The sequence below is a fragment of the Gavia stellata genome, chromosome 22 (assembly GCF_030936135.1).
Source record: "Gavia stellata isolate bGavSte3 chromosome 22, bGavSte3.hap2, whole genome shotgun sequence".
In the NCBI taxonomy this organism is placed as follows: domain Eukaryota; kingdom Metazoa; phylum Chordata; class Aves; order Gaviiformes; family Gaviidae; genus Gavia; species Gavia stellata.
In genome coordinates this window covers 11490086-11546729 of record NC_082615.1, presented here as the reverse complement: position 1 = coordinate 11546729, position 56644 = coordinate 11490086, and the positions used below count along the sequence as shown (strand labels likewise).

The 56644-nt window shown below is 48.5% G+C and overlaps 2 protein-coding genes across 2 annotated transcripts; one reads left to right on the top strand and one right to left on the bottom strand.

The window, feature by feature from the left end:
* Positions 1–21679: 21679 nt before the first annotated feature.
* Positions 21680–36821, top strand: FAM20A (FAM20A golgi associated secretory pathway pseudokinase). Its single transcript, XM_059828203.1, has 11 exons — positions 21680–21987; positions 27216–27400; positions 27850–27900; positions 28382–28460; positions 29688–29780; positions 31317–31432; positions 31865–32045; positions 32377–32486; positions 32860–32941; positions 33025–33084; positions 36202–36821. The coding sequence occupies exons 1-11, from the start codon at positions 21680–21682 to the stop codon at positions 36464–36466; spliced, it is 1530 nt and encodes a 509-aa protein (XP_059684186.1). The 3' UTR covers positions 36467–36821.
* A 2562-nt stretch (positions 36822–39383) lies between these two features.
* PRKAR1A (protein kinase cAMP-dependent type I regulatory subunit alpha) lies at positions 39384–56287 on the bottom strand. Its single transcript, XM_059828094.1, has 12 exons — positions 56255–56287; positions 55031–55093; positions 53917–54095; positions 48346–48519; positions 47630–47721; positions 47368–47429; positions 46794–46840; positions 45995–46153; positions 45295–45355; positions 44907–45028; positions 44250–44331; positions 39384–41848 (listed from the first exon to the last, which is right to left on the bottom strand). Exons 3-12 carry the CDS (start codon positions 54091–54093, stop codon positions 41676–41678), a joined length of 1149 nt encoding a protein of 382 aa, XP_059684077.1. The 5' UTR covers positions 54094–54095; positions 55031–55093; positions 56255–56287; the 3' UTR covers positions 39384–41675.
* Between the last annotated feature and the right edge of the window lie 357 nt (positions 56288–56644).

Here is a 56644-nt window from a genome sequence, read left to right as displayed (position 1 = left end):
CCCTCCGTGAAGCGGGCTACGAGGCACATCAGCCAGCCACACTCACCAGCAGCTACTGATGCCAGTGGCCAACTGGACTGGGATAAAGACTGGTCTGGCTGTGCTGATCATAGTCTGGAGTAACCAAAATCACAGCAGAGTGGAGGGCCGTAGGATCACGGCGTGCTTGTCTCCATCGACAACTTTACATCCCTCCCACAAGGGAGCTGGTGGTTTCCTTTGTAGGACAGACCATTCTGTTGCACCAGGAAGGCCCCTGTTTAATTTTGCTCTGGCTAAATATGACCAGTTCTGTGGCTGGGTAAAGAAACTTCACTCATAATGCAATCAAACTTGCTGGGATTTTTATTTTCCTTTTTCCTCAGTGAGCCCTGGGGACAGCAGGAGCAGGCAGCAATCCGTGGCCGATGGGCTGCTCCTCTGGCCAGGGGAGCTCCAAACCCCAGAGCGGACGAGGTCCGTGGGGTCAGGCCAACGCCAGCAAAACGGAGCAGGACGAGCAGCAGCCAGGTAAGGATTTATCAGCCAGCCCAGACTAACGCATGTATTTTCCACTGGACAAGTCTATCCTCCCTCACCAGTACAGTCCAGCCCATGGGAGTGCTGGTCCAGATTACAAAACCTGGGTTTCTAGCTGCTTGCTGGAGGGAGCACATCCCAGAGTAACCAAGTGCAGGGGAACAATACTGCCCTTGGATCTGTCCTTTTCAGCCACGAAAACAAGTTAATGGTGTAATTAGAGAGTGGCCGTCATTTGCCATTGAGCTTCATAAAAACGTGAGGAAAGATGTATGCATTGTAATTAAGTTCTGGGAGAAAAAAGGTGTGTACCTGGCTAGACTGCAGAGAGACGAACTCATTACTTCATCCACGTCTCAGTCTGCTGCCTATTTTCCTCTGCAACAGAATGATCAGCCTCGGCTGCTGTCAGTGACTTTAAAAAGCAAATGATCCTTCCGAAAGAGCCAGGCCAGCACGTTCCTACGTCTCTGAACTGGGAGTTTTCATACAGCCACATTTCTAGTGAGACTGATGGGCAAGAATTCAAAATCTTAGAAATCTGAGGGGGAGCGCTCCCCAAATCAGGGCATCAGGAGGGGACCCCAACAGAGCTCACTACAGATTTTCCAGCAGCCAGACGGCTCCTGCAGCTGCCAGACTTTTCCATAGATTGCTCAGGTCTGATTTTCTGCTACAAAACAGCCTGGGCCTGAGCTGCCCTTTTCATCTCAGGAATGCACAGCTGCGAAAGTGAGGTCTCGGTTCCTCTTGCAGAACATGGCTCCAGGAGCGCGGATTTGTGCCCAAGCCGTTACGGCCACACCATGGACAGGGTCACACTTGTACTCACGCTGCATACAACAAGTGAGGGATGGGCAGGTGGGGGGTGCAGACACCCAGTTGCCTTTGGGTGCGTGGAAAAAGAAACGGCAAAACCCATCCGGAGTTTGAACAGCAAAGTAAAACAACCTAAACTCTTAACTAGATCTAGAAAGTTTCTAGGGCGTAGAGAAAGAAACAGCGATCATCATCAGCCTCCTCTCCCCCGAGAGTCAGCTGAGCAACCTTCCACCTTCCACATTGGAAAACACTTTCTGCTCTTCTCAAACACTCAGACAGATCCCCTGTGAAAGTCACTGTTCCTCTAACAGAGCCAGGTTCCGTGTCTGTGGGCTTTATAAAGACACTAAATAGTCTGTTTGCTGTTATTGCTCCTTGTATGATTGGACCAGAGCAGGTAGATCTCCTGCTTCGAGGCGCTAGTCAATAGTCCCAGGCGTCAGGGAGGAAATCCCGTGTACCCCTCGATGGCACCGCACAGCCAGATGCACCAAGATCCCTCCCCAGTCAAACGCTTACACGTGTTTAATCCCCGTGGAAGACACTGAAACATATCTGCGTCCTTAAAGTTAAGTACCTCCTTAAGTGTTTTGCCAAACAGAGTTTTGTGGAGCGAGACACCAAGGTGGCCGCGGCAGTGCCTTCAGCTTCGGTCACCGCGCGGGGTGGGCTGATGACACACGCGTGATGCCTGGTCCAGGCGGGAGAGTGCTCAGCGCCACAATGGGACTGGACCTTCACAACAGCTTTGTGGTTAAGTGCATCGCTGAGCTGGGTCTCGCGTCCTTCTCTCGGCAGCTTTAGGTGCCATCTCTGCCCGAGGTGGGAGAGTGGCCAGTGGTGCTACAGTCCGGGGCAATAGCCTTACATTTCACAAAGAGCTGGCAAAATTGGGCAGCATCTAGTCTCTACCAGTGACACGGTCTTTGCAAGCAGGGAATTGAACCAGTCCCTAGAAGCTGCAAGACCGAAGACCTCAGCTCTGAGAGATGTTGGCGTGTCAAAGCTGCGGAGGTTCAGCTTCGCCTAGCACGGACACAGGCTCCCTGCCTTTCCCATCCTGCTGGGAAGAGCTTGGCTCCAAACCCAGCGGGCTGACCACAAACCCTCTCTGCATGAATATATTTGTTAAAACACTCATTCACACTGTAGCCACGGCGCTGGCTGGAAGAACATATATCAGGCTTTTTGTCAAACAAAACCCATTCCAACTGTCTGGGAGGACAGCAAAATCTGCCATCGCACTGCTTTGAAAGGTTTACAGTTCACTGCAGCACTTTATATCTGCAGTTGTTTCCATAACCAAATCCAAGAGAGCCTGTGAACAGGAAGGAATTAGGCACTCATGCAAAGACCATTAAAGTCAAGGGGAATCTTTCCATTGACTTGGGAGTGTTTGGCTCCCAGCCCTGTATATCAAGGTCTGTTGTGAGGGATTTAGAGCAGGAAATGGGAGCAGGACTTTGCAGGTTTTCTCAGCATTTGTTACAGAGTTTAGCACAGAAGCTCTTTGTGCCCATTTCTCTGCATGTAAATGAAGAAGTGACTGCTCATCCGAGACACAAGACCCTAACTGACCATCTTTCTGTTCAGTCTAGGCACCTCCTCCGTCCTTCCCGGGGTAGACAGACCTAACGCCACAACAAGCTTGACTAGCCCTTTCCTATGGCCAGAAGAGTTCTTTATGGCACTGGACATGTCAGTCCCTGATGCATAACCCACGTATGATGCGTCAGTCCAAGAGGCAAAAATACCGCAAACCAGAAGCTTCAGCAGGTCTGAGAAGCTTGTTAATCCAAACTTCAAATTCACGTTGGGGATGAACCTCCTACTGGGTTCTAAGCAGAATTTCACTGATTTCACTTCTGCCTGTTCAGTTACAGCCAACAGTTTTGCATAGGAATGTACTGTCTTTTGATGGAGTGCAGGAGCACACACCCAAATGACAAAAGATCTGAGCTGCCTCTATTTTCATGCAGAGAAGCAGAGATCTGATATGCATTGCTTGGGACTTAACCTCTGGAAACCGATGCTCTCCGAGGAGCGTCTTCCCAGGCACCCAAAACTGCCAGCACATGAACCACAAAGCACTCTGGGAAACTTCAGGCTCTTCTAAAATACAACAACTAATCCTAATTTCCTGATAATAGGAGCAGTGATGCTGCTCTGCGCTTGCAGTAAGAGAGCCTGTCAGGTGAGTTTAATGAAGTGCTGTGCCAGGTACTGGTGCCTGCGAGTCAGGGGTGGAAAGCATCGGCATGAGGGTGGCGTGCTTGGAAGATGCTGGTTCATTTTCTGCCTCAACCCCACACCCCCAGCTCCGTTCAGCACTATCACTTCATTACCTCCGCTGGTGGTAAAAGCAGGGAGGACATCTCTCCACTCCACACGCCATGGGAAACGTCGTACCAAAACTCCAGCGAGAGCAAAATGAGGAGGCTTTGACTTGGTGCTGGAGCAAGGGCAGGGAGCCTGGCCAGCGCTGTGCTCCCGTCAGCCCGGGCTGCTCAGGTCAGGGAGGATGCTGTGTGCTGAGGGCCATACGCTGCCGTGGGCTTCACAGGAGGCAGCATCCAACGGTTAGTGACGTCCTTCCCACTCCTCGTGGGCAGCATGCACCTGGGAGAGGAGCAAGGCTGTAAAGAACGAGTTATTCAAACCACAGCCTTAGGGAAAACCTCTGCCTCTTGGCAGATGTTCATTACTTGGGTTGGGTTTAGAAAAACAGAGGTGACCAAGCCCTGCTTCAGCCTTCAATGGGAAATACAGAGACAAGAGTATGCTTAGCTGCAAGAAACTTCATCCCAGAAAGAGGAGAAAGGAGGGTGGAGAAGGAAACGCATCCTAATGCCGGGGGTGACCCAAACCAACCCTGCAGAGCCGAGCTCTGCCAACAGACTCATGGAGAGAGATACAACAGAAACATCTAAAGAACAGATTGGTTTTAGTGACTGCGACCTCACATAGCCAGTGCCATGTTCAACGGGATGGGCTTCGAGCAGCGAGTGTCACTTTTCTAAGATGACTCGACAGCAATTTGACTCGAGAGCGATGTGCTGGTCCAAAGATCACGTCTGCAGAGTGGTGGTCTGCAGGTTCCCTGTGTAGGAGCACCCATCCCCATGCTCGGGCATCTCCGTTCGCCTGGAGGGAGATGCAGTCACCCCACTACGGGAAGTCAGGTGTGGCTTTCTGTTTCCAGTGGATGTGGTTTTAGGAAATGAGCTTTGCTACCACCTGCTGCAAGTTCACTGGTTTAGTGGGAAAAATTGCCAAATTCGACGGGAACTAGGGTCTCATTAGCATGACTGAGGCTTTGGCAGAGGGAAGGCTTCTCCGCTTCCGTTTATAGGACGCGCTGAGAGACGCTGTGGCAGGAGTTCAAGGCAGAGCGGTGTGCACCATTGCATTATGAAGTCTAGACAGCGCTGGAGCCCTGCAAGCCTGAAGAATGCCTTTTCCCTGCCCTTGCGTACTGGTCAAAGCCCAGCAGCATTCCCCAACCAGGAGCAATGCGGGGAAATACTTAATTCCCTTGTTCAGACAGACCCTTTTGCACCATTGCCTCCCTCGAAAACCTCCACCTCCAAAGCTCTGCCTGGAAGATGGGAGGTTTGCCAGCATTGCTGCACGCACGAATTCTCATTTGGCCAAACGCTGCCAGGCTCTTCAGAGGAAGGAAGTGGGGAACAAAAATTTTACAAACTGCCTAAACCCCATGTTTTTATTCCTACCTGGAATGGAAAGAGCACCTTTGAAGCAATTCTTGAAATATCTGCTTTTAGCTAGTTTTATTCCTCCCTTTTCTTCACTCTGAGCTGACCGGGGAAACCCACCTGCCTGAGACTTCACTGCCTCCGTGGACCTCCAAGCAGTGCTCCCTCCTCCGTTAAAAGACACCCAGCTGGAAAGTGTCCAAGCAGCTGTGCTCATCGATATCTGCAGCCAGCCTCAAAGGGAGCAGGAGGCGTTTTGAACCTAAACCAAAAATTAGAACAGAAATGGTTTTAATTTATTGGAAGGTTTCTGCTGGGCTTTACCCGCTAAATGCACTTTTCATGAGCTGAGGGGCAAAGTGTGCTTAGATAGCATTTCAGCGGCTCCTGAAATACAACCTGGGGGCAAGGCTGGGGGAAATGGGGCAGCACTTTCCTACCCATCGCCAGAAATGGGGAGGACATCTGGGCAATGCCTCCCCACCTTCAACTGTTCAAACGGCAGCAGGGTCCGGTGGCAAGGGCTCAGTCATTCAGCAGCAATTTGAAGGAAAAAAATAGGATCAAATGGTGATCCTTTAGAATTTGCCAGGTTGCCTCTTGACTGCACAGCAACCATGTACGCTCTTTCCTTAAGTGGATTGATAAGCACTCTGAATCAGTATTAACACATGCCAGATGCTGGGGAATCATCTCCCACTTATGGCAATTACGAGGATGTCCCAGAATCCAATAAAGCAACTGAGAAGATGAGCATCTGGTGGCAGTTGTCAGGCCCCGACACAGTGAGATAAATCTATGTAATAAAGAGGTGCGATTTCTTTTTTTTTTTGCTTGAGTCATATGCCATTTAGCACTGGATACGTGCGATTCCTCCTCCCTTCGGGGGTTCTCCTCGGGAGGAGATGAGCAGCGCATCCTTCCTCCAGCGGGATGCTGAGCTGTGCTCCCCCCATCCTGCCCTTTCTCTGCTGAAATCCAGCTACCATGTGCTGATCCCCCAACCCCATCAGCATCACCCAGCCACAGTTCTTCAGAGGGAAACGTGCAAAGCGACCCTTCACAGCCATCAAACAGCACCTCCAGCCAGAGAAATCACCAGGTGAGACCATCTCTCTCTCTCTGACCTCATCCACTCCGAGCTTCCAGCCAAGAGCAAAACCCCACAGCTCAAGATAAGAGAATCTGCCATGTGTTCAGATTTGTTAAAAGACATACAAAGTGGTGAAGCAGTGAAGGTTAATTCCTACATAAATGAGCCAAAAAATAATCATCGTGCACAGGGAACACTTTATGGATTACGCAATCGTGATCCCATCTAGTGCAGACACCGGGGCAAACACGTCGCTGAACAGCATTTTAAAAATACTTAATGGATGGTTCCTAGAAGTAATAGCCAGCAAATTTTATTCATGTGCAAGGCAGTAGAGCTGAGCTATATTTAACAGAGGAAAGAAGATAAAAGCAATCTCCAAAGGTCTGATAATGCAGACTCTGTGCTTAGATATACTTCGGTACGTCTTTATGCGGTAAATGCCAGAGTAGCTACAAGGATATTTTTTTCTGTGTTTGGGCACTCATTGGTTTTAAGATCAGAAGCAGCCATTAAAATGTCTTGTATGAGCTGCTCTCCACCATAAGCCAAAATGCTTCATCCAATAAGTGAACAGGACCGGAGGTTTGATAATTTAGAGCTATTTGCACTGAGTGACACGCCAGCCTTCTTCCACAGGAAAGGGCCAGCTGAGCTCCAGCCGTTCTCACTGCCAGGGCCCTTCTCCCACAAAGGCTGCTCTTTAATTCAGTCTCTGCCCTCACAAACAAATTTTACTCCCATTTTCCTTCCCAGAGCTTTCTCAGACAACATGGAGAAAATGAGCTGAGGAAGAGAATAGCATGAAGAGCAGGTGGTGAGCAAACATTGGGGACCATCAGTGCAAGCAAATGCCACCCATCTGGGACCATGGGCTCACCTCTGAAGGCCCCAGCAATCACGGAGAGCATCATCCCAAGCTCCCAACGCTCCCACCCCGCTGAAACGCATCCTGCCAGGAAGACTTCCAGAAGACCTCCAGACTCAGCGGTGCCTGGAGAATCTGCTCCTTCTTTGCGTTCCATTTTCCTTTGGGCTTTTCCTAAAGCAGAGCTTTTTCTCCACGTAATTTCCTACAAACATCTGAAAAGAACATGACCAACATCTGTTGTAACAACAGCATCCATTTAAAAAGCATTGAGCAGACCCAAAGTCACATAATATACTTACAGTGTCACTTACAGTGTTAACATTGAAATAATTTTAAGTCAATTTTAATGTAAATTTGTGCTTATCGTTTACTTTTGGTAAGATTAAAATGCTTGGCATCAGTTCCAGGTTTTCAGAACTGTGAATTAAATTTGCAGAGGGTGCCTAGGAGAGTGGGGGACGTTTTCTCCCAGGGAATAATACTGCTTGTTGGAAACATCTTAAAGGCTATGAAACCATCATTCTGGATCCTGGCTCGTGTGAAAGCCAAAGTTTAAAAAAAAAATTACATTTGGAGTCAAACTCGCCTTATTCCTTTCAAGATGCTGCTGCTTCTCTTCTTAAACCTTTATTTAACTTTGATCCTTTCTGTGTCTGAGATCTGCCTGTCTCTTTGTGTACCCAGTACCTGGGCTAACGAGTTCCCCTTCTATCGCTTGGGAGCTTTGACAGCACAGTGTTACAACTATATCACCTACATGAAATACACTTTTAATGTCCCCATTAGAGGACATTAAAAATGGGCTTTAAAGTATGAATTTAATTACTTAGGATAAAATTTAGAACATACGCCATATTTGACTATATGTAAATATTTCAGCAATTGATGCACAAAGTCCCATTGTAGGGAACAGAGTTAAGATATTTTGACTCCCATTTTTCAGAAAGTGTATCTGTGATAGAGCTTTCCTGAGCGTTTGTGCAAAGTGCCGTCAGCAGCACCAGCTGCAAGGCTGTGCAGAGAAAGGTGCTGTGCTTTTGGGGACCGAAAAGGTCCGACCGCAGAAGCCCAGGGCTCAGCGTGGCCAAGCCACCCTGCTCCTCCCAGGAGCCCTCAGCTTAACTAAATCCAACCATTTCACCTGGTTTAGGGACCTCTACACAATTTAGTAAAATACCGTGTTAACATCGCCCAAGACCACAGAGTGAGGCTGCGGTGCGGTGTTTTGCTCCACTGAGGTCCGTGCACAGGAAGGAAAGGGAAGAGCGTGTGTTTGCCCAGCTGGATGCCTTCAGAAAACACGTCCATCTCGGTGCCTCTGGGTACGTGCCTGTAAAGTGCTGAACAACAGGAAATCGTTTGACTTGTATCAGACCAAATCCGGAGAGTATCAACCCTGCAATTAACTATAATTAGAAATCCACTCCGGCAGTGCTCCCCCAGGCAGAATCCATACACACTCACACACACTCGGGTGCTAAAACGACGCCGGTAGAGAAACACGTGATGACCACCTCTCTCGGGCAGGACCCACGTGCTCACTGCGTGTCCCCGTCCCCCACGAGGTGCAGGAGCCAACCTTACACCAGGGCGTACCCGGGACCTCCCAGATGCTGAGCAAGGAAACGGTTCGTACCACTGAGTCTTTACAACTAACCCTCCCAACCCACCAGCCCCCTTCCCTGCTGCCCGAGTAGCCATCCCCTGGCCAACCATGCCAAGTCTCAGGCCCAAATTCCCCTTGGATAAGCATATAGAGTTATATTTTTAATGTCTCTCTCTGCACTGTAGCTTTTCTGTCTTTAATAAGAAAAGATAACCTCCTGATGTGAGATCTCATGGTGAGCAAAAATTAATTAATTCCCCAGTCTGTACTTGGGCCATCTTCAGCCCTTCCTCTCCACCATCACCCAAATACCAACGGGCTCCTAACCAACAATGCGGATGTGGCCAAACCCAGTGCTATTTTTGCATTGCTAATGCCCCTCAGAGCCTGTGCCAGCTCTCAGAATAACATCCAGAACATAATGGGGGAAGCTCAGTCCAGACAAAGAAAGATTCAGTTGTCACCTTATTTTCAAGGAGGTTTTGCACTTGTGATTCCCTGGCAATTAAGACGCATTTTGAAAGCTCCCTACTTAACCGTGTCTCCAGCTAAAGCTAAACATTGCCATATGAGCAAAAAAAACCCCAGCACTTCTGAGATCTTGATACTTAGGGATCTAGTAAAATGACAGCAACCTCAGCTGTAATCACTGCCCTGTAATCTGCATGTCATGAATAACTATGTAATTCAGCAATAGCTGCAATCACTGCACACAGTTATTTGCTCTTTGCGTTGAAATAAAATGATGGGGAAGATGGACAGCAATTGAGTGCTGTGTAAATAGTCAGTAATTTGCAGCCTTTTTCTATCAACAGACCCTTAATATTTTTCCTGTGGAGGCCCCATGCAACAAATAGAGAAAAGATGCGCACGGGCTTTCCTCGCCAAGCTACCTGCTGCACACCCCCAAAACCACCCATCAGCCCCGGTGCGAGCTGAGGGCTGGGAAGAAAGGTGGGTAATTTGGAAAAGGAAAAAAAGGCTTTAACCACAACTAAAATTGAGTCTTTTCTCTTGCTGTTCTTTGAGCCATTTGGTTCACAGATGTTTTTAACAGATTTCAGAGCATGAGAGTCGGAGCCAACAAGGCACCCATACCATGGCCAAGGGGAAAAATTGCTATTTTGATCTCACTTTGGGTGCATGGACTAAATGTTCATGTTTTGTGCAGTGAAAAAGTACCGAATATTTTGATTTGGAAACAATGAGAGGCCCCGTCCAACCAATGCAACGCCGTGGCAGGGTGGAGGAGAATGAACATCCCTTGTACCTCCCAGCCCTGCTAGGAAAGGTTATTACTTCCAGCTATTCATCACATCTTTGCACATCAGCTGGTTTCCTCTGTAACTTATCTTTGATGAAACAAGCCAGGTTAGCTCTGCAGCCAAGCTCAGCTCTTTAAATGCTTACAGCCAGCTGGTACCTTCACTGGACTGAGACGGGAGCGCTCGCAGGAGCAGGTCCACGGAGAGACCAGATGGACAGCAACCCTGGGCGCAGGCGATGCTGAGGATGACACCAGCCCGGGAGCCGTGCCTCACCCATGTCAACAACATTGACTCGCACCTGTATGGCCCGAGGCCCCAAGCTGCAGTTCCCATGAGGCAGGTACAGATCAACCTCTGAACCTACCCAAAAAGAAAGCTTTCCATGTCCTCAGAGATCAAGTCCAGCAAAGCCAAAGCTGTTGCACAGACAACACAGGCCTCCTGCAACTGCAATTCCCACCAAAAAAATCACATCAACAGAAACCTCCTGACTGTGCTAAAACATCCCACGCAGGATGGCATCCCCAGCACGTGACTTAAACACAACGACTGAATGCTCCACTGCAAAACGGAAAGGATAAGGCCAAATTAAAGATTTTCCACTGCTAAATCCACATGATTCTGTTGGTTATAATGGATGTTTATTAAATTACATACAGTTCAAATCTTTCTCTAAAACTCTCAGTGCTTGCAAATGCCTCTGGGTGCGCATTAGCGGCAGAGATGGACAAAATGGTCATTCAGTGATCTCACAGCTGCTTCTTTCCCAGTATCTCATTTGTTCATAGGCTGAAGAGACTCTGGCATTAATAGTCACTTATCTTAAATTAAATGCAAGTCTGGGGCAAGGAGAAAAATCTTCCTGAGTGTGCCAGACTTCTTTATATCTTGCTAAATCTCCCTCCTGAGTTGTAGCTGTTGGTGCTGAGAGACAGAAAATCGGCTGAGCCGAGGACCTCAGCCCTGCACACTGGAGCAGTGCAGGAAGAAATGCAATAAGAAATGCTTTCACACTCAGGCCGGAGGATCATGTATTGAGTTGATGAGGTTTCACTGACCTCCACCCCACCATGTGTTACAGAAACCATGCTAAACTCCAGCTGGCTCCACTGAGCAAGCATCAAAATTTGAAGGCAATGTTCATATGTGACCTAAAACACCTCCCATGGGAGCAGAGAGAGGGTGCAAGGGAAAGAGGAGCCAAAGAATCCCACTTTCTTGAGCAAATTTGGAGCACAGGACAGAGCATGGGGAGGTAACCTTGTTGTGAGACCAGCACCCATGTAGAGGGGACGTCCCTCGCCCCTCTGAGCCCAAATTGTTCCTCTCCCAGCAGTGATGCTCTGCCCATCACTCTCTGGCCTTCAGAGATCGCTCTAGGGTGACAGACAGACCCAGAGGAACATCTGGAGCAGCAGCAAGCAAAGAGACAACTTAAGGAGTTTGCAGGAACAGCTGGGGCTTCTCTCACTGCCGATTAAACAGTTTCCCTGACTGTTTTTTATTTAAAGATTAGACATCCCTACACATCAACCCGGCTCTGCAGTTCCACCAGCCAGGACACAAATGACAAGGGCCCCACAGCCTTTTGCTTCCCACCATCACAGAAGGCTAACTACCAGGGGCAGGAAGAAATACTCCCTCTCCGCGGTTATTGCACACAGTAGATGAACACGTCCATTTCATAGGCATTTGCCTCCAGATGAGCAACAAAGGCAGAAATGAAAAACCCAAGAACAAGCGCAAACCCCCCACAAGAGCTCTTGTGTTACGCCCAGTAGCTCATTGGAAAAATGCGATGCTATAGAAATACTTTGGCTCCAGCTGAATCCATGTGTGAACATGAATTGTTAAGTGGAGCAATTCCTTGCGCGTTGACTTTCACCACGGGTCCTAAGATTCAAATCCGTGTTTTTCCCAAATTACTGTAATTTTCAGCCTATCTCCTGTGATGATGTACATAGCTAGCCTGAAATTCCCCTGTGGCACTTTAATAAATAGTTTAACCTGAGATATAATTTACTAAGATTTAAGCGTGTGCTCAGGAAGATCTATTTCTGTTGCAGAAACTTGTACTAAAATTGGCATCACCTCTCTCCAAGGCTTTTTCTATCCAGCGCGCTGTGCTTGGGTGGAGAAGTCTACCTGTGCCCTTTCCCATAGGGTGCAGAGGATGGGAAATATGGAAAGAAACAAGGTCAAATGTGTTTTCCACTCCTGGAGGCCCTAGGAGAGGAGAAAAGTGACCTTCTCAGGCCCTGTCCAGAGACTCTGGCTGCACCCTGGTTATCCAGGCTTTCATTGTAGCACCCAAAATTTCACACTGCTGGGACGCGGTGCAGAAACAGAAGCAGAAATAGGCAGAGCTGTAAGTTACTAAATCTCAGCAAAATATGCCATGTAGGCATCAAGGGTTAACCACCAGAAACTCCAGACCAGGTGCAGAGATGGCAGCTCACCCCTGCTCACCTGGCTGAGGTTACCAGCTTGTCCCCATGTCCCCTCCTCATAAGCTGTCCCCAACACCCATCCCGGTCCCTTTCTGTGCGCTTCAACCCGCTTTGGTTAACAGCTTTGTTCAAGCGCTGTTCTCGGGGGCTGTCAGGAAAACCTTCTAATTTGAAGGTGTGCCTGAAAAATCAGTAGTCACCCTATTCCCCAGGTCAACCTTTTCCCTTCGGACAGAAACTCGCTTTCAGCTCTACGCGCTATTCCCAGCCCTGGTGCTCACCCGTTGGTGGTGACTAAGGGTTAATAAGGAAGTCAAGGAAGGACTGAGTTGAATAACAGCTGAATTTTCTGCTGATAAGAGACTCCTCCTTCTGAGCCTCATTAAAACTATCGTGATTATTTTCTTGCTTCAAAAAAATATCTTATTGCTGGTTCGCCAGCAAGACAGTGAGTTTCCTGCCTCTGCACTGGGATGAACCAAGCCCTCCACGGTAACTGACCCCAAAGCTGTACTAGAGGGTAAATTAAGTCAAAGATCATCGTTCTGGCTCAAGAACCCATGTCTAAAATGCTAGAGGCATTTTATAGAGAGACATTTGAACCTACAAGACGTCCCAGTGCCATAATTACATCTTAATTTGATCTGAACACGTGATTGTTCTGAAGACAGACACAGCCTCCTCCTGGGTGAACACACGCAGGCTCAGCGGCTCTTTGGCAGGGTGCTTACTTTTCTGCTAGTGCAAGAGATTCACTGATTCTCCTTATTTTACATCCTACTGGTAAAAAAACCCCAAACCTCAACATTACTGTTGACTTCCAACAAAGTGAGAAAACAGGAAGCAAAGCTGGCAAGCAGTTATGGCCCAAACAGTTCAAGCTGGTTTGATGGCAAGAAAGCCGGAGGAGCCGGCAGGCAATCAATCTGGATGTCAGTCGCCCAGATCCAGCAAACACATGTATTCTGGCATCATTCGGCACGGAGCAGTTGTCCTCCTGAGGTCTTTCCCAGCTCCTCCATTTGTTCTGATTTATTTTTTTTTAATTTATGCTGCATTTATTGCAGAATAAGTTAGTTAATAAATTCTTGTGGCGTAGCTCCCTACACGAGCACTCTGTTCCAAAATCATTACTTTTATTACCGAATACTATGTCCACAAAGAGAGCTCCCCCAGAAGAGTTATTGCCAAACAGCCCGTTCCCATCAGCTGTCCGCTGAGCCAAGGTTAAGATGACCCTGATGAGCGGCAGAGATTAATACAGTCAGGAGGGGGAAAAACAAATACAAACACCAAAAAAAAGGAAAAAAAAAAGCTCAGGAAAAGCTGAGCAGGGAAATGGTGCCACAAAGGCGGCCTGGGAAGAGGAAGGATCTTCCCCAGAAGCTGACATTGTGCTTATACACACACCTACAGCATCCTTACCTAGTGGGAAGCAACAGATTGCTGCTCTGCAGTTTGTTTTTGACCATCTCAATTTACTGGTGCTTTTTAATTACCAATTTTAATGGCAGACTGAAGCTGAAGGGGCTTTCCCTGCTGCCCTCAGTAAAACAAACAGTACTGAAAAACAGTTTGTGATTGAGAAGTTTGCTCCCTTTCCTTTTCTTTCCCTTGCAGTTTTGAAACACGAGGGCATTTCCAGAAAATCAAGATATACAGAGGTGCTGGAATGAAACGATGACGACGATTATTATTATTATTATTATTAGCTTGTGAAAGGCTTTCCTTTTGAAACTTGTTACTAAGCCCCAACCCAAACGAGTGTGCATGGTTGATTTCAGACTGAAGTTTGGGGGACTCAGCTCTGCTCCCCAGCCTGACTCTGCACGCAACCACAGATGAGATCTAAAGTGTTCTGGAGGTTCAGTGCTCCGCGATCTCCTGCCCTCACTCCCACCCTGCTCTGACACAACCACTGCCTTGGCAGAGATGCCCCCACCAATGAACCAGCCACAAGCGAAGTGCCCACACAACCCTTAGGTTGCGGCTGGTTTTTACCCTTTTTCTTCTTAAGCTTTTAGGGAAGGGCCGGGGAGCCGCCATCTCCTCCATCATTTTCCTCCCTCTCCTCCTGCAGTGCCCTTTTCACCTGAAAACACACAAAGCCGAAGTCTCTCCTTCATTCCATAACTGATGCCTTGGCACTTCCAATGCCACCCAAGGTCCTTCTCAAATCCATGATCTTGCCTATAACAATATGTCCCCAGGATAAACTAAAACTATCCATCCTTATCTGGTTTAACAGTTTCACTTTATCTTCCTACTAAAAAACAGCCATAATTTTACAGCCTGTCTGCCTGTGATTTTCACTGGGACAAGATGAGCAATCATAATAGCAAATAGCAGCAAAGATTGTATAGTTCCCTCTAAATAATTCAAAGCACTGTTCTTGCAGAGAAAGAGGAGTCAGCCAGCCTCAACCATGGAGGGGCATAATGTACAAACTACATTTAACTCATGAGATAACTTATTATGTAGTGATAAATTAATGCTTTTTTTTTTTGAGAATATATATAGTCTTGAGCATAAAGGTGTCCCAGTTGCTATCACAGCCTACCATGCCCAAAAAAAGGAGATTGGCTATTTTCTTTTGTGGTCTGGATGAACTAGTACTGGGCTGGGAGCTGGAGGTTTGGGATCTGTCTATGATTTTTCCATCAATGGAAGACAGCACAAAGCCTTTCATTTTCTCTGTTTTGTAAACAGTCCTTGTCCCATCCACTGACACACTTAAATCATTATATAGGGAGTCCCACACCAACCCCCACTGGTTTTACTAAGAAACTGGTGGGAAGATGAGCTATTGCAAGATTTGGAAAATGTTAATAGCAACTTTGGAGGGAGGTTCAAACCCTCTGCCCTGGGTTTGGGTGCCTGGCCCAGCCAACGGCAAAGGAAGCATCTGTGCCTCTTCCCAGCCCTTCTGCTTGGTTTCTACTGCACTGTTGGCTAACAATAGAAAAAAATAATAAAAGTTCCTCTCTTTGAAAGCCATTAAAATTAAAAAAAACTCTGCAAACAATCTGCATTTTATCTTCTTAATGGCTCTAAAGCATCCACTTGTATCCAAAAATAATTGCACTCAGCAAGGGTTGAAGAATATTCTTTTCAAATCATGGACCAGATGTTCCACTGAGACCATTACACAGTTAACTACCAATAAAAGTAATTCAACAAACTAAATACTGATTAAAGAATGCCTGCGCACAGCCCAGCACTATTTGCAGAGAAGAAATGTGATGTGCTGTTATTTAACCTTTAGCGACACAGACACACTGTTCCCTTCCTCCTTGGCAAAGGCAACGCCAGCCAACGAGTCCGGCTGTTGGAGAGGATTGTTTTGGTTTTACTACCCTGGAAATCAGGTCTCATAAACTCAACGCAAGCTGAGCTACTGGCCAGACGGCCAAAAACCCCAGTGTTGGTTAAGAGGTCAGTGCCATTTTCCAGTCCACCCCAGCACAGCCAAGATAAACAGCCCTGTGTCACCCGCTCTGCAGGGGACACGCAGGCAGCAGCGAGAACAGGCAGCCCTGCCCACAGGCCAGGCTGCGTGCAGATCATCACCAGCTTTCTCCACAAGCTCTGCTTGCTACAGACCTTTTTTAGGCTCCAAGGGTTGGTGTCCATCAGCTAGACTTTGGATGAGAGCAGGAACCTGTGCAGCGCAGGGAGCACAGCCGGAGCCTTCTCGGACCCCATGCACCGGGCAAGGGTTTCATGACTTGGTCACCATCTGTATTGTCCCTCCCGGGACAGGGTGGTTCAACGTCGTCGCCGAGTGTGGGAACCTGCCACAGCCACCTAAGCCGTTGCTCTAAACACACACCAGCTTCAGAGACACTTAGAGGGAGAGAGGTGTGGGGGAAAGCAAAGCTGTGCAGGAGGAGACAACCCAGAAACATCCCCAGCACACAACAGCCGCTCTCTTGGACCACAAAGGTGGTTTCACCTTGTTTGTGTTTAGCAGTGCAAAAGCTAATTGCCAAGTAGGATAGGAACCGCCCGGCCTCCCGAGCCCAGAGCAGTTGAGAGCTTGCCAAGGCCAAGGGGATGAGCCCTGAAGAGCAGCCAGGAGAGGTAGACTGGAGGAGGAAAATGAAACCACGAGCTGATGGGAGCTGCTGCCAGGTCGGACAGGGAAGCATCAGGGGGTGTTGTGTCTGGGGCACCTCTCACCTTCTGCCTTCCCTGTCCTGCAGCAAAGGAGGCTTCAGACCTCATTCCCACTTTGCACGTTTCTAAATGCTTCCTTTTATACCCTACAATTGCATTTTTGTACAAAAAAAGAAGTCGTCCTCTGGAGCGAACAGGCTTCCTCTCTCAAAAGATTCATCTCCAATGCAAGTGGAGAGGCACTAATTGCCCTGTCAGGGTCTCCAGGGCTTTTCTCTGTATTGTTAACTAACAAAAATATGTTCTTAATTTAAGCACTTAGCCCAAATATTTCATTTTTAGTTAGAAGCTGAGGCAGAGCACGAGACAGCCCAGAACAACATTGAGTGCTTCCCCCGCCAAACCACCCCAGCAGAAACCGGGGAGGGATTTCACACTGGGCTGGTGGTGAAAAGCCCCCAGCCCTGGGGGGGCGGGGGGGGGGGTGAGGCAGAGGGGACCCCACCGAACACCCTGCGAGAGGTACCGCCTCCCCTCTCCCCTGGGAAGTCAACCCCAGCCCCTGAAGAGCAGGAGGCTGCATCCAGACTGGGAGATGCTCTTCGGAGCCCACCACCACACCCTCACCCTTCCCACCTGCTCACAGGCAGCGCTTTTATAGGCAGCACTGCTCCCTGATTGGCCCTACCTGACCACGCCTGCTGGGCGGGGCTCCCAGCCCATGGCTCCTCCCCCAGCCCATGGCTCCTCCCCCAGGCCGTGGCTCCTCCCCCGGCCCCAGGGGCTGGCAACGACCCCTGCCCACCACCCCTGCCTGCAGCTGGCCAAGGGGGGAGCCGCTGCTCCCAAGGCAGGAGGGGAACTCGCACCCTGTGCTGCCAGCCCGGGGCTTCGGGTCCGGCAGCCGGGCTGGGAGCGGGCGCTCAGCCCCAAGAGTAAAGGGGAGAGTGGGGATGAAACCCCACGAGGGTCTCGGGCACCAACCTGAGCCCTGAGCGCAGCGGCCAGCACATCTGTGCTCTATCTGGGGCCCTCCATTGCCAAAAATCCGGGTCGGATGCGACCGCTGAGCATCTGACGTGGGGCAGGAGCCCGAGCCAGCAGCTGTGTCTCCTGAATCACGTTACGGGTGGAAAGGGCGTGCGAGAGGAGGGCAGCGGAGGTGGCAGGCTCCGGAGGGGCTCCCGCCTGGCTCCGGCCGGGACTTACAACCAAAACCCCGCGGAGGACAGGAGGGAGCAGCCGGACACGTGGGGACAGCCCAGCGAGCCCCGGCCACGGAGCCACGGGGGCAGCCAAAACCATCTGCATCATGGGGTCAGGGAAACAGCAAAGACCTCAGACATGAACTCGCCTTCCAGAAGAGCTGCGAATCCGCCTGGTTTTTCCCTGGGAGGGTCCCAAGTGCAGCTTTGCCTCTATTTCCAGCCCTGTGCTAACACGTCCCCAGGCTCCCTTGCTCCTTGCGGGTTTTTCTCCCTCCTCACAGGGGATACAAACCAAAATCGCCTTTCTTCAGCAGCTCCGTGTGCAGAGCAAACCCCTTTCCCTGCCGCACCATGGTCTCCCTGTCCCCCATCACATCCCCGTCCCCCCAAACCAGGGCCACCCCCGGCACAGAGGAGCTCCGGTGCATAAAGAGGGAGAAGCTGGACCCGGTGCTCCGAACTCCAATCGGACCAGCTGGACCGAGAACGGGACCGGAGACACGGGATGTGCTTCTGGCATTCCCACGCTGCGATGTGCTCAGACACATCGTGATAGTGAAGCAGCAAACGCAGAACTTGGCTCCTCCAATTCATATTTTTATTTTCTTTATAATGTTGTGTAGCTGCCTTGGCGTTCAATCCTTGCAATTAATGAGAGAGCGAGAAAGGGATGGTTCTCATCTCTTTCTCCCTTTTGCAAACATTATAATCTGCAGGGTGGGGCTGCGTCAGTTCTGTAGCATTTCAAGTAGAGTCAAAAAGACAAAAAGCAGCAGACAGAGGCATTTACCTTTTGGCAAGTAAAAGGCATCTCTAAGGAAGATGATTTTTAAATCAATAATGTGTGAAAGAATTCAAATTACATACTTACATCTCCAAATATTGTAAGTTGCATGTCTGGAAAAACAAGAGGAATAGCTTTTGTTTATTAAAAAAATGACTTTGAAAATGACCTGGCTGCTTCCTATCTGAAACGCAAAGGAAGTCTTTTTTAACACGAGATGTCGTCATACATTTATTTAAAGCTTTAATGATATGTTTTGGGACATCATCTACGCCTGAATATTTCTCCATTGCAGTTCTCTGGAAGAGGGAGCCTTTTTTTTCATCTTAAGATAGTAAATGAGGCCAATTATCTCATGGTAATTCCAAACGATAATTTGATTCCGCTTTAGCTGTCAGTGTCCTATCAAATCAGTTCTTGCAGGTTAATTTTAGGAACACGTCCACCCGTTCCAGCCCGCTCGGGTGAGCCCTGCGGAGCCTCAGGGCAGGCAGCAGCGCTCACCTTCCAGCCCAGGGACCGCCGCGGCTGCACACAGTCCGGGTACGGCCCGGCAGCGAGAGCAACGAACCAAGAAACCAGGGTATGGTGAGATGCTGAGGGATGTGTGTGGGATGGAGACGAGCTCCAGCGGGATCCCCCCTGCTCCCACGGGACTCCAAGCCACAGCTGAGCCGGGAAGCGGTGCTGGGCTGGTGGCCGTGCCGGCAAAGCCCGGGTAGCGCTGGCGTTACGGGAGCATCGCTGAGATGTTTTTAATAAGAACGAGAAGAGTGATTTTGCATTCCAGAATGTTAGGAGCTGGCAGCCACTAACGCTTTGGGAAGGACCGTAGTGCTTCAATTTATTCCAGATTAATGGGATTGATTTATTATTGTTTCTTTTTAATTAGTCTCATTAAAAACGAAAAGATCTTCCTGTGGAGCATGCAAATAACACAAAGACACAGGCCCAGCGGATGTTTTGTTCCTGCTGCATTTGTTCAGAATTAGCGTTGCAAACCAGGAAAGATTTAATAATGGTTTCTGGGAGAGATTAGCAATGGGGAAACAGCTCAGGGAGGATTAAGACCGAAGCAAGTATTAGCCAGTTTTTTGACGGAGTGTTTGTCAAAAGTTGCTCTTTCAGTTTAAAGTGAGTCAATGAGTGCCCTTCGGAGGGCTGACAGCCACGGAGCGGTGTTTGTTCCTGGTGATTCATTCGGGTTTGTTGAATTCCAGAGTTTAACTTCAGATGATTAATCTCATCTTTTTAAAAATAAAAATAAAAAAGAATCCTATTGTTAGTCCCAGACCATTGCTTATTATCGGGCTTATGGTGACGCTGGTTTGGGGACGCTGCCACCCGCCTGGCCCCTGGAAGGGCTGAAGACCGGGGTGTCCCTGTGCAGAACGTGGCCAGAGAGATGGTGATCATTTTTCCCCTCTTTACGCCCCATTTTATGTCCTGAAAGCTTCTTCTCTCCTTCGGTATCAGGAGGATCAGCGCTAAGGCTGGTAGGAGCCCTTCCCGTCCCGCGGACCTTAACCCAGTGCCTCTGAGCAGAGCCCCTGCCCACCCAGCACCCCCAAGCCTTTCCAATACAGGCAGGACCCAAAAATTTTCTCTCTTGGTACCCCAAGTCTGCCTTAGAGCAGAAAGGAATCCAAGTGTAATCATTATTCCAATTTCGTCCCCAAGGGCACGGAAGTGCGGGCACAGCCGCTGCCCCCGAGCAGAAGCAGAGCGGTGTGGGGAGCACATCATTTGCTCCCCCTGGTCCTCGTCGGCCTGTAGAAGCACCAGCTCCAGTTTGTGCTTATGATTTTTCTGACATACTGTGTAAAATACCTAAAACTTGGCATTATAGAAAAAAAGCCTTAGAGCAAGTCCCCCAAACCTTAAACCCAAACTCTTCAAATATCACAAGATGGAGCAGAGCAACTTTGATACTGCATTTCTAAATGAGAGCATGACCTAGCCCCTGTCTTCCGAAGATCAAGAGACCAAGGGGAAGCGGAGGGGCACTGGCAGGAGCTTCTGCGGGTTCCCGGGGACAGTGCCCATGCTCTGACCACACCGCGCTCAAGGAGAGCTGTGCTGCAGGTCCCTCCAGCCACAACCCAGGCCAGCCCAGGGGACCATCTCCTTGTCACTCCTCGGCAAAAGGAGCATCCCAGGCTCCGGGACAGATGCTCGGCCAACAGCTCGGCTGATGCCTGCTTGCACGGCCCCAAAACCCCGATCCCAGCACAACGTACCAGAGCCTCCCTTCGCAGTGCTGCATGCAAAACTGAACTCTGCTCCAGCCAGCTGCAAACATAATTGACTTTTCCCTCTTTCTGCAGTTTGTTTTTTGTTCTCCCTTCAGCAGAGTGCTGGAGCCGGGCTAGTCTAGTCACGCTCCCTTTGTTTACAGCCAGTTTCTCCCCCATTTCCCTCCCTTGGCCTGGTGCTCCTCAACCTGTTCCTTGCTGGGCTCTCCACGCCACCCGCAGCAGGGCCCTCCTTCGTGATGAGCTCGACGGGCCCCAGCCCAAGCACATCCCCATCGCCAAGCCTCCCCGAGCAAACTGCAGGGAGGAGTTTCCTCAACTATTTTATTTAGTAATTAAGAAAATAAAAGCAGAGCCTGACCCATGTGCCGAAGAGCACGCCGTGAAGGGCTGCAAGCCCGGCTGCGGGGCCAGAACCCACCAGGGCTCTGCTTGCAGACACCCAGAGGTGGTCAGGCACCTCGTCCCCATACCCCGGCTCGACCCCCCCCCGAGTCCCTGCAGCAGCGACGCTCGCCAGCCTCCAGCTCCCGCTTTGGCCGGCTGGACGTTCCGCCTCCGGGAGCGGGGGCAAAGGCCCTGCAGGAGCCGCGGGGGGAGCCCGCAGCCCGCCCGGGGCGAGGCGGGGGGAGACCGGGCGGCTCCAGGTGCTCCGGCCGCTGCGGAAGGGCGGGCGGCAGAGCCCGGGGCGGCTGGACTCGGTCCCCGCGCCGCCCCCGGGGCAGCCTCCGCCCGGACCCCGACCCCTCTCCGGGACCCCGGCGCTCCCTCCACCCCGACCCCCACCCCCGATCCCCCGCCCCGGGCCCCGAGCGCCCTGCCCGCTCCCCGCCCCGAGGTGCCCGCACCCCCCGGCTCCGCCGCTCGAGCTCCCCCGTGCGCTCTGCCCCGGGAGGCGGCGGCGGCGGCGGCTGCTCCCCGCGCCCGGAGCTGTCCCTGCCCGCGGCTCCCGGTTCCCCGCGCCGGCCATGCCGGGGCCGCGCCGGGACCGCCCGGCCGTGCTGCTGCTGCTCGGGGCGCTGCTGGCGGCCGACCTCTACTTCCACCTCTGGCCGCGGGCGCGGCGGGAGCTGGCGGCGGGCGCCCCGGGCTGCCCCTGCCGCCGCCGCCCCGCGCCCGCCGCCCCTCCGCCCCGCGCCCGCGCCGCCTCCGCGCTGCGGCGCCTCTTCGCCCACCCGCTGTACCGCGCCGCCGCCCCGCGGGGCCTCGCCGAGCCGCTGCTGGGCGCCCGCGAAGCCCTGCGCTACTACCGGCGGAAGGCGGCCCGCTGGAACAGGTGCGTCCCGCCGCCGCGGCACCCCCTGCGCCGGTCCCCCTCCCCGGGCACCCCCCGGGCGCCCCCTCCCCGGGCATCCCTCGCGTGGGCAGCTCCTGGGCGCCCCCTCCCCGGGCACCCCCTGCACGCGCACCCCCCGGCACCCCCTGCACGAGCATCCCAAGCGCGGGTACCCCCCGGGCACCCCTTCCCCAGGCGCCCCTTCCCCGGGCACCCCTTCCCCGGGCACCCCCCGCACAGGCACCCCCCGCACAGGCACCCCCTGCACAGGAATCTCCCGGGCACCCCTTCCCCAGGCACCCCCTGCACAGGAATCTCCTGGGCACCCCCTCCTCGGGCACCCCCTGCATGAGCACCCTCTCTCTGGGCACCCCTCCCGGGTACCCCCTGCACAGGTACCCCACAGGCACCCCCTTTCTGGGCAGCTCTCCCAGGCACCCCTGCTTAAGTACCCCCTGCCTGGGCACACACCCCCTGGGTACCCCCCCGCATCCCTGGGCCGGCTTGTGCCCCACTTCCTGGCCCTCTGACCCCCGTCCTCCCCGTCACCCTCCTCCCCAAGAACCAGCACCCCATGGACAGGCAGGGCTGAGCCCGGGGGCAGAGAGGCTCTGCTGGGAGGGGGTTCTTGGGGTGCCTCCCGCCCTGCTGTAGGATCCCCAGGGGAGGGGAAGGGTGGCAGCTGGGGCACAGGGTGAGACCCTGGGAGCCGGGTCCTCCCGGGGGTAAGCACCTCTTTTGCTCTGCGTCACCTTTTCGGCTTGGGGGCAGAAGGGGAGCCAGCCCCTGCATCCACCAGCCCTCGGGGTGGGTGACAACGGGAGCCCCTGGGCTCCAGCAGCCACAGTCCCCCCGGCCAGAGCCCGGCACACCTCGGTGTCTGCCTCCAAGCAGTTACATGGGTCTCCTCTGATCCATGACAGCAGTGTTGGGGCGCTGGCTCCCCGTTCAGCCCCTCTCCTGTTCCCTCTGCTGACTTCTCTGCAAGAAAAGGTGCAGAGGCTTTTACTTTTGGAGAGAAAGAGACTCCCAGCTCAGCGCCCTCTCCTTGCCGCCTCTCCCAGCCCCAGACACGGTTGCAGGAAAACTCCTCCGTCTCCTGCTGCTGGGGTGGGACTGTCACTAACCCTCTTGGCCCCTGCCCCGGCGGGGACAGTGACCTTCAGCACCAGCTCGGAGCATCGGCCACCTGTGCGTGATCCGACCACTGAGTCTTCACACCCCGGGACCCTGAACCCCTGATCTTATGTTTGTGGGACTCCCCCAGTCCCAGTTTCAGGCGCGATTTGCAGAGGAGACGATGGGAAGCGGTAATGGAAGGAAGCGAGGAATGACCTCCGTGGCCTGAGCAGCGCCCGGGGCCTGGAGCCACCCCATGTGCTCAGCTGGGGTTCAGCCCCCATGAGGCTCATCCCTTGCCTGAGTCAGGCTGGAGCAGGTCGAATCCTTCTTCACATGGCTTGAAGTCCATGGGCGATGCGTTTGGGTATCCCTGGGGACACGTGCCACGGCCAGGCTGTGCCACCGTGCCACAGACCCCCTTGGCTGCATCTTCTCGGAGCTGCGCAATGCCTCCTGAAGACATCAGGATTTGGGTAGCAAGATGGATGTTTCCCGAGTAAAAGCCTGGTAGGGATGCGGGATTTGAACTGAAGCAGCTCACGGCACGTACTTGACGGCTTCTTGAGCACCACCAGAAGCCCTGAGCACCCAGTGCCACGCGCTCGCAGCAGCACTGGCATTACGTCTGCACCAGCCTCACCTGTGGGACAGCCCCGGCTGTTTGGTAAGAAGACTGCATTCCCCGACTTTATTTACTGCTTTGTTTAAACGTGCTATTTGCAGTGAAACCACGGCTGCACGATGCCTTTTTTTCTGAGGTTTGGTTATGATGTGGCCGGGAGGAAAGCTGTGATGCCGTTTGCCCTTGATTGACTTCGCTTTGCACCTCCAGGAAGAAGGGAGACAGGGTATTGATTATTCCTCAGTCACTTTGAAATAAAATATGTGGTGCTCACGAGCGGGTAAAGCCTTCAGGGAGCACGCACCGGCCGAGGTGACACACAACCTCTCCTGCCATGGGCGCTGCAAATTGAATATATAATCAGACGGCACTTGCCAGGGCTGATGCGTTTATTTGCTGTGGGCATGGAGGAATTTCTGCCTCACCGGGAGCACTGCAGGGCCCGTGTCCTCTCCGACGTGGTCAGTGAAAGAGCCATCTCTATAATTGCCGCGAGTGAAGGGCAGTGTCCTCTGAGGGACCCAGGAGCCCGTGGCTTTCTCTCCCCATCCATAGGTTTAGCGAAGCTGCTGCTGCTGTTGAGGACTGCGGTGCTGCGGGAGCAAGGTCCACACCAGCTCTCACCGAGGTGTGACCACATCCACTACCAAGCAGAAGAGGATCAGAGCTGAGCGTCCATGGGCCATCCTCTCCTCGGCTTGACTGGCTGACGGCACGTTTCTGCATCACGCGTAGGTCTGACCGTTGGCAAAGCAGCTTTCAGAGTGGCAGGATGCTCCTCTTGAGTGGAACAAGCTGTAGCGTAACCCTGTACCTACAGCACAGCCTGCCTGTCTTCATTTCCACGGCCAGATCGACATCAGCTGGACTGGGACTCTCTGCCAGCTTGTGGAGTGGCCCCAGGACATGGCCCGTTTCGGATACCCACGGCCAGGGGAGCACAGCAGCGTGTGTCCTACCTCCACGGTGCTCACAGTGTGCTGGCTGCTGCCCATCACCGTGCTTTTCCCCGGCACTTCAATTAGGACCGGGAGTTTGATTGCAGGATGCAGAACCAGCTGGAGAGGCTGATGGGGATGCAGGAAGGAAACAGCAAAAAAAACATCCACACCTCTTCAACACCAAAAAAATCCCCTTAAAAACTCCAGAGCTTATTTTTATCCTTGAAGGAGCAGCTTCAAGACCCCAAACTCTGTAACCGGCTCGGTGCCGGAGGAGGCACGGGTGAGCGGACACCGGTGGCCTGTGCCCAGCATCACCCCACGCCGTGCCCCTCGCAGCCCAGCAGCGAGCTGGCTGAGCAGAGAGCCAGGGCAACCCCGGGGCTATTTACAGCAAGTTCCAAATGAACCCGTTTTTTATATCATTATGTCTTTTGCAGAGCTCTGTTCTTACAGGGAAATATTTCAGGAATCCTGAAGGAAACAGGGAGGCAGAGGGAGCTGCATTTTGGGTTTTAAGGCTGGAAGGGGCCCCGCTGGCCCTGCAGCAGCTCGCCCAGGACAGGGATCGTGCGGGCACTGGGCTGGGAAGCAGCGGCCAGACGGGAACTGCCTCCCCTTGCATAATCGCTGCATTTTTTTCCCCATCAGTAATGTATTGCTCACTGCCACCCCGGGGGAGGAACAGCCTGTGTGTATGGGAGGCAGGAGAGCAAATATGGTAAAATATTTGGGCAGCTTCCCTAAGGAAAAATCCTGAGGCATTCTTCTAAATTATCCTGGGCTCTTTAATGTCCCTGGCCGCAGCGGGGTTTAAGGTTGTGCCTCAAAGACTTGCCCACGCGAGACCTGGTGCACAGCAGCACGCTGGAAGGTCGAGGCACGTCCACCGGAACCCACAGCATCCCGGGACCGCGTCCTCGTGCACAGCCTGCCAGCCAAACCTGCCGACGAGTCTTAGCACGCTCCCGAGTCCGCCTTCTCCTGACTTGGGGGGAGCTTCTGCCTCCTTTGCAGATGGCCCCAGCAAAGAGACGTCCCCGAAAAGCCCTGTCCCTGCAGAGCAGCCGGTGTGAGGCCAGGCGAGACCCCCCAGCAGCACACCCTCCTCCCCTCGGGCACTGGGCTGCAAATCACTTGAGCTTCCTCCTAAACTGGATCGATGGAGAAATGCTCCGACGCCCTTATTCCCGACCACACGCACGTGGACTTCGTGCTGACCTGATCCAGCTGAAAGGCAAACAAACTGGGAGAGGGAATGGGCTGCTCTGACCTGCAGATATGCCACGTCTCTCCCTTTCCTAGATTTCTCCCAGGACGCTACTGAAACGTGTCCCTCGCCCTTAGGAGGGTTCATCCCTTCCTCGTAGTGAGACTGGACTAACCACACTGTTTAGCCTGCTTGGCTGGAGAAGGATAATGGAAAAAAACTCAACTGAAACCCAACGCTCTTCTGCTGGTCTGAGCAGGGAAGCAAAAAAAACCACAACGCCCATGAGCCCTTTCCATCCCAGCCTTGGTTAATGCCCCACTCGTTATCAGCCCCCAGCTCCTGTTTTCTTTCGCGGATGTATCTTGGCACTTCCAGTGCAAACTGAACTGCGTTTTCCCTTTATCAGGACTGGCTACTCCGTACATGGCTCGGCCGGCGTTAATGAGAAACTAACGCTCTGTCCTCCGCCGGGTGGAATGAGTGACCTTTCGATTGCAGTTTAGCAAAGCGTGGGTCCCAGCCATGGAGGTCTCAAGGTCGAGGAAAATGCTGATCAAGTGGGGAGACGTTTGGGGGTTATTATTGAACCTGGGAGGCCCCTTCGGCTCCACCTGCCAAGAAAGGACTGGGTTCAACCTTGATTTTAAGAGATGGGCAGGATGCTGCCGGACAGCCTCACTGCATCCCTGCTTGCCGGACTGAGGGCTGTGAATCTGGTCACAAAGGCAATTTGTGGCTCTAACTTTGTGATTTTTTTCCCTGCCTGGGACCTCCTGCTTCAGGAAAAAATACTGGCAGAGATGTTATGACCGTAAAGACAGTCCTCTGCAGAGGCTCACTCGGACAAGACCCTGTTGTTCTCCTGGGCTCTCCAGGTGCCTCACTGAGGAGTCGAGACCCGAGTTATCCGCTGTCACATCACATCCCCTCCCCACGTCTGGCCTGGAGCCTGCAGTCCCTCCAGGAAGCACTTCATCCATCGCACACACCAGCTCTTGTGTTGCTGGAGACGCGGTTTAGCTCCAGCCGTGCCCTGACACCCCTCCTGGTCCTGGTGGGTGAGGAAAAGACAACAGAGTCCCTTGGGGGGACCTTCCCAGGGCTTTGCAGAGGGAAGAAGGCGGCACAATTTGTGAGACCTTTGACCTTCTCAGTCATCACTCCCTGCCTCAGTTTCCCCTCGGGTAGCACCCAGAGTCCTTATCCACCCTGTGCCCCCCAGCTCTGCTCCCCAGCACCCTCCCCGCTCCCCGACAGCCTCTGGGCTCCGAGCAGTAAGGGTTTCCACCCCGGGGCTCGTCCTCATCGCCCCGTAACCGCTCTCTTCCAGGAGACACAAGCTTTACAGGGAGGAGCTGAACCTAACCTCCCCGGTGGTGCCGCTGCCGCTCCGGCCGGAGGCCAGCTGGCTCCAGTTCCACCTGGGCATCAGCCGCGACGGGCTCTACCCGCGCTCCAGCCCCGCCGTCGACAGGCTCCTCCGCGACATGCGAGACTTCACCACGATCAGTGCCGGTATGCGCTCTCCTGCAGTGGGGACAGGGATGGGGCCGTTGGGAGCTGCATGGGGCTGGGGGGCTCCAGTCCCCCCAGGTCACTTTTGCAATCAAAGCAGGGGCTGTCTCTCTCCGGAGGAAGCCCCGAGCCCGGTGCCGGCTTCCCGGCAGGTTTTGTGCTGTGCAGTTGCCGTGCCCTTACCTTGAGACGGGAGGAAGGACTCGGCTGTAGCCCTTGATGCAGTATTTTTTGGTGCCAGCCATGCCAGGGATCCGTTGCGTGGCAGTTCGATCCCGACAGGCTGCCTCAGCCCCCCCGGGGGGACTGCACCCCTCGCTGTGCACCGGCAGCACTGGGGCAGGCAGGGACAGGCAGGCAGTGCCCCCCTGCATGCCCCATGCTGGGAGGGGGGTCAGCAGCAAGAGCTCAAGCCCAGGAGGGTCTCACCTCTCCTTCTGCCCTTGCAGACTACAGCCAGGACGAGAAAGCGCTGCTGGGGGCCTGCGACTGCAGCCAGAGTGAGTGCGACAATTCGGGTCCCTGCTCTCCCCCCGTACGCCATCGCTTCAGCTGACCCCAGTCCCCAGTTCCTCCACCCTAACCTCAGCAAGGGAAACATAAAGCCAGGCAATGCCAGGCCCTTCTCCCTCCAGTTAAACCCCACCACCCCAGCAGAGGCTGGGATGTGGGTGCCAGAACACCAGTACGCTACTGGTTTCTACTGGGGGGGGGGGGAAGTCCGCAGGAGGACGTAATAAATGGCTGTTGGGAGAAGCGCTGGAAGGAAATCTCCTCTGCGGCACAGGGGAGAGGGAGAGAGAGGGAAAACAACTGCAGAAGCAGAGGGGAGAAGCACCAAAGCAGAGGGGAGCAGCTGGAAGGAGCAGTGGGGTGCACTCACCGGGGTGGAAAGCCGCATCGCGCTGGAGTGTGTAACCGGCGCTTCACCGTGCGCCGGGGAGGCTTTCCAGGCGGCTAACGCCCCGTTTCCTCCCCAAGTCGTGAAGCCCAGCGGCGTGCACCTGAAGCTGGTCCTCAGGTTCCAGGATTTTGGGAAAGCCATGTTCAAGCCCATGAGGTAAGGCACGCTGGCAGAGCCCCCCCCTTGAGCCCCCCACCGCCCCGCGTAGCCATGAACCGAGGAGCCCCGCAGCGAGGGGTGCCGGCATCCTTGGCAAGGACAAGGATGCGCTCCTCTCCTGCGCTCAGCTACCTTGACAGCTGAAAAGGTTTAATTATTATTGGCTGCTTGCACTGTCCCAGAGCCGCACGCGGATAAACACCAGTGTTCCCACACTGCTTATTGACGACGGAAATTTCTCGGTTCATAGATGCCAGACGGCGAAGGACCTTGGGACGCTTGTTCTCCCCAGAGCTTTGCCGTTAGGGACTGCCCATTTCTTCCTCTTCCCCACCTGACTTTGTGTTTTACCTTGTTTCTCCTTGGATTCCCCAGAGTACTTCCAAGAAATAGCCATCAGTCCCGGTCACCTCAAACAAGTGTTTTAAATTGCTTCTGCACTTATTTCTAGCCCCCCGGGACTCTTCACATTTTTTCCCCCTCGCTTTACTTTCCGTGCACAGGCAGGGCAGCTGGCAGCACGCCGACTGTGATGGTTTGCTCATCCAGAAAGCCGCCAGCTCCTCTCCCGCTGGTTTCCATCCACCTCTGCCCAGTGTCCAGCAGGTCCAGGAAGGGAAGGAAAGCATCCGTGCACTCAGCTGAGCCAGGAGGGCTCAGCAATGCCTGGGGGCTTTCCTGTGATATACAGCTGCTTGAGAGGCTGAGCTTGCAAATTCACATGCTACTCATATTGGGGCACTGTGTGACAGCCAGAAAATGAAATTAAATGAGCTGCTGCTGGCGTTACTGTCTCAAGGATATGAAAGTATCAAACCTGAGTTCTTCTCTGCCTCCCACGGGGACATGAGAAGTGCAGCATGGCCTCTAGCATCCCCTGATGTTGTACCCACCCAAAACACTGAGTGGGTCTAGACCCTGGGTTTTGAAGCCCACGGTCAGCCCTTCTGCCTCCCTCAGCCCCGAGACAAGGCACAAGCGCTGCTCCGCGGCACGGCGGGTTGATCCCAGCTCAGCACTGGGCACTTTGGGTCCCGGCCTGGGCACCAGGCGCTGCAGCTCTGCCCGGTGGCCCTGGCACCAGCGTGGCCACACAAGAGCCGTCCCCGAGCACATCGGCTGTCCCTGGGTGCACCGTCCTTGTGCCACCACTCCACGTCCAGCTGCCCGCACTGGTGCCTGCCTGCCCTGCCCGGTTAGATTAACCCCCTTCATCTCTCCCAGGCAGAAGCGCGAGGAAGAGACTCCCGAGGACTTTTTCTACTTCGTTGACTTCCAGCGGCACAACGCAGAGATCGCCGCCTTCCACCTGGACAGGTAGGGGCTTGCCACGGTGCAGTGCCCCATCCTCTGCCCACGGAGAGCCTGGGCACGAGAAAAGCTGCGCTGAGCCCTGCAGAGCTGCTCAGCCTTAGATAAGCATTTGCTTTGCAGCACCCTTTTGGGAGCTGATGTGTTATTTGGGGATGGGGTGGCTCTGGTTCTCGTCTGAAGCCTGGGAGTCAGCTTTGCCTGGGCTGCTGCGTGAGAACAGGCTGGCAGATGAAGTCCAGGTCGCAAACGGGTCAGGTATTCGCCCAACGGTCCCATGGCCACACACGTGGTCCCTCCCATGCATCGAAGGGCACAGATGAGCTCTGGGCGCAGCCTGGATCCCCTCCCGGTGCGGGAGTCACACGCTCAATCAGCAATCAAGCTGTCTTTTGGATTGAGATAAACTGCAGTGATGCAGTTTCAAGCCCTCAGCTAATGAGCAATTAACCTGGCACCCCTTCCCAGCAGGCTTTGTATTTGATAAAATCAAAAATACCCTTATTAGAAGAGGAGGGCAGCAGGCACCTTCCCCTCAATGGGCTGAGTATTGAACATCAAGGGGAAGTGATCCCTGGTGATGATGATGGACAGGGGTCTCCAGTAAGGTCTTACATGACAAGCAGGACTAGATTGCAAGTCCTGTAGCTCAGACTCTGAGCGAGGGAATGGAAAGAGCTAAATTCCTTTTCCAGCTCTGCCCCTACACCACCACAGTGTCTCTGCCTGACTCAGCTACCACCAGCTTGCCTCTCCGCATCCCCGCTCCACCACCAGAAAAATGAGGCCAGACTGCTTTTCTGAAGTGCTTTGTGGTTTTTAGAGCTGAAAGATGCTAGATGAAAGCAAATGATTTTTTTTCTTTAAATATTGCTCAATAAGTAACAGGCTAAATCCTGTTTTGTGCCCAATTCTCAGAAGCAGAAGGCATTACCCAAGGAACAAAGCACAGCATTAGCCGGTTCACCCCGTGTTGCTGACTCAGCAATCAACAGCAGCTTTCCACTCACTGACATGAATGCCTTTCTGCCCCAGGCCCTGATTTTTTTAAGACTCTGAGATGAATCAGCTGGGCATGAGTGCCTCTGAGTGGGGTGATCCCTCCTCACCTCCCGCTGTCTCAGCCGCGGTGTACCAGGTCCAATGCATCTTTGCTCCGTGTCAAACCCAACATTGTAGAAGGGCCTGAAGGGCTGTTCTGCCTCCCCAAGGACCCAGCTTGTGTGCAAGGGGGTGGGAGAAACGGGTTAGGGAAAAGACATGAATCCTGGAAAACATTCAGATCGTTCCAGGCAGCAGCTATTAAAATACCAAAATCCGAACTCAGCTGCATTTTGGTCCAGAGGGCAAAATGATCCTGGCTCCTTGCTAGAAAGAAAACTGGGAGGGAAAAAAAAAACCATTCATGTGGGTACAGTCATCAAAAGGCCCCCAGTTTACCAACAGAAGGGACGAGGGCAGCATCTGCCATCCCACGTTGCTGTCCTGTGCAGTAACGTCCCTTTGCACCGCAGGCTCTGAGCAGCCATCCCTTTTGTGCAGGATCCTGGATTTCCGGAGGGTACCACCCACAGTTGGGAGGTTGATCAATGTCACCAAGGAGATCCTGGAGGTCACCAAGAATGAGATCCTGCAGAGCGTCTTCTTCGTCTCACCAGGTAGGCGAGCGCTTGGCTGCCGTGAGCTGGGATTAGATGTGTTGGTCCGTGGTGGGTGGAAGGGCAGGGTCTGCATGCAAAAGGGGCCAGCAGGACTTGTACTGTTGAACAGAAATTAAATTCTTGGGTGAAATATGCACAAAGACATGGTTACAGTAGAGGTGTCCCTCAGCCTCCAGCTGGAATCATCTGCAACATCTACTTGCCTGCCGAGTTTTTCCCAACCCTTCCCCTAACATGGGACCGGGTCTGTCCCTCAACCAAAATCCAGGTATTCTCCACAATTTGGCAGTTTCATATCCATGGTGTGATTAAATATGCCACATATACACAGTCACCGTCACATGATGGGGTAGAGTCAGTCCAGGCCACCTTGCAGCCTCCTGCAGATTGTAGCTCCTTTCCCCATTCGCCTCTCTCTTCTCCTGCCAGCCAGCAACGTCTGCTTCTTTGCCAAGTGCCCGTACATGTGCAAGACGGAGTACGCGGTGTGTGGGAACCCTCACCTCCTGGAAGGGTCCCTCTCCGCCTTCCTGCCATCCCTCAACCTGGCACCACGACTCTCTATCCCAAACCCATGGATCCGGTCCTACTCATTTGATGGAAAAGAGGAGTAAGTGGGTAAATGATGCTGCTTCCCATATCTGCATTGCAGGGAGCGTGTGGGAAGGAGAATGAGTGGGGTACAGACACACAGACATACGTACAGAAATTGTATGTCCAGGCAGAGGAAGGCCAAGGTTCAGAGGTTGCCCATAATTAGTCTAATAAATCTTAATGCCTGGGCATTGAGTAGGTTTGACTTCCAGTCTCCTGCATGCACAAGGAGAGAGATTTAAGTCCTCCTCCTCTCCATCTCTGCACAGAAGACCGGCTTTGGGGTGCTGCGGGGACACGGCAGCAGCACCCACTGAGTGTGTCACCCTCTTCTCCATCTCCTGCAGGTGGGAAGTGAATCCGCTCTACTGCAACACGGTGAGGGAGATCTACCCCTACAGCAACGGCAACCGGCTGCTTAACATCGTTGACATGGCCATATTTGACTTCCTAATAGGTATGACGAAGGGGGAAATAATATTCATTCCTTCCTTCCATGAGGGCTTTCAGCACCGCTCTGTCTGCCCTCCCACACCACGGTGTTTCTCAAAGCCGTCCCTTCTGCTCCAGAGGCAGTTTTGGGAGACTGCTGTCTCCCCGCAGCCAGCCAGCACAACCCTCCTGAGGTGGGGGTGCGGGGGAGCCCCCAGGCCCACCCCAGCCCCCTCCCCAGGGGGTCCAGCAGGATGAAAGCAGCAGCTCTGAGCATCTTAGACACTTCCAGCACGGCAACAAGTATTTCATGCAGATCTGAAAGGAAACGTAGGGTAGTTCAGAAAATTACTTGGTCACACGCAAGGGAAACCGTTCCTCTGTCTGCCCTTTACCAGGGAACATGGACCGTCACCACTATGAAATGTTCACCAAGTTTGGGGACGATGGCTTCCTCCTACATCTGGACAATGCCAGAGGGTGAGGCTGTGGGAGGACATCGGGGAGGGGGGGACGGTGGCGGACAGGCACTAAAGCTCTGCGCTCTCTGCTTACCCCCCCAGGTTCGGGCGGCATTCCCATGATGAAACCTCCATCCTGGCCCCGCTCTCCCAGTGTTGCACGTAAGTGCCAGCTTCATCTTCCTTCCCAGACACGTTGGTGTTCCCACCGTAACGGACTGGCAGCGCTCGCTGCTGGAAGTCACCCAGGGCTGGCTCCATCCAGCAGCACAGGGAAGGCCCCCGGCTAATCCCAGCCAAGGGGGCAGGCCAGACGCTGGAGCATGGGAATCATGAGTTATCCCTAAAACAGGGATTAAGCTTTTGTATCAGGTAGAGCGTTAAGCTCCGTTGTGCTGCAGCCTGCTGCGGTGTCATACAACTGTCCTTCCTGGATACTTTCCTATTGAAGCTAAAAGGCCTTGCAAGTGTAAAAGCTTTCACTGATAGACCAGGAGACACTGTCCATTGGATCAAACCCTTCCAGAAGTGTCTCCTAGCATTTCCCAGCCCATCGACATGAGGTGCTATCAGCCCCATTCAACTGACACGAAGCTCAGAAATCTCCATCCAAAAGCCCGGTAGAACTTTAATACAGCTAATCCGGTTTCTTCTTCCCATGGCGTTAAGCAGAAGCTGATAAATTTTACTATTTGAATCCTATCTTCTCTCTTTATTAATTCACCTAAATCATCAGCTGAAAGTTAGATTTAAGAGACAGAAAAAGCTGCTCTCCCCTGTGGTTTCTCTTTTGGAGATGCCTAACCTATTTCCTTGCTGTACCTGCTCCATCTCAGCCTCGGGATGTTAACCGCACTCTCTCCCATACACTTGTATTACTGGCTCTAATTTTAGGAACTGTTACTTGCACCCAGTGAGTCTTTTCATTTATAATTGCAGGCTCACAGTGAATCCTCAGGAACTCCTATTTTGTGCGGTTTAAATTAACTCTGCCTCTTAATTTGACCTGTATACAGTAAGATCCGCAGGTCAGATCCTTCCTATTCTTCCAGATCCACCTCCCAGAAGCTCTTCTTAATTTAATTCTCCTTGTAAAAGACAGTGGTAAGAAAACCTGCAAGTCGCACCTTGTAATAAGCCAACTAGGGCCAAGAACAATGTAAAAGCAGCTCATGCTGCCCGAGGGAGACGCACAAAACTTCATTTCCCACAACAGCCAATCCACTCGGAGTGGAGGAGCATCCAAAAACACTTGGAAAGGAAATCAAAAGGTTTCTCTGAGCAAGCACAGATTTCAGCCTGCCCCGACCAACTAGCTGGACTCGGCTCACCAAGTCACCTCCTTGTTCCTACACCTAAGCAGGGACAAAGTCCTCCAGCCCCTCCAGACAAGAAGGACCACTCAAAACACAGGGATGCAGAACACCGGGCTCCTCGCTTCCCTGTTAAACATGTTCATCTCGTTCCCAGCCGAGTTCTTCTCTAAGTTTGGCTTCCAGCAGATTTAAGTCTTCTGGTATTTTTAGCTACCTTTCGCAGCTCCCACACCAGTCCTTGTCCCATGTGTTGCAGTCTGCTGCTCCCCTCTCCCAGCATTGCTCCGACTACAGCAAATGGCACAAATACAGCCATGCAGTAAGAGATGGTCCTTTTCCTGAAAGGGTCAAAACCCTCAACAAGGCACAGACAGGCCTGAAAACAGCCCCCAGTTAGCCTGGCTCATGTATCTTCTTGGCTGATGAAGTCCCCAGAAGGCTCTGGATCAAATCTTCAACAATTCTGCACAACAGCAGGGTCACAACTGCCCTGGGGGAGAGGAGCGGGGCCGGCGGCAGGATTTCCATCTCGCGCTCCTTTCCGTGTTCTGCCTGTTTCTTATGTAACTGTTACAACATTAAATAAGCCATTCCCCACGGGGTCAGACTATCCCATTCTCCACCTCCAAGCCCCGTTGCTGTTCAGACCAGAGCAAACACAGCTGGTGTTTACCCACAGCAGCTCCTCAGTCACCCCTTGCCTAGAAGGAGAGTGCACGCGCGCTCGCTTGCTGCGGTTCGCATCTCCTCTGTACAAGGCTTTCCCTGGCAGCGGCAGCAGCACCTCACAGCCATGCTCCGGCAGTGATTTAAAGCCTCATTGCCAGGCTTAGCACTTGCTCAATTGATTATTTTTGGTAGGAATATTAATGCAAGCCTGGCAGCGGACAGCCAGGACAACAGCCACAGTTTAAGTCGCTGGCCCCCGTGCCAGCACTGCGCAGGAGGCAGCCGGTCGCAGCACCGTTCTCCCTCCTTCTGCAATGCAACAGGCACCGCTGATCAAAGATGCGGCTCGCTTGGCTGCTCCAGAGCTCTGCCAGCGCCTGGTGCAATTCAGCCACTGCTCGGCCAGGCACAGCAGCAGCAACAAGCCTTTCCCCCGGCATCTGAACAGCATGCGTCCTCTTAGAGTTGCAGAGAGCCAGATCACTGTTCCAAATCGATGCCCTGGGTAAATAACAAGCATACAAAGGCAAATTCTGGATCTGGTTAAAGCGTTTCTGACTATACCTTTTTCCAGCTGAAAATTCTGGCTCAGCTAAATAGGAATGCTCCATGAACACAGACTACTTTGTTTCCAAAATTTAAAGGGCAGTAACTAAAACCACTGATTAATTTCAGTGTTAAGAGATGCTGAAGTCAAAACACTTTTGCTGAGGATTAAAGAAACAGTTTCAGAATACTTAGTTTTGTTCCCAGAAGTGTTCCAAGATTATAGCTTTTCATCCCTCCTTCTGTCAAAGGGGAATAATATTTAAATCTCAGTACCTCTAAAGGTGGAAAGTCAGTTAAATCAGTTCCAGGAAATACTCCATCTTTTTTGCTCAGTTTTGACAGATTTTTTTTCTTTCACGCCTCTTGTTTTCCCTTCCCCCTCTGCCCCCACCCCATAAATGTCATCCTTGGGAACATGGCAGTAATCTGGGGAACTGGGTCATCTCTGACTCAGAGGAAAAACACTCGTTACTGAGAAGTTCTATCATATTTTTCTCTCTGATGACAGAATTCTGCAGTACAAATACTCTGCAGTCCGGAAAAACAAAGGAAGAAGCAGAGGTTTCTGCAAAAATTTTCATTTCCTTCAGAAAGGGAAAGCTTTTGTTCCAAAGTTTTTTGTCAAGTGTCTTCACCCATCTCTGCCCTCCCTCTTTCCCCTACTACCAAGGGGCTCAGACAGCTGGTTCTTGCTAGGATGCCGCAGGAAGTTTGCATTAAGATGCCTGTTTTCTTTTTTCCCCAGAATAAAGAGGACAACGTTATTACGACTCCAGCTCTTGGCTGAGCCCGAATATCGCCTCAGCGACGTGATGAGGGAATCCCTCCTGCAGGACCGCCTGGCACCTGTCCTCACCGAACCACATCTCCTGGCTTTAGACAGACGGCTACAGCTTATCCTGAAAGCTGTGAGGAAATGCATAGACACGTATGGAGAAGCCAAGGTGGTGGCCAACGACACCAGGCAGCCTGAGGCTCCTGCGTCTGACAGAGCCAATCTGACCACTTAAACAGTCCTTAACTCATGCTCAGAGATGGGGAAAACCCCTGCAGCAAGTTTTAATAGCTGGTAATTTCCATCTACAAACCCTTGCGGAGACTGAGAGAGGAAACTCTTCAGAAGACCTTCAAGAATCACACTGGGCTTCTATGCTGGGTACCAAAGCTTCTGCGCTTGGCCAGCGTGTTGGTAAGTTGTGGTCTGACTGCAGCAGACCTTTACACCCCAAATACCAGCTCTCAGGGGGAAAAGCAGTGATCTCCTGTTCTGTACTTGGTCATGCCCATGGGAGGGCGGGGGAACACATGGCCATTGGTTTGCTCAACCTGCACGGGATCTCGGTCTTGCTAGTAAAGAACACAAACTAGATCGGAGGATGAGGCTTGAATAAAGAGATGCCAAGAGCATTTTCCTCTTATTAAGTCTCTGTTCTGTAATCAAGACTGTGTACTTGAGAAAAGAGCAATCTTACTTCGCAAGGGCAGTGCCTGCCACTGAGACAAGATAGCACGTTGATTCAGCACGGTCAGACAGAAGAGCATCTGCACAGCATTCACCATCAGACCTGTCGGTGGTCTCTTCAACCATGATCCACCCACACCACTTCGATCTGTGCATATCGCTCAAAAGCCCACTGCCTCACAGAGCAGTAAAGCCACTTCTACTTTCACCTGCCTCAGGGGTGGAAGAGACAGTTTGGGTTATAAGAGAAAGGCAGGTAGGTGTTGCCTTTGACCCCAAGGAAAAAAACAAAACAAACTGCTCAGAGGCACAGAACTGTATTTACAATTCAAGAAGCCACCCACTTCTGGTGAAACACTTTGCTAAAGTAGGGGGATATATCTCAGGTCATCTTCCCATAACTTAAGTGATTTTAAAGTTGTCAGAAATCCCTGGAGAACCGAAGTGGTATCCCACCCCCCATCTCTGTGCATTTTGAGGAGATGCAATAGGAACTGGAGACCAAAAAAGCGTGGGGAGGAAGTTATTGTATACCTTTCAATTTGTAGTTTTCCCCTTGCCTCCCAATGACAAGGCTTAAGAATAACTTGATTACTGAAGCTCTCTTTAATGGTTTTTTCCTTTAACTGTTCAAGAACAATTGCACTGAGCTTTTTGGCAGCCTAGGGAAAAGTAGTTGAGAACCTTGTTGATAATTTATCATCCTTAAGGAAAAAAAACAAACCACCACAACCAATCTGCTAGAAGCTCATTCTAAACTAACCTTTAAGTTTAAACAAAACCCACCTACAGCAGTGCAGACCTTTCAGAGGAGAATCCTAACCACAGTACAAATGTTGTCAGGCAGCAGTTGTTAACAGGTTCTCAGCAAGCTGCTGCACCGACCACTGGCTCATTTTCTCACGGGCTGGAATTTTGCCCAACCTAAAGGGAACTCAGTGACACTGGCAGGAAGCGCCTGAATCATGCAAGGAAGGAACAAAGCTTGTTTGGCCACAGCTATCGTTTTTCACAGGGGACTGTGCTGACATTTAATTCAACTCCACAATAATTCTACAATACACCTGTCTCCACGGTGTAAAACTACGGAAGAGATTGTAGTTGTAATTTGAGCATGTCCCTACAGCTGCTGAATCCATTCATCTGTATGAGGAAGTTTGGAGCGTTTCTACTTAGCAAAGAGATTCCTCCAAAATTCTGAAGCCACAAAGGTTAGCAAAAAAGCCCACACAAACCCAACCAACCAAAAAAACCCCACCCCACCCCACGCTCCTTTAGTCTCATCCCAGCTTGTGATTCAGCCACGTCCTTCCATTTCCAGCTTTCACAAAAGCAAGGTTGTAAACAGTCTCAATCAAACAAACAGAATTCTCGACATTGGTAGGCTTACAGACCTTTTTACTCGTGTGGACAGAAAATAAATGAAAATAAAAGGATTTAACTCACTCTGGGCATGCACGGTGCAGCAGTTATTTCAGTACAGGATGCTGGATTCCCAAAGTCGCATCCCCCTCTACCGGTGACTTTTTGTGTACTTAACCACACGTGACAAGCCCAAAATTAATTTGTTCGGTGTCATGGAATGGTTACTGTTAATGTTGGCTGCTTGAAGAGGAAGAACATGGCAACAGAAGATAAGTTTAGAAGTAAAGTTTAAGGTTGGAAGTGAAAGTTTTAAAGTTTCATTTTAGGTAATAAAAAAGTTTTCAGTTTTTTTGGTCAAGGGGATGGGGGAAAGGGAGGGCAGGATGAAGGTAACAAACCCACGGATATTTACATAGCTGGTATACTAACAGGGATTGGAAGTTTGCTTTCTTCTTACTTTTATTCTCCTTTACATGGTAGTTTTTTAATGTATCTTCAAAGTTGGGCAATAGCTTTCTCAGAGCTGGATGTAAAACATGTCCAGTCTAAGCCGCTTCAGGTCATCACCCTTCAAATTTTTTCCTACTTCATCATAGTGTGAAGATCCCCCTCTTCTATTTCTCACTGTCTGTCCACCAGAACTCATTCATGATTAATGAAAGTTTTGAAGACGTGACGATTAAGGGTATGCATAGATAGAAGCAGACAACTTACAGAAGGCTTATGAGCTCCAGTAATAGTGGCTGGGCTGGGAATTAACAACCATAAGAGATCAAAGCAGCACGAGTTTCTAAAAGTCAAGCAAGACGCAGGTACCTTCTCACTTCAACAGCAGTCATGTGGACCCAATGCCAGAACTCCAGAGAACTTCCCGGGTCACAGGCACGGGTTGGCTCGTGGAGACCAAGCTCCCCAGGGCTCCAGAGGAGAAGGTTCAGTTGTGCTGTAAGCTAGGACTTGAACTCAAGCCTCCAAAGTTAACACAAAGCTAATCCATTACGCCTCTTAGAGGATACATTATTAATGAGGTGGTAGAAACTAAGAGGCGTAAAGGAAAACACAATATATGGATGGAAAAAAAGAGACTGATTGCATTTAAGAATTTAAATCATTTTATTGCTTTACCTGCCATTAGGACAATCTATAACAAAAGGAATATAATATAATATATTAGCACATACAGTAAATCAGACTTATATAGTCAGGTAACAATACAAAAATGGTCCTCTGGTTGACTATAGCTTTCTAGGGCAATAGACTTCATAAATTCGCTAAAGGTGGACTAGCAAAAAATTACTTCTAAAGCCCTGAATGTTAGCTAAGGCAAAACTATGCCAATTGTTGTTTCAAACATATTTAAATTGCACACAAAGGTAAAGCTATAACTGTGATTAATATTTAACTCAGACTTAGCTGATTTATCTTAAAATCTTGTAGGTAAAACTACAAAAGGGAGTAAACAGCAAGCTAAAAAGATGCAGTAGTGAAACTTGATTAGAAAGCCTTATATAAAAAAAATGTGCATTTTTTTGTGGAGCTCTAACTAGTTTACACAGTTTTTGGTGCTTTAAAATAACACAAAAAACACATATGAAGAAAAAACCCGGATAGAGTCAAAACTTAAGAAAACAGTTTTACCAAAAAAAAAAAAAAGTAGCATTTGCTTACTCCTTAAGGACTCTGGCAGAAATCCTCTACACTCGGTGTCTTCTGAATAGAGAACTCAAAACCACAAGCTTTTAAATCCCATTATTGGGATATCAGGTTTGGAAATACCCTGAAACCTTTTGTAAAGGCTCGATACCCTCAGCATTATGTTGCCTCAATTAGCAGGCTCTTTCTGATTATCTACATGCCTGGGAGAAAGTGTGTTGAATTTGAATCCTCATCACCTCAGAAAGGAAATAAAATGAGGGCTCCATCGTTAGAAGTCGTTGCACAACAAATGCAAAACTGCTTGCTGTCACTCCCAAATACAAACCTACACTACTTTATATAAATTACAGTTTAAAGGAAACCTTAAAAATCGCCTACCATTATTGAACCGTGGAATTCAGTAAAAACTTTTGGGAAGTATTGGTGCGCACAGAATAATGGAACACAAAGCTGGTAAATACTGAAATACACTTAAGACTCTGCGACATATTGAACTTGGAAAAAAGAGTATGACGTGTGTGTCATGTAAATTCCATAAGCAAGGAAAGAGAATGCACCTTTTGTATTTAAACTAGATTTATAATTGACCATTTTAAAAATTATGAATTGACTGATTTAAAAACTTAAATAACTGAGCATTGCAGGAAGGTTAAAACATTCACTTTTTCTGCCTCATTCTGTACCAAGAATAATGGCATCTATACAGATCAGCAATTTTGCCACCTGCAACTGACGCTGGCCATAAATACTCAACATTTATTTTCCCTGGTTACAAAGGGTCACCTGAACCGATGATCTTTTTTTTTTAAAGTCAACTGAGGAATACAAAGCAAGCAAGAGTCACAGGGAAAATAAAGTGTTTGCTTCCAATTTCTATACCAACCTAAGTACTTGAACATTATAACAGCTGGACAGCTGCACCATTCTTACACCAACCTACGTACTAGAGACCAAAGTTAGGCATTTAATGTAACATTTGGTTCTTGCCACTTTGAACAGGAAGAGTTCTAAATGGCATATCTATCACTGAAGAAAGAACAAGAAAAAAAAATCAGTTGTGGCAAGTCAGCAAATTAAGTAACAACTGCAGTAGTTCACCAGAACTATTAACCTCGAAAGCTTTGATTTACACTTGACAAAAACATAACTAAGCAATCTTAAACCAGCAGACACAGGAACATTTATACTGTTAAATTCCAACTGTGGCTTTCTTAGCAGCTGATGCCTCACGATTGAACCCAGGATTACAGTACCCAGAAAATTAAAAAACAGAAAACCCCAAGCCCCAAGAAGCTCAATTACAAGGGCAGTTCTCATTTGAAAAGAAATACAGCAGATTATGACCACAGCCTTAAAATCTGTCCAACAACGAGAAAACACCTTTAAAAATAATTTTTCCCCTCTCTACTGTCACCTCCTTACTCTATGGCAATTGGCATGGTGCCAGGAGATCTCTCCCTCGCTGGAGCAAGGCTGCATTTGCCTGAGTTGGACACTGTTGCACAGAGAGAAGCCGTAAGAGCAAACATCTCCATAGAACTTTTTCTATTAATTTAATGGGACAGAGAGCACAGAACTAATATGCTCTAAATTAAAAATAGTGCCATGATAAGCAATTTTTTTTTTCTTTTTTTAAACAGACAGGAAGCTGCAAATGCCAGTGGCAATGTGGCTCTGCACAAGGGTAATAAAGCAGTCTGCATTCGTGAAGCATGTTTTGGATAGGGAGGAAGGTTTCAGACAGACAGCGATACAAAACTGTTATACTGCTGGATGTTTCGCTTGAGAATATCCGAGCACGGACCCAGGACACGTTCAAATCGGGGTCGGTCAAGCTTTACACATTTCAACAGGCCACGAGCAACAACTGTGGCAGCACGGGGACGGTTCATCAACAGAGCTATTTCACCTAGGACAACAGGAAAGTGTGAACAGTGTTAAAAATCAACATGCAAAAGAGCCAAAGAAATTACCCTACTGTATTTTAAACCGCTTCAGGAATGGAACAGAAAGTAATTCAGGTTTTAACACTGATCAGAACAAGTATCTTTGTAGTTACATTAGAAGCAGCTGTGAAGGCAGTTTAAAAAAAAACACTTGATAATTTTTTTATTAAAAAGCCCATCTGCATTCAAGTCTCTCTGAAGAAGGCCTAAAGAATTTTCAACATTGGTTCCATTTGAGAAAAAGGTCATGTTTCAATTAGCCACATAATTTTCCTAGTCAACAAGTAGTTATTTTTCTAATATGTAAAGTATGCTACTGTTCAATTCTGATATTTCTAGGAAACTCAGGACAAGACCATAGTATTGAAGTAAAAAAAAACATTACTGCGCAAGACAGAAGCCTTTGACCCATAGCTAGCCAGAATCGAGAATCTGACACTGCCGTGGGGCTGTGGAAGATTACTATCTTGAGGTCCCATTGGATCCCCATCTCATAAGTTATGCACAAACATGCCAAAAGCTTTGTTTCAAATACCTGTTAAAACTGCTAAACAACATACTTGGAAGTGAAGTTTTCAACAAGTCCCTGTTTCCATGGGTGACAACAGCTACCCCTAACATTCCTAGCACTATGTGTGAAAGAAACCGCAGCATCAGCTTTTGGATTTGTTTTTAAGCAGTTGGGCTGGTTATCTCCATGTTCAGGACTGAAGAAAGAACTCAGCGCTCCTCAGAGAATCAATCTGCCTGCATTATCAGAAGGGATCTTCAAAAGAAATGAGAAAAACTTTTCCTCTGTGCCCAATTAAAACTCTTGGACTCACTAGCCTCCAAAACACAGGCTTGCAAAAGAGTAAGTAGGTTCTAAGGGAGAGTTAAACCCTTGGGGGACAGGTCTGCAGCACCTGAACACAATGGTGGAGATAAACGTTTAGTTTAAGAGTGGGAAGCTCAAGAGTACACATCAAGGGAAATACTAGAACAGCCTGAAACTTGACATACATGGAATAAACATCTAGTACTAGATACTGAGCTAAGCAGACCTTTGGTCAGATCCAGTACTATTAGTGCACTCTCAAGTACATCCCAATTCCGGCCTTGCAACAGAGTATTTGTTGATTACATCATCTGCAAAGCTGAAAAACTAAACAGACAACCAGAAGGCTTTAGCAAGAGGACTGCTTAGAAGGAGTAATAAGGAGAGAGAACCTACCTTAAACATGAGAAAAAAGTTAGGTTTGGGTTGTTTGTGGGTTTTTTTGGGTTTGTTTTGTTTTGAGAGAGGGAAGTATTTAAACATTAAATAGTAGGTTCTGAACAGGTTGCTTGCTTTGTTTCAGAACTGCAAGCCACTTTTCTTCTGAACCCAAAATAAGGCCGCCAGGAGTATCTTGTTATATACTGTTATATTATACTCCAAGAAGACTCTGTAAGCGTACATATCCAGTCCTTCTCTGTGATCCAAAGTAAATCAACATGCACTAGACAAGTGATTAGTTCCATTTGATGATTATTTCAAAGTCTTCATAAGCAAGTATTTATAACAGGATCTTAGCCCTTTTCTTTGCCAGCACATGTAGGCTTTTTCAAGTCAAAGCAACTTATATGCCACGTAACTGAGAAAAGACCCCAATCTACACTTGGGAGACTACATCCAGAGTACCCCAACTCAGTTTCTGGGTTCCCAGTACAAGATGCTGACAAAGCAGAGCAAGTCCAGCAGTGCTACCCAGACGGTAAGGGGACCGCAGCTCAGGATGTACAAAGAGATGCTGAAAAGAGGTGGGTTAGTCTGACCTGGAGAAAAGAAGGCTAAGGTGGGAATCTTATTGCTGTCTTCAGCTACATAATGAGTGATTATACAGACAAAACTAGACTGCTCTCTGCACAGTGAAAGGCAGAGAGAAAGCAACAAGTTGCAGAACAGGAAATTCCTGTCAGGCATAAAGGAAAAAAAAAAAAATACTTCCCAACAAGGCTGGTTAAACAGTGAAAGAAATTGCCCAGAGAGGTTGTAGGATCTCCATCCCTGGAGACACAAGAGACTCAACCGGACACAGCCCTGAGCAACATGATGCAATTTCAAAGTTAGCTATGCTCAGAGTAGGGAGGTCACACCAAATCACCACCAGGCCCCTTCTAAATTAAAGTACTCTAGAACAATCACATTTCTGTGACATGCGTGCACACCTGAATGCCAAGTGACTCTGATACTCACCTGACATTGAGTGAAACCACAAGAGTTAGCCAAAACAGTAATTAAGCAAATCCATCCCATCACTATCATCCACAGCAGTCATCAACACAGCATGGGTAAAATGGTGACAGTGGTGTATGCCATCATAATGTCACTATGTAACTCACCAAAATAATCAGAAGGTGCCAGTCTGCCCACTTCAACAAATTCTTCATTTTCTGATCGACGCTGTAACACTGCAGCTGTGCCCTTTAATAAATCACAGCAATTAAACAATTGGAATTTCCAGCATCAATTGAAACGTTGAATTGCAGAAGGAATTTTCAGAAATAACTGTTATGATGTCTCAGTCTTTAAAAACCACTTCACAGTCCTTGCATAGTTCAGACTGCTCTGTAAAAACAGCTGGTACTCCCTCCTCTCTAAGCATAAAACATTACATATCCACAGCACTGAATTCTTACTGGTTTTTCTCATAATACTAAGAATATTACAGTATGACTAGCAAAAGAAAAAAAAAACAGGCAGAAGACAGCTAGTAATGTCTTGCTAGTGGTATCACTATCTAGAACAGGTCTCTTCTGAAAAAGATAAACAAGTTTCTGGCTGAAACTTGTTACTTTTTTCCTGGAAGTACCATTTGTAAAAATAGCAAAACTAAATATAAGCTTCTGCATATCCAGCAAGATTATATTTCTTTAGCAATTCTCTACAAGTACGTTCTTACATTTCATTTTTCTCCAAGTGTCTATTTAAGGGCAGAATAAGCCACTAAAAAAAAAAAAAAAAAAAGGAGAGTTCTGAGCTTTTAATTTTGACCTTACCTCCAAGATAATGAAGAACTCGTCTCCTGGCTCTCCCTGGACCACAATCTTTTGCCCATCCTCAAACTGTACTGGTTCCAATGCATCAGCTACAGTGAGACGCTCCCACTTGTCCAGAGATTCTATAGAGTTAATAGTTCATTAACAGAGTATCTTTTCAAGGTACAAATTATACTTTTTGCTCTATCCTTATCCAGAGGTCAGCCTATTTCTGGAGACGTTTGTGCATCAGTTATCAAGACTTGAATCAGAATTATTTTGCAATTATGCAGAAGAGCACTACAGACTTTGCAGTCAATTTTAAGAGATTACCACAATAATGCTGGGTAACAGCTTTATTACAATATGGCAATTTATTCCACTTCAGAACAAAAATCTTCTCACTTACCCAATATAGATACTTTACTAAGGAATTCCTCATACATCTTTCTCTTTCTCAAAGTACTCCCCTACAAAAAAAAAAAGCACACCAAGTAAGTTTTCCTTCTACTTCATGTTTTACATGAGGCTTCAAATAAAACTTAAGACAAAAATATAACCAGACATACCATATCCTGTCTCAGACCCCAAACCCACAAGATTAAGTTTTCAAATTTCATTATTTCAGTAATATTCCAGAGTTCAGCAACCTTCATAAAGTACTTAGCATTTACTGCAGCCTTAATGTTTCTTAAATGCATTCTTACTGTATAACCTTACCAAAATTCACAAATATGCTCACTGCTGTTCACACACACTACTTACAAATAGCAACCTTAAATAGACAGCAGAATCAAAACTGACAAGTTAACCAGTAGGTATCATATTTTGAGTCCGGTTTAATATTGCATTGGTATTGTTTTGTTCACTAATGCAAGATTCCCCCTTGCGCCATGCCTGACAGACATAAGCTGAGTGATCAGCTTTCTGATTACAAAAGAGATAGCAGGATTTTCAACAAATAACTCCAGCAAAGGACAGGCAGAGATAAAACGTCAAACGACCAGTATAAGTTGAGTACATAGTAAAACCAAAAGCATAATTCCAGGTTAGCACACAGCTCCTCGAGCCAATGGCATAAACCACACATCAGCTAGAAAAATACTTGCCATCAGGATCCTTCTATAGCTATCTCTATCAATGCCCCACAACTTCACATTTGTCTTCGCTTTGACGGTTGCAGCGCGGGGAGTTCCATATATAAGGGCAAGTTCTCCAAAGCTTCCACCCTCACCAACACTGGTTGCCCACTCGCTGTTCACATAAACCTGAAAGGCAGTACACGGTGATAAGCCAAGGCCCACCATGTCTCGTGAACTGGTCAGAGACAACATGAAGCTCCTGCCACCCCGTATTTCCTTTATGGTAAAGGGAAATTCTCACATCTGTACAGTCAGAGTTCACCATTTCAGGGTTTCATCGACACTTCACAGCCAACCCCCGTCCCACGTCCATGAAATTTTTACTTTCATCAAAGGGACTCTCTTCTACATCCCATGCACAGAGACTACACACATAGACTCCTGAGACCGTTTGATAGGAAATAAAATCTCAACAAGGTCTCTGTCAGAGAATGCTATGGATTAGTTGGATTGGAAAATAAAAAGTCTGGTCATTCTTAAAGCCTGTCCCACACCTGAGCCAGACTCCACCATGCACTTGTAAAGCACCAATATTGTGTTGGTATCCAAATCATTCATTTTGAAACTCAACACAACTCAGGGTCTGTGCAGCCAGACGGAGCCATTAAGGAGCAAAGAGGCTCCAAAGCAAAATAAGCTTCTACAAGTAAGAACTTATTATGAGAAAAGCTGCTAAAGGAAGGACCTGTAGAAGAGGCCTACAAATATCAGACTACTCCTCTGCTAGGGATGAACATGTAATTAATAAACTACCAATAATGCTTACATCCATTTCTCCTTGATCAACAACATAGAAGTTATCACCTTCATCACCTAAGGAAGAAAAAAAAAAAAATGAATACACACTAGAAAGAGTAAAGATATGCAAGCATTCATGTTTCACAGAATTGGCATCTCTGCCAACTCTGATGTTTAGAATCCAATAAGGTTGGCAGAGACAAATTTTGCACAGCTTATAAGGTGAAATTTCACATTTTACTGCTTTCACACTCCTCTCAGTCCTGTGAAAGAGGACATCTACTGGTATGCAGGAGATCAGCAGCATTTCCAGGATTACTGGAAAGGCATACCGAATCCATTAACTGACATAACGTGTTCTACTGAGCCATCAAATGACAATCTTTCCAACAGGCAACATATGCAATGAAACCACATCTTCTTACAACTGCTCCACACCTCCCTTTAGTAGGAGCTGTGCTTCAGGTAACATAACAAGAAAAGGTCACTGCATCCAGACAATGTTTTTATTTTCAAAAAACACCCAAAAACTAACAAGAGCACTAGGCCACAGTCTGCTCACCATCACCAACTTGTACATCAATGTGAACACTGTCACTTGCCTTGCTGTATGACAGTCTCTCCTGCGATGTAAGTGACGGGGAACATGGCATCAAAGATGTCACTGAAAAAAGGATATCAAAGTTAGACAACTGCTTGGACAACTGCCATGCGTGCATTCATGTATCTGTACCTTCAACCTGTCAATACTTTTCCTATAACCTCTGTACAGTTACACTGACGGTTGTAAAGAGGCTATGCAGCTCTTCTGAAGTCTCTCCTCTTAAAGAAACTTTCTTTAAGACTACAAAGATTTATTCCTACCTTCTTTCATTATCATCAAGATGGGCAAACAGCACGTTCTTCTCAATAGCTTTGGCCAAAGCAGCCATAGTCTTATAATCTTTTGGAATAACCTAGGATATAATCAGAAAAAGTAATTCATTTTTTTCAAGAAAAATTTCTGCATTCCCCAAGGTAAATAAATTCTCTGAATTGCTACAAAACACTGGCTGAGTTTTTCCAGTTTCTTTCAAGCACTATAGATCTAAAAACAAATATAGTCAATGTTTACAGCCAGTTTGTGCAGAAGGTAAATAAAATCTTGTATTATTTTATGCAACTGTAAAAGCATCATTCCATGCTAAGTTTACAATTTTTTTTGCAAGAGTAGAAGTACTGTTCAACTTGTGTTTTCCTATGAATAGCAGCAAGTCTGCTCTGCCACGAGGCTAAATGTAATGTTGTTGCAGCTGTTGAAGCACCTTGTTTATATATAATATATAAATATATGTACATCTAAATATATATTACTTCAAAGAGAACAGGTCTAAGTTATGCATAAATGGTTTAACTGCACAACAGTTTATTCTAACCTCCAATTCAACAGCTACATACACAGGTCTGCTTTTTTACAGTTATCACAAGACTTAACAGGCTACAGGAGCTTAGTGCTATTTAATCCACTGGATAGAAAGTGGTCTTAGATAAACTCTTGGGTTGTAGATGCAGTTTTTAGCAACGTTTAAAAGTTAGAGCACCTTTCTAACATAAGATGCAGCATCCTCTTCTGTGTAGACTTCTGCACTGATGGCCCCACGCCTTCTTCGACCCTTAACCACAGGGTTCATAGGAGGAGGAGGAGAGATTTCATCCTCCCGTGAGTCTGAGCGAGAACCAGACTTCTGTTGATTCAACAACTGTTTTGTTTCCTCCTGAACAGGAAGGAAGACATGTTTGTGTCACATAATCCAGTAAAGAAAAAAGTCGTTATATATCATATTCCAATTTAGTCTGCCAGTGCAAGGGAGCTTCCTGTGTACTATTTCTCCAATGTTAAGGCAAACAGGAGACTACAGCAACCAAGATCAAAGGCCTTTCAAAACAGATGGTAGATATGCCTTTCATTCATAACATTCATATCACAATGGTGTTTATTTTAATAAGTTACACTAATAGTTTACTAAATTAAGACATATAAGCAAGTTGATTTTACTTTCCGATAGTGTACTCAACAGGCAATGAAGATATTCTGCAAATGCTAAAGACATTTTCCCAACTGTAAATCCTGGAGTTCTTTCCCTCAGCTGCAAGGTGTTAAGCCTTTTTTGATTTAAAAGACAGAAGAGCAATTCCTCAGAAATCCATGTTACATGAGAAGCTTTTGAAACAAGGTCAAGTCATGGACCAACCTGATACTCAATAACCAACAGTTATTTTAGGAGAAAGAAATATGAACACTGCTTAAAAAAAAGAGCTGGAGGAAGGATGCTAGAGGCCAAACTGTAGGTTTTTTCCACAAACCACGGATCTGTCAACTTTGCATGATGTTACACATTTTCCTTATTTCCCTCAGTTACCTGTTGCGCTGTGTTGTAGCGATACTGTAGAAGACTAGTGTACTTAGAATAAAATGAAGTCTAAATAACTTGACACACAGAAATTTGGTTCTTCTATGTACCAGAAGATTCACCGTAATCAACTAAAATCAGGTTAAAAACACAACAAAAAAGCCAACCTTAGAGCCAGAGCATTTGCATCATAACAGCTCAAATGACTTTCCCAGTGTTAAGGAAACAGGGGTTTGGGATGTGCCTTAAAAGAATAAGGAGTCATCTGTTCCCTGAGAGCTCCCGGCACTTTTAAAAGCTGGGTTTGTCCCAGTGTCCTTGATCGAACCGTACCCGGCCCAGCTGGGCAGCTTGCTGCTTGGCTGCCACCCTCCACTCCGGAGGTGCACAGGCGCTATGTATAACAGCAGCACTTTGAGGAAAGGGACATCAGATACGGTGAGTTTACATTTTACACCTCTCAGATAGCCAAAGAGCAAGCACTGATCCGTTGAATTACATTTCACTTCCTGCTTTTTGCCCATTGATAGAATAGTGCCACATTTCCAAATGATGGGGGCAAAACATATTTAAAACCTTGTTTCTAACTTCTGATTTTAGAGAAACAAGTTTCAACTGAAACGTTGTTAAAAATAGCTTGAGCAGTAGTAAGTGTTCGGTTTAAACTGCCTCACTACAAAGTGAGCAACACCACCAACCACAGAAACATACTGTTCGGTCATAAACAGAATACTTAACCCATCAAAAAAAATTGACACTTTCGAAATAAGTGAACACCAGCTGCTGTATTTTTTCCAGTATCACATAAAATATAAAATATTGAGATCCTGTAAATTTCTGAGATAGAAGCACTTCAGCAGCATTTAGCTAGGGAGCTGTGTATCAAAACACTGCTCAACAAGAGACTCACCAGGGTAATGGGACCCACTCAAGGAACAAGAAAACCGCACTAACAAAAAATACAACTGGTAACTTCTTTCTGAGCTGAGATTTAACGTTAGTATATTAAAAAGAAGTACATTAAGGTAGGGTGTGGACACAGAAACAAGTTACAGGTGGGTAGGATAATACATTAACTTAAAATATACCAGCTATTCTAAATAATCTATATACACACTCCTTGAGAGGAAGATTATCGCTGAATGAGACAAATCTCCGTACATTCACATTACACAGCGCAAGACACTGTGCCATGGAGTGACATGCTAAAATCTCATTGTTTTCATAGCGGTAGCTTTTCAAGTATTCATCTTTTTAAAATACACCTTTTATAATTTCTGATACTAAACCACATACATTACACCACCGGATCAGAAAAAAATTACACTACGCCCTGAAGAAAGCGTGGCAGTTGTTATTCTCAGTTACCTTAGAATTTAGCCAGTGTTTATGAGTGAGAAAATGTATCTGTTCAGGTTTAGAAGCTCCTCAAATTAAACACATAATGGAAAGAGGCATTCATTTTGCTCTGTACTGATCGGTATAACCATTACCAGGCTTTTAAAAAGGTTTAGTAATAAAGTTAGTCTATTACATCCAAGTGCTGATCCTGATGAAGCAGTTCAGAGTTTTCAGTGTCAGTGACCACTAACTGTAAATTTTATTCTTCCTGACAAGTAAGAAATAGTTATTAAGTCCATTTAAATTATTACAAGTAAGAAATATTAAAGGGATGAGACTTCACATACTCATATTTAAGTCTATCGGCTACTGAAGACGACTTTACAGTTTCAGAATTATGTTTTACACTGTATAGTCTGGCATCTAGTAATTGTCATTACACCAGAAACAGTCTCAACTTCTTCTGGCTAATTAGTATTTAAATTATAGCAGCTCTCCAGGTATTTAAAAAAATAATCAAACACTCAGAATGTAAAAAAGCAGTGTTAAAAGCTGCACCATAAATTCACAACTGCACAGTATATCCTTCTTAAGTACCATGTTTTGCAAAAGAAACACTTAGGACATAGGAAAATATTTAGGTATGTATCTGTGGAGACAGGGCAGATGGTGGGGAACAGGTACAGCAACGAGATGTCAGTCACACTTTATAATTGCAGCTTTCTATAAAGCCTAATACGCACATAACTGAATTATACACAATATTTCAAATGTGCACTTATCCCAGCGGACAGCCACATCCAATATCCAAGATTCATCTGGCATGCTGTAATAATGATCTCTACATTAAATTTCCATAGCTCAAAATGCATTACACAGCCAAGCACAGCACTGGATAGCTATTTGCTTTTAGTATGCATTGGTGTTACCAGACATGTTTGCACAGCAAAAAGAACAGAGGCCTTGGTATACCACAGGCAGATAAAATAAAAACATTTATACAATCAACGTGTAGTAATTAGATTAATGTAACAGCTTTCATAACTCAGGACATCTGAATTCCTAAAGTAGCTATAACAATCTCAGAGGCAGTAATTTTAACGTTTCCAAACAAATTCAAACGCATGTTTAAATGTCTTCAATGTATTTTAATAACATGACAGTGAATCAGCTCTGTGTGCGCGCGCTGTGGCAGAGATGACTTGTCAGGATAACTAGAGAGAAAATAGCAACCTCGCTTCAGTTTTAAATGCTGCTCCTTCAAAATTCAATCTTAACCAAAAAAACCCCAAACAGAACTGTATCTCAACCTCAATTTTGTCCAATCTAACAGATGAACAGATTTAGAAAGTGTATTGAAAAGCTGCTCTGCTTTATTAAAGATGTAACAGACATTACTTCTGGAAGGTGAAACAGATTCCCTTTGAAACGTTTTTGCTCTAGCAGGGCTAAGTACCAGGTTAGAGCTGGTTAATAATAGTACTTAGCATTTGTGCTTTCCAGACATGGCTGTCAGAGGAGTTTGCTAACATAGCACAGGATGTTCACTGTTCTGTTACTTGATAGCTGTTAAGGTACCACATTACCTGGTTAAACTAAGACCAAACCATTAGACTGAAATTACTTAGGGAAAGCTGTAGCAATTTTTAAATTCAAGAAGGCAAGAAGAAAAATGCTACAGTTTCAGTTTTAGCTATAGCTGCACTAGTGGGTATGTATAACCCATGCCAACACAACTCATAATAAAACACCCTGACCAACATTGTAAGATTAATTTAAGGGGAAAAAAACATTACCTAATCAGTTTTATTTTCACCTTCCTTGTAGGCTGACAGAGTACATAGACAGCCTATTTGCTCCAGAATAAAATCATCAAGAGTTATTCAATTCCAGAATACATGTGACTGAGTTCAGAGCTAGACTTGTTGTCTTGCTAAAAACAAATTAAGTTTTCTTCAATCTTAAAATACCGCATGTTCACTACAAGTCCACTACACAAAAGCATCCAAATATTCCTATTTTACACCCCTACGTATGGATTGGTTTACAATTTGTTCTAAGTGCAGTAATGCAGTTTACTTTGTAAAGTTTTGTACATCAACATTTGTGGTCATGTTTTAAAAAACTATCAGTACTTAGAAACTCCAGAACCCAAGGTGAGGAAGGAGACACAGTAACAGAGAGGGACAATGGATTTTTGAGAACCTGATTACTACCTGGTTTGCTGCTGGTATCTGGTATTCTCTCTGAAAGAGAATGTACTCAAGCTGCAATCACACACACACAAAAAAAAAAAGTCAGACATATTATAGAGTTCTTGTTCATTTAATAAGCAAAATGTTCCTCAAATACATTGCGAGTATAGGAGGTTAGCTTGCAGCATTTGGTCATTTTCTAGTATCTACCTTCAATACTTCCATTAAAAGATAATTTCCACTACACACACTTATCTATAGTGTTAATTTCTTTCTTCTTTACAGCAGCAACTTGTAACCAGCTAGAATAAAAATATATATATATATACGTCCCATATACAAGTACTGAAAGCAGCACCTGGAAATGACTGCTGTACAAGGTCACAGCTACATTATTTACTAATGGTGTATTCTGAATAGAGTCGCTGTATCTAACCTTTCCTCTGTGTTAGCCTTTAAAACCTCCCATTTTCATAGCAGCTTCTTTTCCTATCTGCTTAGATATCAATATATAAGATGAACAGTTCAAAAGAATATGAAATCACTGTTTCAAATATGACCACTGAGATGACAAAATGCTTTCCATTCGCAAGATCCCAGAATGCTTCCAACAACAACAACAAAAACACCAAAGAGACCTTGAGGACAAATGCAAGAGGAGCAACAATGCCTAACACCAACACGGCGCTCCCAAGAGAAGGCAGAAAAAGAAAGGAGAGAAGAAAGCCAAGAGAAGGCTTGCTCTCCTAGAAATGTGGAATACAAGTACTTCTGTTTGACTTCAGCTAGGCCTGGATAACTACCACCAGCCTACTACTTCTGTGCTGTACCCGAATTATTGTAAACTATTTGTCTCAATATAAGAAACCAAACGCCTACCACCAGTAGGTCAAATGCCACGGTTATCTTCTAACTACAGACACAATCGTGTATGCTATCTATTAGCTTCTATGAGTAAGCGTTAGATGGGGATTATATCTGCACCCCAACTGGTTAAGTCTCCTTGACAGCCTATGTTCTGCCCTATGTGCTTTGTTATGACAGAGGTGCTTTTACACCGTGATCAACTACTGGAAAACAGGATTTGTCTTCCAAAAGCATCAGTTCCAATTTCAAACAGCCAATACGAACACCGGTCAAATCTGAAGCTCAGCCTCTAAATCACAAAGAGATGATGTAAATTTAGGTTGTTCCATTCTCCTTCCCTCCCGCTACGTATTTTTACCTTCTCCAATCTTTCAAAGTATTCTCTGAGGAATCCCATGGGTCTTTCAGGTCTCACTGTGCATAATTGTACAATGCAATCCTTCAGAAGTTGCTGGATGTTGTGTTTTTGGACGTAAAGTTCACATTCCCGAAGACTACGCTCCTCCTCGCTGCTGCTGCTGCTAGAAGCTGCCATTGCTGAAGATAAGAGAAACAGAAGGTTAAACAACTAGTGGAAATGAAGACGCAGCTGCCTGATACAGTCAGGCATGTTATGCTGCCTAAAAGAGAGTTATGCTGCATTATCATCTTACTGATATCACAGCATAAAACTACCTTTATCTGTAAGACTAGAAACTAAGCTAAACTGTGAAAGAAAAAGCTATGATCTTACTCAGCACCTGGAAAGAAACAAAAATTCTGGGTGCTCTATAGCCACAGGCACAAAAAGAAAAGCATTTGATTGAGCTGGGAAAGCTTCAACAACTCAAGTCCTGCGAGCACTCAAAGTCAGGGAAGTTTCCACCTAAACTTTCTGCTGATTAAACCTAGTATTTCGTAGGACTGAAGGCTCACTGCACAGAGCTGTATGGGGTCATGGGATGATGGCCAGGAGATAGGTGGGTGGAAGCTGGGAATCTGAGAGGCCAGTATGAAAAGTATTAGGAAGTGAAACATGTTAAGGTTGAAGCCAAAGCCAGTTCACCAAATGCCAAGGCAGAGTCCACTAATAGAAGTTATGGAATTAGGGGCGTTACTCTTAAAAAGCTACTCTCCGCTTTAAATTGGTCTATACTTCATAACTATCTCTGTGGATACACTACAATCCCAAAAATAGTTTTTCAACTGTAAATAAGCAAGAGTACATCTTTAAACACATCTGTTATGATGCCAGGTTTTCAAGAGACTTTAAAATTACAGTATCAGCTGTAACACTTTCAAAAATGTTCTTAAGCCATTCCCCCCCCCCAGGTTATAGAAGCATTGTAAAACATTTTTTTTTTATATATATATATAAAAATATATATATATAAGCATTCCATGTCATTTTTTTAATAAAGCAATTAACATTGAGACAGCTAAATAGGAAAGAATTTCTCAGGGCATTTTTGATGAAATATAAAGAAAGTTACCTGGTACAGGGACAGCGCAACAGCTTATGAATATGCAGTAAGATATGTTGATCCCAGGATCAGCTTTTGAAAGGGAAAAAATGGATTCAGACAAAACAATTTTGAGAGATGACAAGTCACTGAAAAGCCAAGCGGTGCAGTCACATTATGCGTTTTATCCTACTGAAGCAGCAGATGGAGAAACATAGGCAATGTAACACCGTGCCCCTTTGAATTATGCTACTGGAGATTACAGGAGGACTAGAGTTAATACGAAATTGCTAACACTTCAAACAGGTTTCTCTCTTGTCAGGGTTAATCCCTGCATAAGTACACGCAGACAGATGTATTATGTGTTGCATAAACACCAAGTATGGACTTCACATGGACTGAAAAAGTGCCTTAAAGTTCTCCAGTTACTTCTTTTGTTTTGACAACTCGCACAGTGAAGGTCAGTCCTAATTAACAGCCCCAGAGAAACTCGGTGGCTTCATGACAGCCAACCAATTACAATCTATGGAAAAAGCATCGCGCTGCTGAAAGACAGCGGACATGGGTACGGCTGCTCACGAGAACAGCAAGACCCCTGTAGAAAATACCAAAGAAATAATGAAAACTCCAGCGTTTTTACAAGGTATTTTTTCTGCATATTACAAACCCGAAGCTTTCCAGAGCCCCCTAAGGCACGGCTGCCCCCAGACTGCCGCGAACGCCCTGGGCCCGGCCTGCCCGCCCCGGGGCTGCCCTGCCAAGCCAAGCCCGCCCCTCACCGCAGGGCCGGGGCTGCTCGCCGCTCCTCGGAGGCGCCGCCACGGCCCAGCGGTGCGGGCGGGCAGCCCCACGGCCAAAGTAACGCCACGGCGTTCCCGGGGACGCTCACGCAAACCCCCCCCAGCCCTACGCCGGGCCGGGGGATTGTTTTAGCGTCTGAACGCCGCCGTGCCCAGCGCCTGGAGGCGATGGCCAGCGCAGCCCCGGCGCGCCTGCGGGGGCCACACGCAGCGCAGTCGCTCTCCCCTCTCGGACACGGGGGCCTCCAGCTAAGGCCGGGAAGGGGACGCTGCACCCCCCCGCAGCAGGCCCGGGAGCTGCCGGCTCCGGCACCGCGCCGCTCCCCTCAGCAGGGCCGGCCCCCGCCCCCAAGGCCGCAGGCCTCCCGCTCCGCGCCCTTCCCGCCCGGCCTCGACTCTCCACCGCCGCCGCCCCCGCAGGGGCCGCCCCGCCGGGCCGAGTGCCGCCGCTCACCTGGCGCGGGCGGCTCCGCCGGGCCCTCACCGCCCCCCGCCCGTCCCGGCCCAGCCGCGGCCTCAGCGACAGCAGCGGCGGCGGCTCCCACCGGAAACCAACTGGCCCGGCCAATCACCGCCCGCCGTGACGTCAATGCGCCTCGCTCTCACCCAGACCCGTCGCCGCGGTAACCTTAAAGGGGCAGCGCAGGGCGCCGCCGCTCCGCCGGGGCCATGGCAGTGCGGGGAGGGGGCGCGCCTCGCTGAGCGCCGCCTGCGCCTTTAAGGGGCGCGAAGCTGCCGGGGAGAGAACGGCCGGGGCGCTGAGGGGAGCGGGCACCCGCGGCGGGACGGGACGGGCCGGCCCCCGGGGCCGCTGGGTCGCGGCGGGCCGGGCCCCGCGGTTCGG

Coding starts and splice junctions, on each gene's coding strand:
- FAM20A (XM_059828203.1), top strand. CDS start 21,680: ATGCCGGGGCCGCGCCGGGACCGCCCGGCCGTGCTGCTGCTGCTCGGG. Junction 21,988..27,215: donor AAGGCGGCCCGCTGGAACAG/GTGCGTCCCGCC, acceptor GCTCTCTTCCAG/GAGACACAAGCTTTACAGGG. Junction 33,085..36,201: donor CCGCTCTCCCAGTGTTGCAC/GTAAGTGCCAGC, acceptor TTTTTTCCCCAG/AATAAAGAGGACAACGTTAT.
- PRKAR1A (XM_059828094.1), bottom strand. CDS start 54,093: ATGGCAGCTTCTAGCAGCAGCAGCAGCGAGGAGGAGCGTAGTCTTCGG. Junction 48,520..53,916: donor ACTTTGAAAGATTGGAGAAG/GTAAAAATACGT, acceptor CTTCCTGTTCAG/GAGGAAACAAAACAGTTGTT. Junction 46,154..46,793: donor TTGATCAAGGAGAAATGGAT/GTAAGCATTATT, acceptor ACTGCCTTTCAG/GTTTATGTGAACAGCGAGTG.